Raw genomic sequence first — 55,662 nt, forward strand, 5'->3', positions numbered from 1 at the left:
GTGAATTCTCCACTACCTGATGGAAAGAAACAAACTTAGCAGAAAAAAATGGATGATGCAAGTACTGGGAGCAGTCATGGAACCAGTTCTCATAAGACTAGCCAGACCTAGGAGTATTGCTGCACTGCATCCCCCTGACACTCCAAACCGGAGGAGGACTTATTCAGACACAGCACCCGACCTGAACTGCTCTCTGAGTGCACCACATTTCATCAGAGCTAATGAGCTTTCTAGGAATCCAGAGTGCTCTGTAGCATAGTAGGAGCCAGATCATGCTTGATATGGCATGAACACAAGTACATAAAATCTGCTGGCGTCGAGCTGGCAAAGAAGAGCCCATTGGATGCTACTCCAGAGGGTTCCACAGTATTGATCCAGTGTGTGCGGTGTAGAGACAACAAGTTTGGCTCTCCACTGAGTTAATCCCAATCCAAGCCTGTGCTGTATTCTGCTTTAAAACTGCCACGCTACTTTTTCATTTTGCCCCAAGGTAGCAATTCAAGGAGACTATATAGGTTCTTGCAGAGTCAGCACTGTCTTGTCTTCTGTGGCACAGTTAATCAGCTGTACAGATCCATTGCATGACAAGTAGCCATGTGAGGAAAATATGGAGAATATAGAGAATGTGTTATGCTTATTCCACTTGGCTTCTTGATGTTCACTGTCTTGCCATCTGTGAGGAGGATATGGGAGTCAAACAGCCCTGTGCTGTCTGTGAAACCTTGATACAATGTTGTTGCTCTCTTATTGCCTTGTACAACCTACTCAAGCATTTTAAAGTCAAATCTACAAGAGTCTGCCTCTAGCAATCCATGCAAATAGAAATAGGGGAGATGAGAAGGAAAAAACAAATGTGAAAGGATAATAAAAGTAATCTACCTTGAGCATGTATTCAAAACTGCCCAACTTATCGGTCAAGTTCTCTGATGTTTTATTAATAGACTCAAAACTTTTCATCATGGTATTGCACTGATAATATAACTGATGTCAAGCCAATAAGAACATGAGCCCCACTCTTACTGCTAAAAAATACTGAAGCTGAAAATGCAAATTTGTCATAGTATTTTTACAGTTGACATCTACCTATTGCAAGGTGGTTGTTAATATTTCTGTTATTTGTAGTACAAGCAACATCAAGAAGATGTAATAATACTGAGTTACAGTGAGGTCTGAGCTACACTGCATGTTTCTTCATTACCACAATTAAAAAATAAACAAATGGAGCATATGCCAATAAAAGCAATAAACAAACAAACAAACAAACAAAACCACTATGGAGATAGGATTTGTAAATTTTTCAGTGGGATTCTAAACATTGTAGAGTAAACCTTTCTAAATTATCTGGCTGTGCAAAGTTCTTTAAAAATAACCTCATATGCCCTGTTTAATTTGTATTGACAGCATTCAAATCACAGTACAGAGTGAAATTAAAGTGAAATGGCTGAAAAAACCACTCATATTCTCAGTTCCCAGAAAACAATAGCACAGTCTTGAATTATATCTCCTTTAAAAAATAAGTTTCATGTATAGACAATATCTCTCTTTTTCTTTTCAAAACAGGTGACAAAAATTCCACTTTTCCAAAGGCTTGTGGAAGTGCTTGTTTAATTCTGGTAATACCAAAAAGTACTGTTCATACACAGTCAGAAGCAGAGCAAAGAAGTCTGCTGTAGAATTAAGGATGAGAAGAACAACAAGGGGATAAAGAGACACAGAAGCATGCTGCCCATACCACTTGTGAACAATTCAACAAAAGGCAACTATAAATTCCTGCCTGGAGTGTCTAAATAATACACAGGTATCCTCAGCCAAGTACAGAAAAAAAATCAGAGCAAGTAAACAAAATACCCAAACCGCCTGCAAAATGAAGTGAAATACTGTTCTAAATCCTTTATTTTCTTGTTATTAATATTTCTGTTTGTGTCTCCCTTCTCCAACAGTTCAGTGTTGGCAAACACTGAACTTAAAATATTTGGAAAAGCATTTGGTTCTTCCCACCTCATCCGTGCCTTTTCTTAACTCTCGAAATCATTAAGCATTGTGGTGCTTGCTGGAATTATGTTTACTAACATTGCTTTTTTACGTGAGTAATTTCAAGCTTTCAAAGGAACTTTTTGTTCGTACAAAGTGGTCTCCTCATGCTGCAGCCAAGTTAGCCAAGGTGCTGATAACCCCCTGCAGTGAAAGAACATGAGGAGAGAGGAAAACTGGGGAAACAGAGCAGTCTTTTCAACCGTCAACATTTATTTAAATGTAATCATGAAATTTGGCTGTTCCTTGGGCCATGTGGTGTCTGCCCATTCTGCAGGGTGGGGCTGGAATTACTGCTGGCATGAATTTGTTTGGCCTCCTATTTTCATAACCCTTCAGAGCCACACAAGGGGAAAACAAGAGGCCACATAAGTACATTTGAGGGCTAAATGTTTGTCTGGCATGCTTGCATCATACAGGACTTGGAAGGGCTGAGGAAATCCTCTGACCTTAGGGAACGTGAAGTAAGCTGCTTAGTTGAATATGCAGACAGAGAGATGAGGAGGACAGAGAAAGAGAAAATACTCAAACAGGTACTGAAAGGGGTCAATATGTGGGAATCAACATCAGAGGAGAAAATGAGTAAAAGATTAACTCTGTTGTCTTCCATTATATCGGCTTTAAATCCACTTATCCACTGGTCAGATTATGTAACCAATACATCTGTCCTAGAACAAGCATCAGTCACAAGTATTGAGGCCATGTCGCTGAGAACACAGCTGCGCTGGGCAGGGCACGTCTCCAGGATGAAGGACCACCGCCTCCCTAAGATCCTGCTTTATGGTGAACTTGTCACTGGCTGCCGCAAGAGAGGAGCCCCGAAGAGAAGATACAAGGACTCCCTGAAACAACATCTCAGCCTTGGCCATATTGATCATCATAACTGGTCTACTCTGGCCTCCAATCGGGAGGTCTGGAGACACACCATCTATAATGCTGCTGATGCCTTTGAGAAAGCACGCAGGATCACCCTTGAGGAGAAAAGACAATGCAGAAAGAATCATGCCTTGCAGAATTTACCACCTAAGGAGTCTTTCTGCTGTGCCTTTTGCAACCAGACATGCCTGTCTCGTATTGGCCTTTTTAGCCACCAGCGTGCTTGTGTCAAACATGGGTAGAGACCTTTCCCTAATCTTCGTTTGCAAAGCCCAGCCATGATATGATATGATATGATATATGAAATCCACTTAATAGCAAGAAGATAGAAGGGGCTTCCCCTCCTACAGGAAAGGGATAAGCCCCTTCATTTCAGTCAGGTCTCTGATTTCTAGAAGCCTTTTGTGGCCATTTTTATTCCTCCACAGACCCTCTGGTTTCTCCTGTAGTACCTTGGCCCCCACCTTCTCAGAAACCTTGTGGTATATCACTCACCTCATCTCTTTGCTGGTCCCCTCCTCATGCTTAACCAGATTGTTGTATTCCCCACTTTTCCTAATTAGGCTATAAGGAACGGTGCAGCTGCTGCTCCTGCTTCTCACCAGACACAAAAGATGACTTAAGCAAGTGATGGCAGCTGGAAATGGCTCCTGTGGCAGTTTGAGCCACATTAGAAATTCAAAAATCCAATTTCCAAGCTTCCCCCACCCCTTCCCACAATTTATCCTAACACCAGAGAGAAACTTTCAGACCAGAGGCTTCTGTAGGGGAAGGGGGAAGTATATACATTTATTTACACAAATAAATATACTGTACAAACTAAAAGCATATATATATTACATTTCTATCAGTCAGTCCTTTCAAGCCCCTCCTTTAACTTTAGTCCAGGAGCAGCTTTTCAAGGCTGATATGTAACAGAGTCTTTTGCTGTGGGAGTGTTCTGGGCTCCTGAACGCTTCCCCCTCACCAAGTTCCAGTTGTTTGTTGCAGTCTCTCCTCCTCATGAAGTCCAAGAAGATAGCTTTGAGTCCTTGCTCTTCTGCTGCTGTGTGATTTCTCTCTTGTTGTCATACCTTGGTTCATAGGCTGCTGCAGTGTAGTTCAGCTTATTAAGCGTCCACATCCTGGAATGTTGATTTCTCCTCGGGTTTTCGGTTGTCCTGCGTTTTAGTTCATGGCAGAGACATCCTCCAGGCCCCCCTCTCTCTCTCTAGGGTCCATCTCCAATTTTGCCTGGGACTCCTTTCCAGAGCGCCGAGCTGATTTATCAGCCCATCCACTTGGCTCTGCTTAAATGCTGAGCCTCACATCCACTCTCACTAAACAGCGAAAGGGAAAACCAGTCCTCCTCTGCAGCCTGGCTGCAAAGGTGGGGGGGAAGGAAGAAGAGGGCCTGGCCGCAAGGCTGGCCTCTCTCTCTGTCTCCCACTTACCAGTTGTTTGTGAGTCGCATCCCTCACAAACATGCACTCATTCCAATGCTGTCTCTAACTCTGGCCTAGGCAGAGTTATGGGGGCCACAGGGCTTCCCTCTTCCCCCCATAGGGGGAGAGAAGGAGCCCAGCCACCCCCTGGCCTTCAACACCTACACGCAGCAGACACCAACAGCAAAACAACCAAGACTGCACTGCCAAAAGCTTCCGGTGCTGTGATATATGATTTTGAGCAGAAGCGAACAACATGGACAGTGCCTGGCTCTCCAGGGAACACTGCCCTGGCACCCAATCACCTCTGAGCCCCCTCAGCCTCTCAGGGGGGCCAATTTCAAACTATGACAGCTCCCATGCTATGTTTTTGAATCCTCAATTCCTGCTTCTCTCCAGCAGCAAAAACTGTGTACAAAATAATGAGGAGGATGGAAAATCCTAGAGAACTTGTGGGCTCTGGTGGTATCTAGAAAGGCTGAGAGAAATCTAGAAGATGACTGAGAGGAAGTAGCAGAAATACTGGAGGACAACTAGGAGTGTTTTTCACATAGGTGAATTAGGAGATCAACAAAGTGCTCCCAGTTACAGGTTACCCACACATATTGAATAGTAAGTAAATGGATATGGGCATGAAGAAAACAAGTGTCTAAAAGAGTATCCTTGACAAAGATGGATGGCAGGTGTAGATGTTTGGGGACATGAACATATGACTGAAATAGGTGAGTGGATAGAAAGGAGAAAAAAACTGTTCAAACAGTGCAGCTGGGCAGTGAACACAAAATGGTGAGCATGCTGAAAAGTGAAATGAGAGGGAAACCAAACTGTGGGAGGACAGAAAAAAGGATGAAGAAGGAAGCTGGCACTGACAGGTGTGCCACAGAAGAGAACATTAGAAAAGTCGAGTGTTAGGAGGACATAGAGTACAAAAATAAACAAAAAGTAAGAGACAAAGAAAGATTGTAAAATGGGAAAGGAAAGAGGAGGCAGAGAGAAGAAACAGAAATAGTGACCAATGTGACAATGACAGATTCTTTCATTCATTATTAATTCAAAGGGACTGCTGATCTTGCAAAGTGGACACTCTCTGCTTCTCACATGAAGACTTTGTTTGTCCTCTTTCAGAATATAAATCCAGGTTCTCAGAAAAGACCTTGTTGGTTGTTTTACATATTTGGCATATGCGTACTCTGATACCTTGACAGATTGAACATTGGAGGGCCTTTAAGTGTTTTCAAACCCATCTGAAGACTGGAGAATCTCTGACTTTCTCCACTATTTGTTAGAGTGCAGAGAGATTTTAGAGTCCATGTTACATTTATAATATGCAGCTGTTGTTTTAGTGACATCTTGGCTTAGAAGTATGGGATGAAAAATCTAAGTGCAGTTCTTGACTTTTTTGGCTGTAATTAAATTCTGGATCTTACTTATGAGGGATTTTTAAGGAAGATCTGGAAATCAATCCTTTTTGCTGGCATTATTCATGGTTTATTTATTTCCAATGCAGTTAATGAATGGCAAAAGAGAGAGGATAGGATATCACTTGTAGCTATTCTGCTTGTAGACCCATTTTAGTGGGGGTGAAGAAACTGGAAGAGAAAGGCTGATAGACTAAAAATAAAAATCTTTAGCATGTAATTGCAGAAAGAAGTGGTAGGGATTTAAGTCACAGAGGCTCAAATCCCTTGGGGACCACTTAAGAAGAATTACTGGAGTCATAGATTTTAGAGCCAGAAGGGATCAACAGATTGTTAGTTTGACCTACTGGGTAACATGCTCCATAGTATTTCATCCAGCTAATTTTGCTGCTAGCCTAGAGCTTGTCTTTCCTGAAGTCAGGTGAGCTTCATATGGAGGCTTAAGGTGATGAGGCTCAATGCATTTAAACAGTTTGTCCTCTGGTAGTTCCTTCCTTGTTGCTCAAAATATGTTGATTCTACATTTAACTTCACTTTATATAGCTTCAGCCTCCTTTTTCTTTTTGTTGTCGTTGCTGTTTTGTTAAGCTTTTTCTGCTCTATTAGAAGCCTTCATTACCTATTATTTTCATGATGTGAAAGATGCTTATGAACTGAAGAGTGTACGCTAGGTACAAAAGATGGATGAAACAAAGGGCGTACTTCCAGATGGCAGTAATATGAGTGACTGGAAAGAAGAACATCTGTTGTCAAGAAAATTGCCTCATTCTAAAGTATAGTGTGTGTAGCTGGGCTTCTCTGCAGCTGATGGATTGCTGTTTCAGTTTGCCTGTAGGTATTGATGCCAGCATGCCAAGGGCACTGGCTTCCCTGTGGCTCGACACTGCAATATCAGGGTAAAGAGGGCTGCCCTGGAGACAACGTGATTCCAGCTCTTGGGACAGCTTTTGGCAATGGTGGCTGCCTATTTGGGATGTGATGCAAAGGGAGAAGGAGTGAATGTCAGACTGTGTGAGGCTGCAGTGAGTCAGCCCCTCCAAGAGGGCTGGAAGAAATGTATAGTCTGTATAGAGGAGCATTGGGCTGCCCTGAGCAGGAGGCGAGGAGTTCAGATTTCTGCAAATCCAATTCATCTGAAGTTCTTGGCAGTCAGGGGAGGAAACTTGCAGCAGAGTGCTCTGGTGTGTGTGGAGTGATGACTGTCAGGCTGCCTTCTGGGAAGGCAGGCCAATAAATGTGGTTACCATGTCCTGCAACAACAGTCCTGAAGAGGGAGCATAAACTAATCCTAGTGTTCAGGGCAATATAAACTGCCTCCTTTGTGATGGAGTGAGCAGTGTAAGACTAATGGCTGAAGTATTGCACAACCATTGACAGAAAAAAATTTATATATAGGTGTCTTTAATAACCAATGATTTTATCCCTTTTTGCCAAGAGAGAGAAATTTGATGCATCGATTAAAATTGTTCTTTCTGCAAGATTTTTTTGAGAAGTCAATCATCTTACAATCTTTATGCTGCTATTTATTCTTCTGTTACTTCTAAATACTGGATTTGTTCTTTTTGTGTCCAAGAAAAAGGATCCTTCCTGTCTCTTACTGCATTTTGGAGTTTCAAAATTCTTTCTCAGAATTTCCCTTCCTGTTGTTAATGATATTAATTCAGAGGATCTGACATTTCTCCCACAATTCTCTGTTACTGAGAAGTATTATCAGAGGTATCATAGGAGTATAATTGTGAGGTAAATATGGTTTTGCGGAAAAATAGCACAAGGTATTTTCAGGTGGTCACACAGGGGAATGTCATTAGCACTGTGTAATTTGCTTGGAATAGTCCAGCCTTGGAATGTGTGGCAGTATTTCACTAAATGAAAAATGATTGTTGCTTCAGCTGCAGCCATATCTATCTTCCTGGATAACTTCCAGCTTCAAAGGGAAATCTGGTTGTACAAGTTTGAACTGTGTTTTTAGCTGCAACATCTTTTCTGTCTTCTGGTTATCCATTGGAAATGGTAATGAAAACATGGCACATGGTCCTTTCAGCCTCAGTGTAACCTTTCTGTTTTTCAGGAAAGAAAAGTTCCTGAACCCGGAGGGTAATTCATTTCCTGATATCCTTTCAGATGTCAGTTGAAGGTATGCTTTGATGCATACTAATCTGTAGAGTAAAGCAAAAGGATGGCACCTACCAGGGCAATGTCAAAAAATAAATACACTTGTCTCCTAAGTAATGCCTTCACAACAACTGAATCATATGAAGCACAGACTGATTTAATGGGTTGAATAGTCAAGTTCTTAAATTTTTAGTTAACAAAACATGTTGTCATAGGAAAATCTTCAGAGAACCTAACATTGCTGCTTTACACATAGGAGAAAAGAAAGACTGGTAATGGGAAAGACATATAACAAACATTTCCAAACTTTCAGAAAAGCAAGCCGGAAAGTAAAAAAAAATGTATAACAAAATGGACTTTCCTCATTTGTTTTTTCTTCATGGGCAAATGAGCTATAATAAACAGTGAAAATAAAGAAGTCCTAGCAATCGATGACCTCTCACCTTCACCCCATCGAAGCTGCTCTTTAAGGCATTTTTCATACTCATAGTTTGTTTATTGTTCCTCTGCTGCTTCCAAGTTGACCTTCAGGATCCCACTCAGAGTTTTGCAGGAAAAAAAAAAGGGCAACAGAAACAAAAGAGTTATTAATTTAAATGATGGTTACAAAAATATGTGCAAAGTAATTATATCAGAGCTGTTCCTGTCTTGCTGAGATACAAATATTTTTATTGATGTTTTCCTCAGACCCTTTGGGAAATTATCAGACACATTGATATCCTTTGATAAGTTTCCCATGGCTTCTGTATTGCCCTCCCAGTGTTCCAGGATGCCCTAATTAAATATGGAGATGAAATGTAAATTATTTCATATAATAAAGCCTTTTCCAGGAGCATCTCGTCCACTATGTGATTGAGTTTGGCTTGAAGAAGATACGCAATGGAAAGCAATTCACTTATGCTGTTTTTCTTCCTCTGGTAAAAGTAATTCCTGTGTCTGTTGTTTGTATTCTATCTAGAACAGCGAGAGTTGACAATGGAGTACTGAAAAGATACAAACAGAAAGAGATTAAAGGCAATTTTGTACCATAAGTGAATGTAGATGTTTACAAAATGCAAGCATACTTATATTTCTATTCATAAACTTTCTGTTAGATCTGTGAGGCAAAGGGTAACTTTAATCTTCCTGGATTTCAATTCTGTAGCTACAATATTCTTTATTATTTATTTACCTGTCACGTACAGTGATCACAGTTTTGTATACCTCAAATAACTTGAAGCCAACAGTCTTCGGTGATAGCATCAGTGCCAGAGGTGAAATAATTTTTTCATGTATTTTTCCTGGCATCAAAGCATTCTGCAAAGACTGGTAAAAAGACCATCTGCATTTTAATTGTGTTAAACGGTATGAGCTCTGTGTCATGCTGACAACAAATTTTGTGCAATACAAATTCTGTTTAACCCCTAAGGCCAAGTGGAGGTTAAACGGCATTTGCTTTTGATCCAAGTGCTAGTCATTTGATAAACACCTTTTGCCATACATGGCATAAAGGTGAATTAACTGTTGATCTTACTGGCATTGCAGTGTCAGAAGGCCTAGCCTACTATCACTTTCCTGCTTTGCATACTGGTTTTTTGCAATGCAACTCATTCTGATCAGACAACATGATTTTACTTCTCTGAAAGCCTTCTGTAATTTTCCTTTTTGTGTCTCCAGCCTGGGAATTCACATGATTGAAGGATGCAATGTTGTAGAAGCCCATTTGACAGGATTGCTTCATATCTGCTTTAGCAGCATACCTGCCACACCAAAAGTTTCAGTCTCAAACAGGTACTAAAATTTCTTTGCAGTAGATCTCCGTTGCTTAGCAGAACACACAACACTGCTCTTGCCAAGACTGTAAGCAAATGATACATGTTCTGCATTTTAAGGGTTTCAGTGACAACTGAAGTTTGTTAAGCAGAAAGGGGTAGCATGGAAACAGCACTGTTGGCTTGCTCTTAGCATCGCCATCAGAGAACACTTGCCATGGGAATGTTTGAACCAGTGGTGTTTTCTTGTAGCAATTATTTATATATCATTGTTTCTGTAGAATTAATTTCCATGGAAAATATGAGTCTTGCAGAAGTTAAATTTTAAAAAACGTGAAAGAGTCTGACCAAAAACTGAATTTTTGCATGAGAAATTTTGCCTCTGTCGAAGATGGAGTTCGGGCTCCTTATTCTCTTATTCTTCTCTGTTGCCTGAGCTTCACGGCGATGCCATTTGTCCCTTCTCACCTCGTCAAGAGCAGAAAAGGTTTGAGAGAGGGGACCCCGCTCATGGATGCAGAGCTTGGCTGAGGACCCTTCCCACGGAAGAGCTCGCAAGTGTTCGGTCGATCAGACTTTCCGTACACACATACTCCTGCTTCTCTGGCAGGAAAAGCCCCATTTCCCCCAAAGCCGAGAGCTGCACGCATCCCTCCAGAAGGACGCCGAGGAGCGGGCGGCAGGATCCGAGGGCGGGGCCACCTCCCCTGCCGGTGAGCGACAGCCGCGCGGACCAATCAACGGCGGCGCAGCCGGCATATATTTGCATATGTTTGCGCGTTGCCGTGGGAACGGCGCGGGCGCGGTTCCGGGGTGCGGGACCGGCGGGACCGGGGGTGGGTGTGGGGACCCTAAATGTGCCCCGCGCCGGGAAATGTGTGCCCGACTGTGCTGCTCAACTCTCTTCTTCCTTCCGTAAGGGGCAAACTGAGCCAAAGCACAACATCAGAGAAGCCCGGGTCTTGGGGACATGAGGGAATTTTGACCCGCCCTTTGGAGCGAAGGTAATGGGAGTTTAGGAGGACACTAAAAATGCGATGCCTTCCACGGTCTCCTGCGCGTTGGATCTGAATAAGCCTGTGGACTTTTTTCAGGCAGTGGTTGGGTGAGGAGGCGCTGTGGTTTTCCTTCCCTCCCGAAGTTCAAGCACCTCTTGTCCCTGGCAAGTAGACACGGGCAGATCCTTGGGATCCTCAGCTCACAACCCAATTCTGCTAGTTTTCACCTCATTTCCCTGTAAAACTGTGGTGATGGTACTGGTAACAGTCCTGGCCTGAAGGTCAGTCAGCCAGGGCTCAAACAGTGCAGTCCTGCGTGTTGCCCTCATCCCACTGTACCAGTACCTGCTCTGAATGCCAGATTACTGAATTCCCACAGAGATAAAGGACACAGTTGTAAATAACTAGGTCTATCAACAACGATTTGGGTGACTTTCACCCCTCAGACCAACCAGCCGGTAATAAATGCATGTGTAACAGCGCTTTCTGCAAGGATAGTGCATTTATTCTCTGGATTTTTTTTTTCTGCAGAGGTTTGCCTGGCAAAAAGTGTGTGAGCATTTACCAGGTCAGATGTTCTGGCTACCTAGTTCTGCACTTTTCCAGGGAAGTGGATGGAGTTAATTTATAGGTGTGTTTTAAGGACAGGAGAATACAATTGGAACAATCATGGCCAACCATTTGGATACTGAGAGCTAGAAATGTTATCTTTGTAAGAGGTAACTCTACCTGACACATAATTACTGATTCTCCTGTATAACGGAAGTTATCTCTTCAGTTCTGTTCCTGGAAAATATGTGGTGCTCAACAGTAATGAAAAGGTTTACTAAAAAACCAGTTTGTTTCGCTTTGTTTTGCTTTATTTTGTTTTGTTTGGAAAGCGCAAGTGAAACAGAAAACTTTACTGTCATTTCCAAATGGTCTATCTTAAAACTTATTACAAAATTCGTTTGTGAGGTACTGTCAGTGAACTGATTGCTCAAGTTACAAATTAACACCATTGCCTTCATAACAAATTTATATATTTTACTTAAATTTACTTTTCTATTTACCAAATTCCTTAGGGCAGTGATCTATTATAGGATGCACTGGTTTCTGACTGGGTGAAATTATGGTTACACAGTAAGGAGCTCAGACATACATATCACTTCCTTTAAGCCACATTGTCTGAGGATATTTCAGGCTTATATTCCATATGTATTTCTATTGGCCCATGAAATTTAGTCCTGTTAACTAAAGATTTATAAAACAGAAAACAGGACTATATGGACAGATGTGTAGATAAGAGCTGCAAATACAGAGTGGGAAAAAGATCATCATTACACATAACAAATTATATAATCATCAGGACCGGGGGGTACCAGGTAAAACTTGACATTTTTCCACCATTTCCTTTCACACCAATTATAAATTACTGTTGATTTAATCTGGAGAGAAGAACAATAATGTAAAAGAGTGATGTTTTTTGAGATTTGTTACAAATAAGAACCTTAAAAATGAGTGATATAATGCTGTCAGGTATCTTGCTGGACATGATGGATGTTTTGATAACGCTCCTAGCATGCTGTTGTCTCTAACAGATTCAGTATGTGGCCATTTCTTTTTTGTAATACTGTGTCATGACTGTTCTGCAAAGTTTTAAGATGTGCTGTACTGTTCATGCATAATACAATGAGCAAAATAATGTCTTGTTAGGTGTACCAACATTTCACAAAATAATTGGGTTGTCCAGAGTTTTGTTTTTCTAGACATTTTCCACTTTGGATAGTTTCATCTGCTTGTGTAGATTCCCTCTGGTTCTTTTCTGCTGTTGTGGCTTTCTGTTCATCATTTAAGTTTCATATTTTAATAGCTGGTGTATCTTACTGGGGATACTAATCGCCATGGTAATCAGATTATCTGTTTGAATATCCTGTTCATAACAAAAGTAGCAAAAATCTTAAGTTACAGAGTCATTTATCAGCTGGATCACTTTCTTTCTATTCAAAAATTATTAAGGTTGATTTACACCATAAAAGATGAGAACATTTACCCTTACTGATTATTTTCTCCTGTATAATGTAACTGTGTTACTGCAGATAATTGAAAAAAGTGTCTTTCCAATACTGAATCACTTTACACTTCAAGTGATAGGCTCTCAGCACATGTGCAGTGTCATCCTTCTACTGATTTCCACTGACTTGTGTCAGTTTGTACAAGCTGACATGCCTGGCTTCTATTCTTTTGTTTCAAACAGGCTGAGAACCAATTATGAATTTATCCATCCACCTATTTTTCTCCCTAACAATTAGCATACTTTCTTGAAGTAATTGCATAGTCATCATCAAAATCACTGGGAACCAGCCTGATTCTGTACGTATATAAGTTCCAGAAGTGGAAATGTTGAACAGAGACATGATCTAGAAACTACAAGTAGCTCACTTTGAGCTGTGTAAACTCGCTTGCTTCAATGCCTGCTTTTTCTCATACTCCTGTGCTGTGTGCAGGTTGAACATACCCAATCTATTCATTGTTTGACCCATATCCAATATGCCATTTATGATTTCCAGAGTGTTAAGTATCACAGATATACCTCATTAATTGAAGGTTGTTAAGAATATGATGCATAAGTATCCCTAGTGTCACACGTATCGGGAATATGTCTGTGCTGAGTTTTGCACAAGAGCAAGTGTGAAGGCAGAGTAACATTTGTTTAAAATATGAGATGTGTGTTAAAGAATTAGGAGTCAAACAAAGGTAATCCTCACCCTGATGAGTTGTGATGCATCACTAAGTAAAATACAAAAAGCAACAACTTTATTTGTAGAGCATAAAGGAGATCTGAGAGAGAATGGTGTTATTGGAGCAGGTCCAGGATTTTGAATGTTGAAAGTCTGAAAAATTACATTTTTTTACTAAAAATGTTTCATTTTTCCCATATATTTTAATTAGTAGGAATCATAATTCCTTTATGTAAAGGATTTCAGTCAAATCAAAGGAATTATTTCTTATGTTTGGGCAGAAGACATAGTAACACGAAAGAACTTATGTGTCACTACAAAAAGTCTCCAGCTTTCTCTGGTAACAGTGTCATCAACTGAAATCAAATAGAGCTAATTAAATAAAATAAATTTAATTACTGCATAATTATACATAGGGCCTTCTTAAATGCCAAGTATACAATGACTACTGTTGATGTGATTTTTTGATTGATCCGTAAAGTTTTAGGTAGAAATATTATCAGATCCAAAGAAAGACATGGTTATTTTCATAGGTCAGAGGAAAATTACAAAAAACTTTGACTAGGATGATTGTCTCATCACAAAAATCACCTTAAATATTTCTGTAGAAAACCTCTGGGGTTTATATTTTCCTTTTCTTACATTGTAATGAACCCACAGCTCACAGACACAAACAGACTTCTCTCTTGTGTACTTCACAGAGGTACATCTTTGAAGAAAGTTTCAGTTTTGTCTAACCAACACTTCAAACAATGGGAAAAATGTTCACTAGAAAATTCCCAGACAGTTCTAGCCTGTTTGTATATGTCAGAAAACAGTGGCTTTTTAGCCTGGTATATTTGGGGTTGAGTGTTCTTGCCTTGTCCTTGTAGCTGGCTGCATCCATGTTTAACGAAGGCGTAACCAACCAGCCTCTGGGCTGCAGATGGTATAGGGGAAAAGGTATTACTATATGTGCAGCTGATCCCCTAATGGAACAAGCTCTACACTTGGATGTTTCTGAGTGTGCATTACTCATAAGACATTTAAGCCAGGCTGCTGCAATGTTAGATTTTACAGACTTACAAAGTCTTGAAGCTGCCAGAAGTGGGGGTGCATGCCAATACTTGTATGTTCAGAGATTGCAAATAGTTTTTTAAGATAGGAGGATGCATAAAAGTATGGATCATGCTCAGCTGTGACAAGATGAAGCATCCTGACATAAAAAACTATGGATTTCCTGCATCTCAGGGGTATTTATTTGAGTTCAATCAAATAATAGATTATTCTTTTCACATGACTGAAGGAAATGATTAGTCTCTAGGACTAGTCAAAGGAGACTCCTCCAGCCAGAAACTGTGGAGAAAATGCAGTGCTGAGCTGGAAAAATGTGAGGTTTTTAATGTGTGGTTAATTTGCTAAAAATATTGTTGGAAACATGAGAATGTTTTTTTTCCTTTTATCTTTCAGTGAAAAACAGATCCAACAGTAAGATGCTACAAATTGTCCAATATTTTAGTCCAGCTTATGTTTGAGAACTGTGTCTTAACAGACTTCTAAGATGATTTATAATTGAGCAATACAAAACAATATTTAGTACAAGAAAAGGTAAAGCTTAAGATGTTGGTTTAATTTAATTTGCTTTCCCTTAGAGAATAACAGGAAGCCTCATAGAAGACATTTTATTTGGAAAGAGCCTGAAGCAAGGCTTTTTGGCGCTCAACACAGGATGTCAGTTTGGTCCTTTCTGACACCTCTTTTATATGTAAATATAATGAAAACCCAGTAGAGTGGAGAAAAAAAACTTACCTTCATCTTGACTGTAAAGTTAGGAATCAGCCTTAGAAAATCCTGCGACTGGCCTGATTTAGTATTGGGGTGCTAGAAAATCTAGATTAATTTCCTTCTTTTTCAGACTTGCTCTGTTATGCTTAGCAGATCACTTGCTTCATCTCTCTTTTTCTGTATCTCTCATCCTGAGTTGTTGTTTAGACTGAGTTGTTGTTCTCCTTTGTCTTTATAGACAGTCCATCCCAGACTGAGAAACCAGGATATTTGGGTACTACTGTAGTGCGGGAAGTTTTGCTTGTTGCTTCTTATATAAAGCTATTTGACATATTTCAAATTTATGTAACAGTAAAGTTAGGTATTACAACTGAAAAACTTTTCCTTTAGAATACTTGCAAATTTAGTCCAATATATATGAATCATCCTTATTAATTGACCCACATAACAACAACTGTGATGTCACAAACAGAAAGCTTATGGCTCCAAGCAAGGCATGATGAACAGGCAGAATGAGTATACAACCTTAAGTGTAGTGTTGAAGAAAGGGAAAACAAAGGGAGAACTCAGAGTGAAGTGGGGCTTTGCTTAAACAAGGGTTTACACAGCCAAGAACTCTTGAATCCAAGATACTGAATTAACCAGTATTTTTTTGCAAGCTAAAATTAGTTTCTTCTTTTTTTGGCACTGACAGCATGATCTATAGCTAGGCTTTCACCAGGCTGTTGTACTCGGATGGCACCATTTTGGAGCATTACGTTTTCCACTTCATTTAATGTATCTCTTATGCCTTTCATACTCTTCCTCAGGCAGATCAACCAATGCTGACCTTCTCATAACTCTGTTACAGGAGTCCTGATTTTGTAAGTACTCTCTAACTGTAGATGAACTCTTCAAAGAGCCTCCTGGATTAAAGCCACTGTAACCTCAAGCAAGTACTTCGTATAAATCCTTCTCATAGCTTTTTCAAGAACTGTTTTTAAAAAAAGTAGTAAAGGAATCAGTTGTTCCCAATTTTTATTTTGCTTGTTTATGGTCTTCTCTGGAAATTGTCTCTGCTTTTAGATGGAGTCAAACATGGTTAAGAGGGGTTTTGGGTTTGTTTTGGTTTGTTTTTTGACATGTATAAGCTTGAAAGCTGTGTGACCTTTGTTTTAGCTCTATTTTTATTTGGTGCAAGGATTTATCTCATTCCTTTCTGTGCTGGCAGATGAGAACAATGACAGTAAGCCAGCCATATAGTTTAAATAGAGTTTACAGTCTGTTACAGCTACACATGGAAAGTCTGTGATATCAGTCAGCATCCATAAACTGTACAGAATTGTCACAACTGTTCTTTTATTTTGTCCATTTAGTAAGCATGGTTATGTCCTGGTAGTAGGAGGCTTCATACAATGTGTTCTTCCATAAGGTAATCTCTGTTTTTTTTTCAGCTGAGAGGTCTCAATGTGGAATTCTAGCTAAGTCAAAAGCAGTAGTGTTGAGAATTCATTGGAAACAGCCAGTTTAATTCCCCAGCTAACACAAGTATGTTTTCTTCAATTCAGTCAAGGAATCCAGGCTTATAAAATGACCTTATAATGGGTTTTGAGGAATTGTTTACATGAGAGAATCAAGAGAGATGAAAAACAGAGAGGGTCGCTCTTCAGAAATGGGCTGCATACAGGAAATAGGAAACGTATGTGTCAACTTTGCTTCCAAGTTCCAACACTGACATAAAAGAAGACATAAAGAAGGCCATTTCAGGGAAGAAGTTTCCACTTACTTGTATAGGTTGAATCACACATGGCAGCTAAGAGCAGGCAGCATTAGTGAAGCATGGATAATAATGCTATTGCAATTTCTGGTTAGATGAAGCTTAAAAACAATGTGCAAGAGTTCCAGTTCCCTCTTCAGGACAAGAAGATTAGAGATGTACTGAGATATTTGCACTCTTGTCATTCTGTTCTATTTTGGTCAGAGTGAAGCTCTCAGCCTGGTGCTGAACTATCCATAGTATTTCACTTGTTTTTAATTAAATTTAACTTCACTAGTTGTAAATGACCTATCACTGCAGTTCATGAGATTGTTTTTAAGTATTGTCCTCAGTGGAACTGCAGAGGAGAGAAATGTTTTCCCACAGCTATATGCAGTGATCAACTGTACCTTCCCACTTTATTGAAAAACATATCGCAACATTTTTGAAAGGAAAATATAAGGAAGTTTTATGTTTTGAAATGTAAAATCACAGTCTGACTTACTTCCACAACTTTACCACTGAGCTCAAGAGAAAATTTGCACTGCTCATATTCCTTTTCATTTCACACTGAATTTATAGGAAGTTTCCAAATAATAACAGTCAACTTGGCAGGAATAAATGTAGACCAAATGGTGTAATCCCCACAAGGAAACATAATTCTCTTATGAAGTATTTACAATAGCAAGCTTGGAAATCCAACAATAAGTTATATTGTTAATAGATTGTTTATAGCATCTTTTATTGACTGATTCATTCCTAATGGCAACAGATTTAGTCACCTAACATTCTTCATGTGGCAGGCAGTTCAGTGTTCACTGTTGCTTTAAGAATCCTCTCAGGTAGCAGAAAGTTTCGGTCTGACATAAATCAATAAATAGGACATAAATAGGACCTTGCAAAGTTCAGAAGTTCCCTGAAATGTAACTGAACTTTCTGATGCTCTCTTCCTGTGACCCGCCAATAACCCTTATCTCCCCTGCCTTCATGACCCTTTAATGTTTCCCTGGCTCTCCGTTCCCTTCATCCTCCTAAAGAGCTTGGCTACTTCCCAACTTGGATTCATCCAACAGGCCACCCTCCTTGGAAACTGTCCCAGTCTTTGAAACAGCATTGCAGTACAGTAGCCTCAATACTAGTTTGCAGATTTAAATTTCACATACTGCTGAACCTGTTATTTTGATATCTGAACTAAAAATTCCAGCGCTACAGTTTTGTGTAACCTTCAACATACATTGTATGTGTACCTGATAGCTTGAGACATCAGAGGATACTAAATCCTTGTACGTTACCATATTTTTCCCCAAAGTGCAGTTATCTAATAGAGTTTTAGATGAGGTGTTAACTTTGAGTGCAAAGTCCCTCAAGAATTTTATTTTTAACAGCTAAGTGCAACATATTTGTTCACAGAGATTCGTTCCAGTACAAATCACACATTGGGTCTGATGGTCTTCACATTTTCCAATTTGCCTTACAAATAAATCTGAGCTTCACAGAAGATTTTTTTTTTTTTTAAGTAAGAAAGTATCCCAGGAATATGTAGCTTTGTGAGTATTTAAGCAAGCAGTGTCAATGCAGCAATCTAAACACTTTTTATGTGCCTGGCAAGAGGATGACTATGCACATGAACCTGTGTGACGACTTTTTTCACTATTACCCATGTCCTTAAGACATCCCCTAGAATATTTATGAGAGACTAGAATGAGCTGAGTGCGTCTCTGTGGCACAGATTAAGTTTGTCATCTGAAAAACTGCATCATTTCCCTTGCGGATAGTAAAATTCAGCCCATGGGTTCAGAGGTGGGAGTGATAAGGGTGAAAAGGCTGTTGAGTGGAAACAAAGTCTTCCATGGTGACATAACAACACAGCAGTAAAGAGCAGATCCAGGTTGGTTGGTTGCAGCTGAGAAAGTGAACCGAGACAGGTCAATGGAATCTCTGGATAAGTTTGTGAGTTAGAAACCCCCTAAAAATTTGGAAGGAATGAGATGAAGTTTGGAATATTTGGTAACGACAAGGTGACCATTTAGCCAACCGTTTCTTCTATTACAGAAAAAGTAGACTGTCCTCGGCAGTTGCCTACCTATACAACGTGCTAGCTACTTTTTTTTCTTGCAATAAAGCAGTAGCCTCTACCATACATGCGTATGGTCTGAATTTTATTTTCTGATCCTTAGAGGACTAGGTTAAAATATTATAAGAAATGAACTTTTAAGGGATACAGCATGGATTTATCTGTATACAGGGATAGACTGCACAGTGAAAAATTGAAATATGTTTAGTACTGTGTTGAGACTAAACAAATGCAGTGGCCTTACCTTCTCATATTGTATGTGCTTCAGCCCCCAAAGCATGTCACTAGCTCTTACTAATAAACCTGCTCAATTTTATTAGTAGCTCTCCTGTACTGGGAGAATCAAGACTGGTTAGAGAATTTGAGCCACCACCTCACAAGTGCTGAATAAAGGGACCTAATAATTTCCTTCAACCTACAGACTGGAAAAATTTTCCTTTCTGACAGTCCCTTTGTAGATTGGACACTAACATCCCTCTGCTAAGGGACTTTTTCTTATTTCTCTGGAGAAAGGGAAATTATGTTTAACTATCAACATAAAAGGCTTATCTTTATAAAATTAAGGACTGTGCTAGAAATACCAGTTCTATCAATAACTCAAAATAAATCCTATTGAGTATACTTCAAACCACTTGCATTTCATCAGCTTCACTTTGTGCAAATCCATCTTCTTTCATGTCCTTCACGACTTTCTGTCCTCTGAGATTAGAATTTTAGATTTACATTGTTCAACTGCGCGTTAAGGGTAAGGATATATTTGACGTTATTTATCTGCTATTTAAAAGTACAAGAGTATTAAGGTTCCTTGTGGTAAACCACTGGTTGGTAACTTTAACAAGGAAGAAGACATTTATTAATATGTACTAATTTCATTTGTTTCAGGATCATGTAAGAACAAAAGACAAACAGAAAACACACAGAAACCCTCCTTCTCTACTGAAACAGCTATTAGGTGTAGTGTTCCAGCTTTGAAGTCCCTGATATATGTTGGCTCATGAAAATGGATTAAGAAGATGTAGGATCATTCTGAATAGCAGACTTTCCCAAGACCTTTATGTGCAGGAGAGGGAGAAATTTCCCAAAATGTCATACCCTTCATGGAAACAAATGCCAGGAAAAAGAATGTGAACAAAACTTGTAGTGCTCTGTCAAGTCCTGGAGAAGCCCCTACTAGTATCTCTAGTACCTTGTCCTCAGAGCATCATCTGGCACCATCTAACGTGCAGATCTTCCCGGAAATTTTCCCAAAGTAGTACATCTAGAAGCTGGACCCCAGTAAAGGTGACCAGGCACTGCAATAGCATCAAAACTGTCAGATTTTTCAAACATGTCTCAAACGCCCTTCCCACCAAGGAGACCTGGCTTGAAGGTATGCTATATCTGTGGCAGAGAATTTGGGTCACAGTCTATTTCTATACATGAATCCCAGTGCCTAAAGAAGTGGCATATTGAAAACGATCAACTACCAAAGCACCTTAGAAGACCAGAGCCCAGGAAACCTGAGGTCCTTCCTGGTGGTTCCTATACACTTACAGATGAAAATGAGGCGGCTTATCAGAGTGCTCAAGCTCAGCTCGTGCCCTGTGGAAACTGTGGCCGAACCTTTTTTCCTGAGCGTCTTCCTGTGCATGAAAGGTGTTGCAGAGGAGGTAGCAGCGCTCATAAATCTGGTAAAGGACCAAGGTCTGGAGCTGGCTCAGAAAGATATGATCAATCTGAGAACCATCAAGGAATGAGTGGGGCTGCATCAGCTGCGCAGGTAAATTTCTAAGCATGTGCTGCATGAAAGGGTGTGGATGCATCTTGATGCTTGGATCTCCAGGGGAGACTGGTTTCCCATCAAATTTAAAATCACTTCCCTTCAGAAAGACGTTTTGGTTCCATGAAAATGTTTATCTGCTGAATAGTAGAAAAAGAAAAGTGGAATACTTGGTGCATGGGGAAACTACTTATTCTTATTCGTTTCAACTTTCTTTTTGAAAGGGAGTAGTTGGGTTCTCCTTCTTTGTGGTCCTGTAAGAGTTATGCCCCAAGAGGGACCATTGTTTGCTATAGCTCCCTAGACAATTCTATTGAGTAGCTTAGGCAAGGTTTGGATGTTATTTTTTTAGCAGATATTAGGTATTTTTATTTAATTAACATGAAAAACAGTGTTTCATTGTCCCGTAAGCACTCCAAAATATGATTTTCATATTTTACCATTTTTCTTAACCTTGGCATGGAACATGAGTTTACTGAGGACTGCATGTTCAAAGGCAGCAGCTCTGGGTCTAACAACAACAAAATAAGTAGGACTGCACATTTCTTTCCACTGAATTTGATTCAAGACCCAAGAATAAAGAAGCTGATTCACATTATCCAAAAACTATACAGAGTTTTGGAAAATGGCTTATTTTTTTCTGCATTTTTTTCTGCACAAGCTGTCTTTTGGCCAGGAGTTTTGTAAGATAGTTGTCTAAATTTAGGCCCAGTGTCTAAATTAAACAGCTCTTTTTATTTTTTTTTTAAATGGGGATTGAAATCCTGTTTGCCTACCTTACTTTTGAAAATGAGATTTAGCTCTTTCAGTCACCAAAGGAATGCAATGGTATGCAGAGCATTTCTAAAGATGCTTTAGAAATCAAAGGGTGTTACCTGTTAGTTTACCAGCTGCTGAATAAAATAAAGATAGTAGCATTACCCTAGCTCACATGAGACTAAGACAACAGGAACTATTTTTTTATTATGCTATATGAGGCCACTAACTGATAGATACTGGCAAATTAAGGTTCACTCCTTAGGTCTTCTTTCAGCAAATTTCAAATAATTCCAAAGAGTTCAAAGTGCTGCACAGCTGCATCTATAGCTGTAGGAAGGGTGATGTTCTTGTTTTACACTACATTGTACCCTTTACCAAAGAACTGTCTTTGCTCTAAAGGTGATTGTTCAATGAAAGGCATGGGTGTGAAACAGAGAATTTAATCCATCGCACATAATTCTGTAGTTTAAAAAAAAAAAAAGGGCGTGGGGGAATTGGCTATAGTTATAATGCCATCAAAAAGAAAAAAAAGAAAAAAGTTTAGAATGTGGTTTGGCATTGACAGTGATTCTGTAAAAACGTTACCCTCTTGCACAACATATCTGCTCCCTGTGTGGATTCAGTCACATCTGCTGACTTGTTGAACAACAACATTATTACCACTTTTTAGTTCTGTGAACTCTGCAGAGCCAGAGTGAAATCTGTTCAAATCTGTTCTTCCTTCTGTGTGAACGACAGGTTTCCTCATTTACTTCCAAGCAGTTACAGTTCATCAGTTGCAACAGAACTAATGAGGCTGTACAGCTTGCAGTTTGTAATAGACTCTAAGGGACTTTATTATTAACAATGACTTTCAAGAAGGGGTGATTGATTTTACCTCTCTGAGGTCTTTCATTTTAATATTTTTAGAACTGTTCTTTTGTGCAGAGGCTCACCTTAAAGGCAGAGAGCAGAACAGAAAGACTGAAAGAAATATCCTGTGATCCAAGTAGTTCTTCAGGACTGGCAGACAGCTTATAGGAAGTGGTCAAAGGAAGCCTCTTTTCCATAGGTTTGAATTCTCTGCATGAGGCTCTCTATTTACAGTTGAAAATTTTGAAAGGTCCACAGATGGAAGGATGTGGAAAAGCACTAAGCTTATGGAAGAACTGCAGATTTGCTATGAACAGGGACAAGGTCTGTGTCCCCTCTACAGTCTTCATCTTTTTCCAACATATGTTTTTAGTTTTGTTCACCTTACCAGCTCCTCAGCTACTTATTAGTTCTGTTAAAAAATAGTACTCCATTAGTGCTGGAGTGAAATGGCAATATGTTTTGGTCCTGTCTGGAAAGCATTTGGGGCAGCTATTGTCTCATTTAACAGACTTACTTGCTGTGACCGTGAATTATTTAAGTACTTATTTAAAGTCCTGATTCAGCAAAACATCAGAGGAAAAGACTAACTGAAAAAAAATCCAACTCTTGTATAAGTGTATTTAAGAGAAGTAATGCTGCAGTCAAATTAATTTATGCAGTGAAAGATGCCCTAAATGATAAAACTGGATTTTCTTCATTTGCAAAATAAAAGTTTTGACTGATTTAGTAGTACACCATGTGAAGGGCATTTTAGCTTTACAACTGCAAGCACTTCTGTCTGTGTGCCTCTGTCCTGGAGCTCCCTCCCCTTTAGCAAGTGAAGGGCCAACTAGACCAGTATCATTACTGACAAACTCTTTCACAGTTCTGCGTTAAATGTCTTTAGAACTGGAGGCACAATAGCCTCTGTAAACTATCTCTTCCACTTACTGCTCTTGCTCTCAGAATCAGTGAACACATCTGAGTTGATCGTGTGTGGCTTTGTAAACCAAACCACTGCCTATGCCTAAAGACTCAGAAATTCTACTGTGATACCCCTAAAAATAGAAGTGATGTCTGAAGCTACTGAAACTGAGACTTGCACTAGAACAGAGTCTGTGTTTTATTCTTTCATAGAAAAAAATGTGTGGTACGTGTAAGTGAGCACCAGTGACTTGCTGTGTATATGAGTTATGGGGTTTTTGACAATAGATAACGCTGATCTTGGAAGCCTATTGATGTATCGCTAGCATCTGGTGCTGCCATCTACTGTTTCCTTCTTATCAGGTGAACTACCTAAAAAGATTTCACTGATCTTCCTTTGCTGTATTGCAATGCATTTTATCACAGCATAAACCTTGAAAATTCATGTAGCAACAATGTTGATGTTGTATTTTACTCTAGCATAAAACCGTCTAGGCATTTGGTAAAAGGAAGACTCCTTCAGATGCTGTGTAATTCTAATGAAGGTGGAAAGTCAATGAAAAGCTTTGTGTGCCTTGATTGCAGTGGTTTTGAACACCTTTTTAGGAGAATACTGACAAACAAATTTTCAAATATGGAAAGTTAGTTGAGAATGGATAGTGAACAGATGGTTTGAATGAAACTTATCATTGGGAGTGATTGAGTTTCTTGCCTTTCTTTTTGTACACAAAAGCCATGTTCATTATGCTGATGTATTTCAATTAAAATAAAACACATCAAGAGAAAAATGGGATATTCTAGTGCTCCCAGTGTCGTAATATCTTTAATTACCAGCATCATCTGGCAAAATTACCTTGCTTTTCAAAGAAATTTTATACACAGGCATATAGGACACCAGTCCTAACATTTGAGCTGTTGTGTTGTGGCTGAAAGTGCTCCAGTGGGGTGTGAAATGCAACTTTGGATAGTCATGAGCCCCATGCCACAGCTTGTCCCTGTTCCTTATGCAAAATGCTTTCTACTTTCCAGAGAGGAGTGTGTGAAAAGGGCTGCTTTCATACAAGAGAATGGTGCTGCTAAGTGTTTGCATCTATCTTGTCTTGAGCCTCTGTTCCCTGGGCAATTCAAGTCTATGATGAGAGCTCTGTCCTAGAGCAAGATGCTTCCCCTCTTCCCATTAAAATACGTGGATAACTAAACAAATAGGAGAGGCAGAGGTGTGTGCAGTCCTGGATGATAAATATTTATGTAGTGGAGTTTGGGAGACAGTCTTATTGTGTGTACTTAAGAAGAAATTAAAAGCTTTGTGCAGTATGGAAGGATTTGACCTCATGTAACACCATAACAAGCAGCCTGGGGCTAACCTCAAGTAATGTCAGGTCTATTGAAAATACATAGTTGCATAGCCCTCTGAGCTAAATAACTTCATTCATGGTCACGCAGACATACTTAGCAGTCTAGGAGAAAAAAAGAAAATACTGAGACACCAGAGGAAAGCCTAACTACACTGTTAGGTATTTGTAGGTATTTTTATAATAACACATATCCTCAGGAACAAACCTTCCCTACAACCCTTTTTAAAAGTTAAAAACAAAGCAGTGAGCAGACAGCCTAGCCACTGGCCTGTGAGTAGTTTGGGTTGGAAAATTGTGGTGTTTCCAAAAATAGTTTCATTTCAAACTGCAGGCCTCCAGATGTGACATTTGGGATAAGCACACTCTGAAGAGAAAAAGAAATGAAGGGTAAATATCATCAGCTGTAGAAATTCCAAGTAAAGCTTATCATATCTTGGATTCCACAGTTAAAAAATGAAAAATCTGTTACTACCAATTGTAAGGCTAATCTCCTTCAGGTTTTATTTTTCAGGTTTTTAACATGTGTGCAGAGAAGGATTTGTGAGTATAATTTTATGTGTGGTGATGATTCAAACTCACTATTTTTCTGGAAAAAAAGTAATTCTATCCTTAGAGTGACCTGATTCCTTTTAATTAATTCTGGTCTCTGCTATTGTTTCTGTACAGTTTTTTATTGTGGAAGTTACAAAAGACAGACATATCTACTTGAACAGAGTTCTACAACATTTGTACCAGGATTCCTTTTTCCCTTTCTGGTGGTATATAAAGAGTACCTACAGACCGAATGCAAATCAAATTGCTCTTTCCTAGTTTTCAGCCAATAGATAACCTATTTTAGTGAATGGCAGGAACGTAGCTAATGACACTAGTGTGGAAAATGTGTTCCCAGTGATTTTACACATAGCATTTTTTAAGGAAACCATTTCTAAAATGCTGTAACATGCCCAAAACAGGAATGCACACTGAATTGAGTCCCCTGACCTCAAGAATTCAGATTATAGTATCCTTATCTAAACCTCTCCAGAGCCTACAAATAAACATATAGTGCCATCAAACAACTCTATCTGGACCCAGAGTCTTATCTCCAAATCAGACAAGATTTAGCTCAAGACTTGAAGCAAAGAAGTAGGTGAAAATTGATAGTGAAAAATCAGAAGGTGTTCTTACAATAGCTGTTGATATATTCACCTACAAATAGAAGGATATGTTTTTATATTTATTAGAAAATATACATGTATAAATACTGTGTTATCAAAGGTAGCTAAGAAAATTCCATTTGAAAGTCAAGAGGCTGAAAATCTCCTTGGAGAGACTGGTTTTGGATGTTGTAGTTCAAGTCACTGTGAGAACTTTCTAGATTAAGTCCACCTTTTCCCAGCAAAAATACACTTTATAGAGTAGTATTCTTGTAATTGAGATTACATGTGTGATACAGGAAAGCAAGCTTATGCAGATTGTTCACTAATGACATTTTCAGACTGTAACGTAAATGTGAGAAGAAATGCCCAGAATTTCTTGAAACACTGATGGGCTGACAGAGAGAGTCATAAATACTGGAACAGGTTACTCTTTGTCTTAAACAGCAGCAGAGGAAAAAATTAAATCCCCACCTCCCTTGTTTGAGTGAGAAAGGCTTCCCATGTTTGGCCTGGCATGGCTGTCCTCTAAGTTTAAGAGGGCAGGGGATAGCTCATCTCTTACTGGTATTCTGCAGTCAGAAGTGTAGGAAGCGCTGGCAGTTGTGAGACCCATCTGTGTGCCTCCAAGTTCTGTCTCTAGAGTGTGTTTTTACTCTACTTCCTGGAACAGGGCTGGTATTGACACCACACCTAGTCCGGGACATGCCTAAGGACACAGCCGAGTCCATAATCTGCCGTACCACAGTAATTATATTTTTCAGCCTTAGAATATGTATTTGTGAGGTCTGGGGCTGAGGAATCTTTTTCTTCCATTGTTGGGCTGGTTTTTTTCTGAGAACAATAGCATATTTGAAGTGTGAAAACAATAACTTGCTTAGAGTCCAGTTCTGCACTCGCTACAGTCACTGACAAAGTTCACACTGAGGCCTTCGGGATAAACAAACAGCAATTCCTACTTTGCCCCTCATCCTGAAATATCCTGGGTTGATTTTAATCCTTAAAGGCCAAGAATTCCATCAACTAACTGACCTGTGGCAAAAGTAACATAGGGTAAGGGACCACAGTCACTGCTTGGGACAGCTGCCCTCATTGTCCAACTTTAGAGAGACACTAAGGCTGGACACAGTGGTTTGAGCTGTATTCTGCCAGAAGATGGAGTCTTTCTGTTACTGCAGCTGTGTTCAGCTGAGGAAGCTTTTGTTGCTGCTTTACATGTTACTTCTGCTTGGTCTGTAAAAAAGGGCTTCAACCATTTAAGATGGATGCTGCTCCTCAGCAACTTGATGAAGCAGAGTTGTTTCTGCATGTGAAGACTGAGCATTTCCATGAATTCGAAGGTGTGAAAATAGGAGATGAAACTTACATAGCTAAGTATTAGTCACACACATGAATTTTCAGTCCAGTATCTGCAGAATGAACCCACCTGTTAATGAGGCGATATCTCTTACAAGCTTCAAGACTGAATCCAAAAAAAATGAAATTGATAGAAACAGTTACACTGATTTCATAAGTATCAAGTTCCTTATCTACATGACTGTTTTCATCCACAATCATTCTGATTCAAAATTAATGTTGAAAACAATATTTATTCTTCTTCACCATTGTTACTTGCAGGCAAAAGTGATAAAACGACCACCAACAGTGATTTGTTACATATGTGGTCGTGAGTATGGAACAAAATCTATTAGTATTCATGAACCACAATGCCTGAAAAAATGGCACCAGGAGAATGACAACCTACCCAAGCACTTGAGAAGGCCAGAACCTAAAAAGCCTGAAGTAAGAATTGTGCAAGGTAAGATACATACTAAATTAAGATATGGGATGAAGAAAGTGGGAGGAACAAAAAAAAAAAAGAAAAAGTAATTTAAAGTAGTAGATAAACCATTTGCAAGAACTGCTTTCTTCAGTTTACTTGTTTTAAGTTTTTTATTAAGTATCCAGTTATTCTGGAAAGCATCCGTGAGAAGTAAGAGTAGTCACTGACTCTGGAACATGGCTCCTGGGGCAGTCCCCTTTATGTGTCAGTGTGTTCTGAATCAAAACACTACATCACTACTTTTTGACTCCTTTCAACACTGAATATAGGTATGTTTTGAAATAAGCAAAAACATCCAAGAATAATGTGCAGACTTGACACATACAGTCATTAAAATAAAATACCCTCAGGCAACATAGGTATAGATGCTTCAGCTATGTTCTTCTACAGTCAACATCCAGTGGATGTTATTGATCCCTTTTATTTAAAAGTATTAGAAGCTTTCATTGTGAGATATTGTAATATAAACACGGTGAAGAAAAAATACAGGTAGTAAAAAAAAAAATTAATTCTGCCAATTTGGCATGTTTGTGTTGTGGATTCTGTTTTGTAAGATTCCACTTCTTCGAATCAACAAACACTGATGATCCCCAGCACCCACAGAGATAGGCTCTGGTATGTATTCCAGGGGGGATGTGCTCACTGTAGGACCAAAACCAAATCCTTATCTGTGCATTGCCTGGAAGCTGTTCCCAGGACTTCCCTATTCCCATGTAAAGTTATTTCACCTTTTCTTCTGGATGCTTTCCCTGGCTCTGCCAGCTGGTCTGAGCTACTTTGGGCCAAGTTTGGACCACTTCCTCATAGGCGTTTAATCCACACATGCTTTTTTTTATATTCCCTATAATTTCCCTCAGCTTCCCCTAATGTCTGGAAAAGTAGACAAAGTCTGCTACAACTCACTGTGAACGAGTCATACACTAGGTCAGTTTACAGCAGTATAAAGAAATATGTCCTCAGAAGACACACAGAGGAGAGCAGGATCACGAAGAACACTAAACAGCTGTTCAAAATAATAATCAAAGATCAAATAATATCAAATCAGAACTTGTTTAACAGATGCCAAGTGGCAGAGTTGAATCTGCAGTAAAAGATATGTTCAAAAGATGTTTTCATTGTATTTGCTCTTTTAGATGTTAAATACTTTTTACTTATTACACATTTTGGGGTAAAACAGATTGGAGAAAATGAGAATTCCATGTGAAAGAGAAGGATGCAAAAGGACAAATCTGGGTTTTTTTTAAATACACTGTTCTTATTTTGAAGGAGTGGAAGCAGAAAGACAGCAACTCTTTGAGAAAACAGTCTAGCAGAAAGCTCCCAGATATGAATCAGAAAGTTGTCTTATGCAGTGAGTCATATCAGGCGCCTCTCATCTCCTGTGAAGTGTTGTGTGCCTATGGTTCCCCAGGGGACATTGACCTGCTTCCAGCATATGTCCCCAAATGCCTGCTGATGCAAGCCTGATCAGCTCTGTACCTTGAGCTAAAATTGTTGTTCCCCCTGCAGTTGCCTCATACTTCTGGCCTCAAGAAAATAATCTCAGTGTTGTTCTTTTTCCGTAAGAGTTACTCTCGATCATCTGGTAAATGCTATAACTGACCTTGAGACCACATGCATGTACTGCATGTCTCACAGTTTCTCAGCTCAGGGAGAAGGGATTACCCCTGCTGTTGAATGAAACAAATGTTGTTGAATGTTCAAAAAAAGCTCAGAAATATTAACTGCTTACATAAAACTTTTTATAACTTACATAAATCTTTTTCTGAAAACTCAAGTGTCACGAGAAGACAACCACTGCCCTCATTACACAGTGTTTTGTTTATGGAATGCCTAACACATGCCTGCAAGGAGAAAGTCATCTCTCTTTCTCCCCCTCCCTTTTTTTTTGTATTCCATGAACTCACCAAAGTACAGAAAATACACATTCATTTCCTGCAAGCAAAGGGGATATTTGTCTCAGCCAAGAAAAGAAACACTACTTGGTTGCTCTTCTAACAAAAAGAACATTAGGAACAGGCATATTAAGAGATCTAAGGCTTATTGTGGTTATGTGAACCACTGGATATGAATCATATTAAAATTGTATGGGCCTTTAATGAAGGGCTCTATCATGTGCCAGTGACAGAAACCATGGAATTTTTTTTAAATGCACAAATGCCTTTCTTTTAAAAATTGTCCACTGCTAAAAGTTCAAAGAAAAACCTAGATTTTTAAATCTATATTGTCATACTATTTGAGAAGGGTGAAGCAAGTACATCTTCAAGCCATGTGGATTTTTTTCTGCACGTACTTCAAATGAAAACTCTTAAGAACTAAATCCAGGTATTAAGCAACCTGCCTGGCCTTTTTGCAAATCAGTTTGAGACAATAGTATGTGAAAAGAAAAGTCAATTTCAAGATGAAAGTAAACAAGATTTTTTTTATACCCAAATAAAATCTTGAAAATACATCTGAGTGTTTGAAGAATGCTCCCGTGTTTTCGAAGCAGTCATTCTTCCCACAGTGGAAAATAACTGAGGGTAAGACTGGATTAGTGTTTAGATCACAGTAGATGCATCAGTGCAATGACCTCACAGGAAGTTGTGGCTTAAAAGTACTGTAGGTTTTGTCTGTAAGGTTTTGGCCTTATCTAAGATTTACTCCAATTTTTAGCATAACTTGCATAAACTTCAATGGGAAGAAAATTGAACCCCTTGTCCAGAGCAGTGCAAAGAGCATATTCTCAAATATGATACATTCCTGCCCATAGCCATGGTCAGATAACACATGCTCATTAAACAGAACTTGAAATGAAGCCAAAAAGTGAATTTGCTGATAATAGTATGTGTGTAAAGATGTTAGTAATTAACTTAGAATGCACATCATAACACACAGCATGATGTTTTCTCTGTACTCTCATACAATACAAAATTATTCAGTTTGAAGTTAATTTAATTCAACCCCTGGGACAAAAAACAGAGTCTTTTTTATGTATTTTTTACTCTTTTGCTTCTTTCTTTTCTTTTTCATTTGCAAAAGCAATATGGTTTGGTTAAACTGAAAGGCTCAGTCAACAGGTATTTCCTGAAAATATTTTCCATAAAGAGTTGAATGTGGGTCTCCAGAATGAAAGCTGATACTTTCTTTTTCTAATTTTCCAGCCAAAGGTTTCTATGATCTTGATTCTTTAAATGAGGCAGCCTGGAGCAGCGCCCAGACCCAGCTAGTTCCATGTGATATTTGTGGGCGTACTTTTCTTCCAGACAGACTGATCGTCCACCAGAGGTCCTGTAAACCAAAACCTGCAAAGTGAAGTGGATGCAACACACATGCATACAAATACACGCCTGCTAACACACAAACACGCATCAATAAAATGTGTGTGTGTGTGTGTGCATGAAGGCACACACATGCACCCATACCTTTCAGACAAACCACCAGAGAAATAAAATTCAGCTGAGAGGCGTGGCCATCAAAACTGTAGTGTGTAATCATATCATGTGCTCCAGAAATCTCTAGAGTGAAAATCAGCAGTTGCTACCAAAGGATAAGATCAAATACAGAAAATTATTTCCTTGATAATTTTGTTTCCCCTCTACCAAAGACTTCTCTGGTTAGTGTAAGGAACTGTAGCTGAACTTGACTAATCAGAGAAACCAAGTAGCTCCTTTAATTAAGTTTGTTCATTTTTGTTGAAGTTTTTGGGGTTTTATGGGAGGGAGGTGGTGTCTTTGTCCATTTTCAGCACAAGACTATTCAAGGACTCCCACTCAGAACTTAAATCCAAGGAGCACTCCAGGGTTCATATCCTTGTGTGACAGTGCATCATGAAGACCTTGACTGCTACAAGTGAAACATTCCCATATAAAGGGACCCAGTCATGGGCCATAGAAGCAGAAATTGGCTGCTTTTAGAAAAGACCCCAGAAGTGCCCTCTTCTTGGAGCATTTTGTGCTTAAGAATGATGCTGACCATTTGATTTATCCTCAGCTCAGTAAACTGAACATGCCAAAAATATTATAAGTCAGAGAAGCATATCTTTGTCACAAACATTGTAAAAGGAAACATATTTTTATGTCAAGATAAAACATGCATAGTGTCTCAGATGGTTGGCATAAAATACCACCCTGCCCTCTGTACCAAATGTGGCCATAACAGAGTGCCAGTATTGGCAAGAAGGGTAGGTATACTACAATAAAGCTGTGGGGAAGGTGTTTGATGGTGCTATTTTGTTATGTAGAAGAATCAGTGCCAAAACACATCAGTGAATAGGCTAAAAACATAGAAGAAGTAATACTCACTTTTACAAGGTACAGCAGAGAGCAATTATTATTATTTTACTTACTCTGTAGCATTTTATTAAGTGGTGAGGTTATTCAAAAGGTATGACAAAATCCAGTACAAGTTGTGGAACAGCAATCTATGCTTCCTGATATTATGAAAGAAACTGTATATCATCTGTGTTTTTGTCTGCAGGCTTAAGGCCCATAATTGTCTGTTATGTATTTTGTGATCAGCATGACTTTTCTCAGAGCATTCACACTTACTATTGTACTTAAAAATCAGATGAAGTGGATGCCTTCATACACACTAAAATGAAATATGGGTACCAGCAACTTTTCTTTTCCAAGCTATCAAGCTGTGTGATTTGTGGAATAAGTGAAATAAGAAGTAATATCATTGTTCTGTTATTAGAGAAATGCTCCTGGTTCCAGCCCTGGCGGTCTGTTAATTCAGATTGGAGTGGTACCAGCATTCTTTGGTGAAAATAATTTCCAAAACAATCAATGGTACCTCAGCAGCCCTTTCATCTTCAGAATGAGGATTGTATAGTCTGAAGATAGATATCTTCAGGAGTCAAAGGTTCAGTTTCTGTTCTACAGAACAAAGCTGTATAAACCCTGCAGATCTGTCCTTGCTAGTGCCTCCAACCATGAGAGGTGCTGGCAGAGCTGGACCAGTGCCATCTCTCCTCCTTTTGGCTGGGAGAAGGCATGTGGCCTGAGGAAAGAAGAACTAGGGCACTGGTTTGTGATTGTTAAACTGGCTCCTTGGAGCTGTTGGCAGGCAACATACACCATGAGACCCTGAGGCTGTCACACCAACTGCTGGCCTGCTGACAAGTGGTTTGGTAATTGGAGGATTATGGGCGTCATACAATCTCACCTTTATGTCCCCTCTTCCACTTCTTGGAACCCACTTTCATTTCTCAGACATGATAAGCATTTTTTGGCTACATCTCCCTCAGTGGGTCATCAAAGTTCACTAGAGTCACTTCAAGAGAAAAAGCGTGTTTTAAAGAAACTAAGCCTTTGCAGAGTCACTGCAGTCCTTGGCATTAAAAATTTAGCCCTTCCTTTTGGTGGGATTCAGATGTCAGTCTGTGTCATTCTAAGAGTTGGACTCAGTGATGATTTTAAATCTGTCAGAAATTTCACCCAGAACAGTTTTTCTGTGTTTCATTGTCAACTCTACATGTGTATATTTTTTATTTTCTAGAATTTTATCCCAGAAAGCAATAAAATCTGCCTGATGAGCTGAGCTGAATGTTTATAAACAACAGAGAAAGTACCAATATTAACTGTACTTTTAATGCGCTGTTGTTACCCAGAAATACCATTGTATGGGAGCTTCTGAAACCATAAGCCTAGAGTATGGTTTCCAGGTCAGCTTTTATAAAAGTCAAATGAGGAATTGGTAAATTAAGAGCTGTCTCTGCTAATACATGATTGCAGCTGAGCTCTGAATTTAACATGGGATTTGAGAAATGGTGAGTCAAGTCAGCACTGGGCTGTGAGGGCTGATGGTGAGACAGGAGCATGCAAAAACTCAGGAGGAGGCAACAGCCCTCAGAAGGATCTCAAAGATTGTACAGTCCTCTTCCCTCCACAAGTTTGTGGGTACAGTGATTTCCAAAATATGTAGAAATATAAAAAGCACTGACTTCCATTTCAAAGACTCTCACTCACATCCCTAGGTTACTCTGTCACAAGCTTCTCTGCTGAGCTCACCAGCCCCAGTGTTAGTTTGTGCCAATGGTGATGGTGAGTTCTATTGCAAACTTTGTTCACTGGGAGAAGCACTGATAGTACCTTCGTGGTTTGCTCTCAACATAGTTAAAATGAGATCTTATGAGCATTTTTCATTATTGCTTGGCATGTATCATTCGGACTTTTTTGCAGGAGAGGAAAAGGAAATGAGAAATTGAGCTACGTTGCCTCCGTTGTTTCCGTACTTGAGTGATTTGTCACTTTAACCTTATCTCATCCACTGTTGGCTCAATGTTATTTCCAGCTGAATCCCATGTTTCCTACTGCCACAACACATTTAGAGAGCTGAAAAATGTCTTCCGGTACTTCAAAACCAATGATATTCCATCTAGTTGGCCACAAATGTGCTGATACCAGCCAGAACTATTCCTGGACAAAATATACAGAAAGTGAGAACATGGATTGACAAGAAAAGTTCGATCACATTAAACATATGACCATGCAGTTTCAGATTATAAATAAAAGCCTCGACTCATCTTTTAGTTCAGCCATTTGAACCTACCAGTTCCAAATAAAAAATGGGATATTTTATAAAAGCAATTCTGAAGATTGTAGTCAGTTTAACTGCAGACATCAAAGAACCCATACCTGCAGAAAAGTATCATGTGTAAAGTTGAAAGTCACAGTCCTTTAGTTACCATACAAACTTCAAAAAGTCCTCCATCTTTAAGGGCAGTGGCACAAAATTCCTGGTAGGCCTTAGCAAAAAAGTTTCTTGAATTGTTTTTCTTAAGGGCTACCAGTACTTAGTAAACTACAGCTTGAGGAACAAAAAATTTGTAAATGCAATGTCAGTTTCTATCTAAAAGATAATGAGAACATACATGGATCTGTGAATTCTCTCTGCATGGCACAGACCTGGAAAGCATATAGCACTATATAGAAATTATGTTTTTGGCATTGCCTCTTGACCAATGACAATTTAAATGCTTAAGCTTTAGTTCAGAATTTGTAAACATAATTTGGTTCTGTACTCACTGAAGCCAAATCCTACAGTAGCAGATGGGTACAGGATGGAGCCAGAAAATCTAAGAGATTAATCAGATGTTGACACGTATATGTCTTAATCAAATTAAGTCCTGCAGTTTTTTATGATGGCACACAAGCTTTCATAGCCTATGTTCATTTAACAATAGAATTTCATAGTTGAGAATTTTGGTTTTAATACCCGGGGAGGTGGTCTATGCACAGAAGTTCTAGGTGGGCTTTTGTGTGGATCAGTATTTGCTTTGAGGGTCCTGTCTGCCCAAGTGATTAGTTTGGCTTCACTGTTGAAGGTTTCTGAATTCTGTATTTCTGAGCTGTATCAACCACAGTGGGTTCAAATGAGTTTACTCTGCCTGGAGACATGCCACCCTCAGCTACACAGTAGCTACATCATGCAAAGGCAGGATTCAGCAGAGGCATGAAGTACACCAAAAAACAAAACCTACTGGCCTGGAAAACCCTCCAAGAAGTTGCCTGATGGACCATCTAAATTCTTGCATGCTGTTACGCATTTATTCCTTGGTCAATGTCATAACACACATATCCAGAGTATTGTTGACTCTGGAACATGCAAGGGTAAGGGACTCATCCTAAATCTATATTTCTTAAAAAACTTCTGTCATTCAAAAAAAAAATTATAATTTTCATAGAATTCGGAAGAAAGAGTTGACAACAGAACTGGAAAATTTACCTGAAAAGTTAGATTCCAGGAGCCCAGACTGTTTAACTTTTCCAAAAAAAAAGATGAAGTGCCTCACTGATAGCCTGTACACATCCAGATTACAGAGCCTTCTTTCCAGAAGAAAAGATTAAATAATTTCCAAAGTAGGAATTTGTTGCTAGTCAAACTCAGAAGTAAGAAACTCAGATCATTAAAACAGTGGAGCAGTTTACTGAGATTTTTGGGGGATTGTCTATGATGGGATTTTTACAAACATGAACTTCTTTTTAAAAAAATAATGCATAGGCATAGGTCTAATATGAATAAATTTAGGCCAGCCTTGTATTACAGTACAGCCTGTAGGACATTGGACTAGAAGACTCTAAAATATTATCATGAAATATAATAATTGACACATAATTTTCAGGATAAAAAATTGCTTTAAAAAGCTATGAAAAATATTGCAAGTAGCCAGTGGTATCTCTGAATTAGGTACTTCAAAGGTAGCAGTTAAAAAGAAGAAACTGAAAGATGCATATTTTTTAAAAGTAGTCCCACCTCTCCAAGAATGTGGGCCTAATAAAACAAATAAATAACAAGATTAAACTGCTTCTTAAGGTAAGAGTATTTGACTTGGGTTATGATCTGTACCTGTATTTGGAAGTTGAATCAGATACCAAGTCAGGTTGTAATAATGAGATCTTCAGAGCAGCAGTGAGAGATCTCTTGACAAAAAAGTTTTGAGATACAGTCTCAAATGGAATATAAGTTGCCAGTCTCATCAGAAAGAGGAGATTGATTTCAAAACAAGTACGAGGTTTGCCTTTTTTGCTTTCTCTGGCACCTTAAGGGGAAAAAGATTTACCTAGGTTAGCTCATAGGGCTTGTAAATCTAAATGGTTAGGAAACTGGCTGTTCATGTTTCACACTTTATTTTTGTAATACATCCAATTGAAAACGAGTTATACTCACTGCTGTCTATTTAAAGGCTGTTTAAAGGCTGGAAAAAAGTAAAACAAAGGTCCTGCCAAATATAGCTTTTGATAAAAGCAGATATCCAAGATCTCCTTCTCCAGTCTACTCTCTTTGCACAAGTGCTGGTTTGTTAGCCACCATAGCCTTCCCTGTAGCTCTTTTCCTCCCTGTGTCTCCTCCTCCACCATTTAGCCTTTTCTGATGCATTTGGACAGAGGTATCTTCTCTAAATACCTCTTGGAGAAGTTACACTTCTCAGTATATGGCCATGACATATGTGCAGCATGGAAGAAGCTCGAGTCAGAAACATGGATCACACTGCACACTCCCCGTTACAAAATGATAACCTGGATGCACTCAAATAATATAGCAGAGCCACATGGAGGGTTTTTAATCCCCTAAAATGTAATATTTACATTGTATCACTGAGAAGATAAGATGTAAAAGGAATACATTTCTTGAAAAACATACTTGTGGCTGTGAGAATAAAGAGACAGTCTGTTCAGATCTTTGGTCTGTCATGCATGCCATTATTTCAGCTCTGAATTTTCAAAAAACAAACCAAGTTCAAGGGTAGAAATGAGTATTTACAGAATTTCAGTTCTGCATGCTTAACTGTGACATGCCCAGGATCTTGTGCATGTTTTACAAACTTATCTCAATTAGGTAACATAGCAGACTAGATACCAAAGTCCTCATTTATGTGGCATTAAAAATACCCAGTACAATTTCCAGAATATCTGCTTTAGCAAAATTTAGATTTCTAAAAAGACAAGGCAGGACACCCAGGTCAGCTTATCTCAGCTCTTCTGAAAAAGTCAGTGAAAAGTACCTGCAGGTCCTTTAGTTTTCCATGCAGTATGGCCTGTGAAGTTGACCTGAATACCAGAGAGACTAGACAGTTGTCAGAAATGTGACTATGGTAAAGAGTGGTCTGGTAAGGCAATTTCGTTTCAAGAGGACTTTCTACTTCCCCTGTGAGTCTGTGGTCAAAGGAGTTAGGTGCTTTCCTACCTCAAGAGATCCAGCTGTGTTAACTAGAGAACTGTAAGCTGTCTAAATGCTGGAACAAGCTGTTGGCTTGCGCAGAAGTTTGGCAAGTATTAGGAAGGATCTGAAGAAGATCTGTGGGCTTGATGATGAATACATGACAAGTATAATGTTAGGCAGCATAGTATTTCTAAGACTGAAGAATGAAGAGAGCTCTATCGAATAGAGTTCCAGCAACGATATATATGTGTTAAAAATGTCCTGAGGTTTTTTTATTAGAACTAAGAGGTTTCTGGAGCGTTATCAGATCTATAGTTTGATTTCTTCCTGAATGTGATCCTCTCGAATATTGGTAGACTCTGCTATTCCAAGGAAAAACCTGTGTGTGGAGAAGAGGAGGTGGTAGCATACATCCCAAGGTCCTTGATAAGTGACCCCAGACTAACTAACTTCCAAGTCTAGGGTGCACACAATGTCAGCATATTCCAGGTAAGCCTTGGAGTTTCACAGCTTAACACTGATGGTTTTGTTGTTGTTTTTTTTTCTCTGTGACTCTATTGGTTCATTGAAATGATTGACAACGCCATATCTGCAAGAGGCATTTGAAAAACCACACATTTGTGGAAGACCTTGCTGGTCTGCCTTGTATGTTCGTGAAGCGATGAAGCCCAGCAGGTGGCAATATAAGCACTTCTCGTAATTTGAAATCCTTAAACTCTTGTCATGCAATAGCATTATGATGATTTAGTCATTTATAGCTCTGACTTGCATGGAAAATAAGCCTCAACACTGATAATGATTTTATTCATTAAAATAATGCAAATTCCGTGTGTGACAGTCTGGCATTCTTTCCATCTCTGGATCCTTCTCATGTCTTTGGTATTACCAAGTACTATTGCATTCATCTGAGGTGGAACAATGTCTTGTAGCTTCTGAGAGCAGATTACATCTAGAAACACACATCAGATATTTTATTTATTTCTGTAAGTTGACAGAGTAAGCTCTGACTAGATGTTTCTCCTAAAATGCTGTTCTAAGCAGGTTTTACATATGAGTCACATGAAGTAAAAGTTCTCATCTGGTTAAGGTTTCAAAAGGTTTCCTCTATCTGCAATTGATCAGCTTCCTTCAAAACTATGAATCCTTCCTCAGTATGACTTCAAGATTACATCTCCTGGTAGGCAACTGATTTCCAGCTACATTTGTATATGAATGTATATTGTTTAGGGAGGAGTGAAAATACTTGAGATTGGATAAGGACTCAGGAGTCCTAAGGAAAGAGAGGAAAGAGACTCAGAAAAAGAGCTTATGGGAAAAGGCATGTGTAGGTTGCAAAGGCTATATTTAAAGAAGATGTTTCTAGCTTTAAACTACTTTTCCTGAAGAGTCCTGAATATCAGTATATGCTTAGAGAAATATATTAAGAAAGTGAGTCTAGTGGATATCCAGTTTTCTTCTGGGCTTCTGGGTACTGAAGTAACTGGAAAGTCCCCCAGGGTGAAATTAAGAACTGTAAGTGCTGGAGAGCCTCTAAGAACTCTACACGGACTGCTAAGGGTTCTGACAGACTCTAATAACCATAATACTTTGCACTTCTACTGCATCTTCCATTCAGAGCTCTCCGAGTACTTTAAAACCAGTCAGTAGTTAAGGCTTACAGCCTTTGCTGGGCAAGGCTCATTAGCACCACTTTAAAGTTGGTGAACTGATTACCGGAGTGCAACGTTACAAATCACTCCTGTTTCCTCTGCCCGCCACGACTCCAAAAAGTGGACCCTGACTCTGTTGTTTGCTAGGAACTTGAGGTTTGCCAAGAAGCATGATCTTCTGAACTATAGCAGTCAATCTAGAAGTTAAAATTAATCTTTAATATTGCAAACCAGTTTTAGAATGTCAGATGCAGATAGATCAGTCGGACTACGTAAAATCTTTGGCCTTTTCTGAGGAGAAACAGATCTTTGCAAATGCAGTCCCAAACAGGGATTACAGAGAACAGAACTGGTTGCTTCTGCTCACAATAGTACAGTTGCTTGACAAATCTGTTGAGTAACCTGCTCAATGAGAGGTCCTTTATTCCTCAGTTATACTTATGTAGTACCTGCTACTTACACTCATGGCATGCATCTGGAGGAAAGATGCCTGCACCACAGACCAGCAATGTATGAATGACAGGCTAGTTCACTGCAAGCTTTCCTCGAGATGCCCCTACATCTCAAGAAGGAAGCTTTCAATAATTTTCCAAACTGTGATGTGCCAGGGAAGCCTGATGCTTATACAGCTACCCTTATGTTGCATGAGAACAGTTCCAAGGATGCTTGGCATAAATACACTCAGCATTTTCTTAACATTTAGACACTTAGCTTTCTGGTATGCTATTTGATCTTTTGGGTCAAATTATGGATATTTTTTTCCCTCTTTTGCTCTTTTCTTTAAAAAAAAAATAAATAAAAAAATAAAAAAAAAAAAGAGGGGGAAGGAAAAGCAGAATATAACACCCCCCCAAAAAAGGTGCACTCTCAGGCCCAGTCACAGTCCTAATCACACATGAGGTTCAGAGGAGATCACTGTCTGCCTTCTGGCCCGGCTGTACCAGGAGAGGAATAATGGTTTTCTAGTTGAGTTCTTTCTAGAGGCAGCACCAGGAACCTTAGCAGGTCACTTCTGCTGGTTGTGAGAGGCCCTGTCAGTGAGTTCAGGCCCTGTCAGTGAGCAAGATGAAGAGCTAAGTCAGACTGTCTGATAGGTCTCTCATGAGAAGAGACCACAATCTGACAAGCCAGAATCTCCCGCCAGCACTTCGTCATAACGCTACTCGTGGTCTGTGACACCCTGGCCTTGGGGCCTAGCCTTCAGAGGCAGACCCATGTGGAAGAAAAGCAGCAGGACTCTGGCACACATCACCATCTGGGTTTGATGAAAACAACTTGGAGGCAAGGCCACCCATTAAGCTCTGGGCATGGGCACCACCCTTTCCCCAGTTATTCAACACTACATTGACCCTCAACTGGCAGGGCAGGAGCCCCATGCCAGGCAGGATGCAGCTTGGCTGGCATGTTTCAATGTGGGGAAGGAGAGGTGGGAGGTGCCTGGGAAAAGGAGCACATTTGGGGGTTGCTGGCTGGAACATGGGAATATGTCAGCAGCTTCCAGAGGAAGCACAGAGGAGCTTGCTGGCTCAGTGGCAGCTCTCCATGCCCAGACCTGCCACCACTGTGTCACCACTTGGCTGTCCCCAGCCCTGAGTAATGCACACAGGGACTGTGGTGATTTCCATTGTATGCATGTCTCCCTGACATTCCTGTCCACAGCCTGACACAGACCGGGCACCACTCCTACACTCAGGAGATTGCACAGTGAGCAGTCACAAGGGGTTGGATGAGCATCTCTAATAGAGATTTGGATTCCCAAGTTTTGAAATATATTGAAGGATCACAAAGTCCATAGATCACTTTTCCAAAGAAGGGGAAATGCTCATCAGGGTAATGTCAGTAAGACTCAAATCTCTTGGTGCCCAATCTACATTTGTTTAGAAACCTGTATGTCTGTATAAAACTTAAGACATACAAGTAATACAGGCAAGGAGGTGAAGCTTTTGCATTCTAGTAGGTATTGATTTTATCTTCTTGGTACATTCTTTGAGCCCTTTCTGTTTCATCTTTTCTTTCCTCCCTTCTATTTTCATTTATTATCTATGTATCTGACCATGTCTATGTTATTCTACTGTAAGTTTCAGCAGACATACTTTAAATGTTGCCAAATCTTGATGAAGAGAGTTTCATTGTGTATGCTTCACTACAGACTTGGAATGTTTATGATCAGAAACTTGGTGGAATATCATATTTTGAAAAAAAAAACAACAAAAAATAAAAAGAAACTGAAGCCTGAACCTTGGTCTTGCTTACATCAGAGAATACAGTGAAATTATTTTTGATTTCTGTGTGTGTAACTGAGATCAGACTTTGGCTGTAGCCATGTATTCTGTCAAAGGCAGAAGACCACAGTCACCTTTGGGATAATGATTAATTATAACCACTGGGCTGTCCTTCCTGTGCAGGTGGTGCAATGTCATATTACGTGTTTGTTCTCTCCAAGAGATCTGCAAAGTTCACAGTCTATGAATGTTCTGTAGTGAGGAAGAAATTAATGGTCAAAATCAGCAATGAGCCACAGAGCTCAAGTCCAGACTGGACCATTGTAAGATTTGGGGCAGGGCAGGAAGGTATGGTTATAAGGTTTCAGCTCATCAAATTACTATGGAGAAGAAATGGACTGGGGGAAGGTCTTTGGCACCTGCAGGTGTCTGCAGGTGCTCGGCACTGATTTAGGTAGGGTCCAGAGTGAGTACCCACAAGTGTGAAAAAGAAATTGGAATATTCCCTACACATGCACACAGGATTACAGAGAACAGCAGGAATAGTGTTTACAGAATCCTCCTGACCTTGAATTCACCTCATCCTTTTTCAGTACATAAACTACTGTAAATATCAGATGTGACATACTGCAGTTTGATGCAAGCCAGTACAAAATTGAATTTAAAGAAATATCTCCTCTTTTAGCAACTGGATAGAATCAAAGATGACCCCATTTCCACTGTTTCTTGCATGCACCAGCTATTTGCTTCTACAAGGTCTCAGTTACTACTAGAAACAAAGCATATTTTTTGTAGTAATGACAGAGAAGAAAATGTTTGCATTGTACTGAAGCACAGAGATGGTTAATTTTTATCCTGGTAATACAGTTCACCTCAATACCTACGGGAAACCTGAAGCTGAATATTATTTTAAAGGGTGGTGCGAGCTACATTTAAAGGTAAAAGGCAGCCTTCCTGATTTCTGCCCCATTTCCTTACTGAAGAGAGGAGTGGAAGACGTGGTTCCTGTGGTGTATAGAAGGAAGGCAAGGCCCGTGAACATCCCCACTGACACTGCTTGCAAGTGTATAGACACAGACTTCTAAAAATGCTGACCACGTACAGTGGAACCCCTGAACCTGGCTTTGGAAAAGAACATGCTAGATACTGGATGAATATCTAGATAGAAGAAGTAACTGCTACGAAGTGCATTAGTTGTAATTCTCCAGAGTCATCCTGTATTTCCTTCCTGTGCAGTATCTCAGGGTGCCAGGAAGAGCAGCTGCAGCTGTTGGAGGCAGGCATGCGATAACCAGGTTCACTTCCGAGACCTGTCCCCAGTTTTAAACAGCAAGAACGGCCAGCCTCTCTCTGTGCCAGAGTCTCCTCTAGAGGGATAATATTTCTCTTACCAGGTGTCCAAAGAACTAACACCTCCTTGATCTGCTGCATCAACCTTGTCCGGATGCTAAAACCAGTAGTCAGTTTCAGCTGGTTTGGGTTTTTTTTTCTCACCACACACATCAGTCAGGCACTGTCTCCCAACAGTCAGACACTCTCCATGGGCTCTTTTGATGGCCCAGCACTGGAACAGAGCCTTTGGGTCAGATGTCTGAGTCGGAGACAAAAGAAAGGTCCATAAAATTTGAAAGTGATTCCAAAAAAAACCCCTAATAGACATTTTAATATAAAATGCATCCTCTTCCTCCTCAAGAATGTTGACTATATGTGACCTAACCAATGAAAAATACATTTAAGAACCAAACTTATCCTCTCACAGGAGTTCCTGAAAAAAGAACATGTCCACAAATATAATGGCCAGTGTCAGGGTTTTACAAGTGATAACCAGTTAAATATTTTGCAAAGAATCAACCGAGAAGGAGACCGGATATTAAGAATACTGAATTACCGGTTAGCTTTTGCCAAATCCTTGCCTTTTATCTTTGTCCATATCACAAGCTCTGAATTCCAGTCTCCATATCTATAAAATGTTCTAGGAACAATAATACTTTAAAAAGTGCAGGTACTGTGCATCACTAATGTAATTAATATCTGCCAGGTATATGGAAAACTTTACATGAGATGCTTTCAAGTTTACAAAAGTATTATTTTCTGTTCTCTATCTCATGCCTGAAAAATATTTTTAATTTGCAATTATACAACTTCTTCCTCTAAAATATGTATTTTTATTAATCAATTATTACTAAAAGCCAGTAAATATCTAAAGAGAAAATCAAACAACTGCCAGATTTAATAGATATACCCCTGCAAACAAGTAAACACGCAACAGTACTGTGCCTCTGTGTATTTGTGTAAGAAAATTCAGCACAGAACAGGAAGAACCAAAGATTACTTTAGAAATTACTATGGAGATGAAATATGTATGGTAGGCTTTTTTGTTTCAGCATCTCCAAAGTGGTTTAACGTAAAGTTAATTTACTACATTTTCACAAAGTAAGAAATGTGATCACAATTATAGTTTAACACCAATGTGTCATTTTTTAAAAAGTTGATACTAAGTATCAGGAAACACCACAAGGGTGGATTTTACCAAAAAACAAGGACTGGGCGAATCTGGCAAGTTGAAAAGCGTCAGTAGCCAAAAGATTATCATTCCCTGGTGGATTAATTTTTACAATACCAGCTCCATTTTATTTTTGCTCTGCTGGAACATGAGCTGTATGCCGTTGCTGGAAAAGGATACTCTAGTACAAAAATAAGGACAAAATCTCCGTGACAAGCAGCAAAAGACTGTTTGTTGATGTTTGGAGCACTCCAGGAGAATCTGATCTCAGCTCCTTCACTGGTGTGCCATGTAAATTTACAGAGATGTAGTGCTTCATGTAGTTTCTAATTGGGATATTGCTACTTAGCCTTCCCAGTGATGTTATTTCACTGTCTCAGGCATGTCTTTTAATGAGGGGATTGCAGAAGTTCAGTTTACAGTGCTGCTGTTGTTAGTCACAAAGCATAACAAACTAAAGTCCAATGGTTTTCTGGTGCCAGTGAAACGACCTTTTCCATTCTTCAGGGCCTTGGATTTTATCTTTGTATCTGTTGTGCCTTTGTGCAAATTTGTTTAAAGTCTCTGTAGCAAAGAAACCCTAAAGCTAAAATCCTGACCCTGGAAACCAATAAAAAAATTGCCATTGATTTTGTTGCAGGGAAAAGATTCTGGGGCATTTACCAAATGTAGTTTTTTAAATAAGATGAATTGTATTAATCAATTATCCTGTGATGGTTAAAATAATATTCTGTGTTTCTATCAGGGAAGTAGCCATTATTTTCTTCTGTTGCATGGAGTTGCAAAACAGTCTTTGTTCATTACACCAAAGAAAATTTATGATGTGTTAGCAATAAATGCTTAAGTGAAGCAACTCTAGATTTGCAAAACAATACTCATAATCTGTGTTTTTGGAGGCTCAAATTCTGCTTTTTCCTGTAGACCCAAATTTCTCACCATATAATTTCAACAAGTTTTTTAAAAATTTGTGTATTTATATCACCTCTAAAAGTCAATTTATTTAGATTGGTGGATGGCTTGATATAAAATTTTTTTACTTAAGTGAATACTTTGTTCCTTTAAGCCAAAATTCAAATCCTAGCAGCATCAATTCACCTACACTTTTCAAATCAAATGCAATTTCATGCCTTTTCCTTTGTTAGAAAATGATGAGTTGCATTATTTATTCTCTGGCATTTTATGCAAGAGATTTTTCAGTACCTTTGAGCACTCTTCATTTCTTCTCTTTATTGCCTAATGTATTTCGTGTGGATTAGTTTTCTCTCCTTCATGGTAGAGTAATAAAAGAACTGAGGATGCTGCACAGTTATAATCCCTAAAGTGCTTTGTAATAAAACACAAACCAAAGAGTTACTGCTATATGAAATTAATTTAAAATATTGGTCTGTATAAAAATTGTTTTGTGGCACAATAAGAAGCTTCAAAAAGAACATTTTTAAAAGACAAAATAAGGAAGGAGGTGGTGAAGGATTATCTCATAATTCTTCCCATGCACTAGTGCCCTATATAACTCATTCCAGCCTTTAAAGTACAGTTCTGTTTTGATCCTTTTTATTAGGCCTTGTTATATTCCTAATTTACCAGTGCATATAGAAGCTGTATTCCAAGGCTTGGAAAAGAATAAGACTTGTTTTCTTTTTATGCTTATACAGTGTTTATGCTGTCCTGGAATGTTTCTCCAAAGCATACTTGTTTCTAAAGGATAATGATACTTAGCCTTTCCCTTAGTTAAGTGGGTAAGCTAAACAACATCATTTCTCAAGGAAGCAGCATAAAAAAAAACCCAAACACAAAAAGCCAAACCAAACCAAACCAAACCCAACAACAACAAAAACAAACAAACAAACAAAACCACACACAAAAAACCAAAACCAAAACCAACCAAACAAAAAAAACCAAAACCAAACAAAAACCCAACCAACCAAGCAACCAAAAAACCAAACCAAAACCAACCAAAAAACAAACAAACAAACAAAAACAACCAAAAAACCCTAACAACAAAACAAAAACAAAACACCAAAACCCAAACAATCAAACCACAACGTTATGTGGAAATTACCTGATTTTTCTCTTCAGCAATCCTTACTAAATATTTCTCCTGATTTGATGATATGCCCACTGAGACCTCAGTTCTACAGTCTTCTGTCTGGTTCAGATACCAACTGACAAGCAAACGTCAGCACAGCAGAAGACATAACATCCTTTTTCTCTATATGTAGCATTGTTCTCCTACATTAGTCCATCACATTTGAAACACCTCATTTACAGTATATGAATAAGCAGTTTTGTAATTGTGACTAATGTCTGCATGTTGAAAACTTTCAATAAGAATGATATGGAAAATAATTCACAGAAATAAACTCAGGCTTTTTTCATCTGCATTTTTAAACTATTTCCAAGATTGCTAGATGAGAATTTATATTATTGCCATGATACTCATGTAAGCTACAAGACATACACAGTTATCTTTACCCCAGCTAGTGGCTTGTCCTGGAGTGTCATGGTTTGAGAGCTCCAAAATCCAATTCCCTAGTCCAAACCCCCTCCCACATCTCAACCCAGTGTGAGATGGGTTTTCCAGACACCACATGAGACTCAGAATGGGGGAAAGGGAATATACATTACAATGACTGTAAAAATAAATACTACAATACATTATATACAATCTTAACTGTTTCTACCATGACATAAAAGTATTTACAATGGATCAAATCTCTTCTCCCCTCCAAATAAAAGTCCAGGAGGGAAGAAGGAAAAGATCTTTTCTACTTTCAGAGCAGCAATCTCTATGGCAGCAGGTTCTCTGTCTCTCTCTTCCATGCAGCAGCTGTAGCTGGATCTCTGCCAGTACACACGAGAGGGTATCCAAGCCCTCGTGGCCCATCGTCTAAAGCGAGGGAGGGTCTTCTCTTCTGTGGGCTGCGTTTCCCAGGACAAGGTCACCTCACCACGTCATATCACGAAGCTCAGGGGTCTTCGTGACAGTCCTTATCTTCAGGGGATTCAAGTCCCTTTGCAGAGCTCTGTGATCTGTCTCAAGCAGCGGGGGGTGCCAAGGTCACCCTCTCCACATTCCTTCTCGGAGCTTTTCAGCTCCTTTCTGCAGTGCTGTAGCACTTTAAGACTCTTTCAAGTAAGAGTCCATCATCATCCTCCTTTCTCGGAGGTCTCCAAGGAGTTTGGGGTTTTAGTTTCAGTTCTTACCCAAACTTTCTCTGTAGAACTCAGTTCTCTCTCTTCTGCCGGCTCTCTCTCTCGGCTCTCTCAGACAACTCTGTGTCTTCCTTGGCTGCATGCTGTTTGCTGCTTCTTAAGTTCTTATCTGTTGGCTCTTTGCCACTGTCCTCTGCCTGCTGCTGCCTCTGCCGCTGCTCCGTTTGCCCACTCACGGTGGAGAAAACTCCTTCAGCTTTCTAGCTACAGGCACTTAGCTCAGTTTAACACTGTTCCAAGTTGCTGCAGCCCCCCCCCCCAGCTGGGGCTGGGGGGCCCAGCCCCCAGTGGGGCTGCTGCTGCTGCTTCTCCTCATGGCTTTACAACACGGTTACCTCTTCTACAACAACTACAACTACCTTCTCTTCCGTTCTGCTTGTGATATGTTTATATTTTGCAGAAGCGCTCATTGGGTAAAACCTCAAGGGGTTTTACCATTTTATAACTTCAGGGGGAAAACTGTTTCCCCCCACCACATGGAGTGACAATGGAATTTTGTGTGAACAGGTAAGACTTACTATTTAAGAAAGTAAAACCTGTTCTGCAGCTTCTTTGTGTTAAAGTACTGAAACAAAATAGCTCTATAGCTGCTATAGCTTATTACAGAAGCCCAAACTCTAGTTGTACAGAACAATAGTCCAGACTTCATATTGTTACAGCCTGAGTGGGCCTAAAATTAATACACCAAAAAAACCCAAACCAAACCAAACCAAAAAACAAAACCAAAACCAAAACCAAAACAAAAAAACAAACAAAAAACAAAGAAAAAAACCACAGAGTTTGAGTTTTCTTGGAAAAAAAACCCCTTCATACCCCAATGTGTTTTGTGGTTAAAACCAAACCAAACCAAACCAAACCCCACATTTTTCAGAAAAAATGTACTTTCATTTTAGAGTATTTCTAAAAAATAATAAAACAGGAAAAGATATGACAGGCTGGGCTGGCTGATAGCATCCCTTTTCCATGGCAGTACAATTATCAGAAAAGCCACCAAGGCTTGGCAGCTCCATATTCACTCACATCATCTGCTTGTGGGGATGAAAACAGTTTCCGTTAGTGTATTCCAGCCACTCTGCAATCCAATACCTGGGAAGGCTGAAAATGGGTTTGTGAACAGTTTTATTTTAAAATCTTCCACTTCGTATAAAGCACAAAATACTTGTTGGAAGACAAAAATTCTTTCTCTCAAGAGAATGTCAAAGGCATTCATCAATGCAAAGAGCATCTGCATCCCCCTTCGCAAAGGAAGCATTTCATACCACATGAATGATCTCTCTTAGGAGCAGAGGAACTTTCTTATTTGTCTAATCCTTTCTGAAGCAGCACCAAATTCAAATCTATTTGCTACCTGAATAGTGTCAAGCTGAACTTGTTGATCATTTCAGGAAGAGCTATATCATACTTGAGGAAAAAGGATAGTACTATCACTGCCACACCATTTAAATTGTGATGCTGCAACCACTGACAAAATCTCCACAATTTGGCCTACTAGTCAATAACATCAGCGGGACTCTGAAAAGGCACAAGAAACCTTGAAAATGGGGAGCGAACAAAGGATAGAAAAATACTTTGCTTTTTGTTTTTTTGTTTTTCCTTCTGATCTTGCATGACCTCAGACATAGTTGAAAAACCATGATTTTCCCTTTTTATTATTATATCATTAAATATGCACTGAATAGATAAAATGGATGTTTAAAATCTCAAGATCCACCTTTTCCTTCATTTCCTGAGTTCAGGGCTTCAGTAAGTTCTAACATAAGAGCCAGAACATCAGCTCAGTGCTTCTTCCTTTCAATGTAAAGGAAACCAATGTAAAGTCTTGATTAAGCCCTGCCTGCCATCCATGCCCATCTGGGAGGTTGTCTTACACTGTGATTAATGGGGCAGCTAAAGGCGTGGGTGACACACAGAAGAGCACAGCACAGACCTTCTGGGCAAGGGAGCAGCCAGAGTGTCAGAAAGAGCTGCACTGAGGATCCTGAGCCCTTATTAAGTTGGTGGGCACGATAAGCACCTTCCACCCTTCCCTCCCCACAGCTGCATCTGACAGAGACAGGTAAGCCAGAAAAAGTCCTCCTTGTGGACTCCTATACCTGCTTTAGGAGGTAAGAGATCTCAAGGCAAAGGAAAGTCTCACTGCACCACCAGGAATTTGTTGCTGTTGTTGCATGCTTCCCATATCCTCCATCTGATACACATGATAATTGATGTACTTTTGAACATAACACATACAGTAAAGAAATCCAACTCTTATTGCCTTTGTACAACTCCCCAAATCCAAAAAGATCAATTACATCCATAGGAAGCTTAACCTCTGCCATTGACAGTGTATGGTGCCTGCAGCTTCTTTTGATCTGATACGTTTGAATCTGATATGTCTGTGGAGCAACGAGTGAGGCCTTTTATGAGTCATTGCCTCTGATATTATTATCATAGTCTCCAGACATAATATCATGACAGCACTGTCAGTGTGGTGGTGTGATACAGTATATCACTGAATTTTTCCATAATGTAGCTGAAGCTGTCACAAGAAATAGCTTAGCATGGGTGGTATGTGAGTGCATGCAGCTTGTATGCTGGGGCAGTTGTTTAAAGTAGTGAAAAGTGGAATTCTGTAGTAAGAGCTAAGGGACTTAGTCTGCATTTCTTTTACTGTTGCCAGTGGCAGCTTCTTTTATCCCAAGAGATTAAAATATGCTCTTAAGTGCTTGCAAAGCCCTGGAATGTGTGGTTTACAGCAGTATTAAGAGCTGATCTATAATTACAAATAGACACGGCATTAGTAATTTATTTGGTAAGCTTCTGAAATGCTGACTGTTTCATTCCTTCTTATAGATTGAATTTAGGTTGTACAAAACCAGGTAAATCAGGAGGTCATAGTTTCCCCCCATCTCCCCTTCCCCCAGGAACTCAAACAAAGCGTGTTATTTCTGGATGCAGTCTGGATCTGAATGTTTCCTTTCCTTCAGGACCCACAGTACCAAAGCATCCCTGGCTCTGACCAACCCAAGCTGATGTTCGTCAGTTGTTTTTTATATGATACTCTTACTGACAGGGGTTGTCCACTTTATAAATGGTCTCTGCAGATAAAGCAAGAGGTCAACAAGGAAACTTTACAATGATCGGGAATAGTTTATAGACACTACCTTGCTGTGCAAGCCTTGTAGAAAGCCTTGCCACCTTTGCAGACAAATTCCAGACACTGATTGCTTATCCTGTGCCATGTGAAAAGACTTTGGCAGAGACTAATCAGGAAAGAATGAGAGTTAAATTAGAATTCTTAATGTCAATTCTAAATAATGAAAGAGATGATTTAAGGATTGACATTATGGAAAGAGGTGGATTTGTTGCTCTTATGCTTTTCCACCACTTCCTTCATCATGGTCCTCATAATTATTGAAATTATGAAACTCTGACTCCTTCAAAATAATTTTCTTTAAGTGTGCACATTTGTCTTTACCAACTATTATGACAGAGAACATAGTAGTTAAATTGCATGATCTGTTTTAATTAGTGTTTACTCTAAGGTTACAGAGTCATAATGTGGTATGTTAAAAGTAGCATCTGGAAATGGAAGATGCTCTTAACGCTTACTAGAAAGAAATCTAGAACTGTGTCTTCTTATGCAGGTGCAAACCCCCACTGCCTGTGCCCCAACACAGACAGACAGTGATGGGCCTATTCCAATATGGAATTGATTTTAGTAGTGACAGTCAAGTGCTGTAAATAATTCGCTTGGGTCTGCTAAGAATTTTGCTGAAAGGCAAAGATTTTTGTTTTACGGCAATGATTTTTGCTTTTACAGTAGAAGAGCAAACACAAGTATTTGTACCCTATGATAAGCTGAAATACTTGAAGACCCTAATGGCCTGGGTGCATTGCATACTCCAATTGCCCACCTCAATGCTAAGACATTGTAGCTTCCACCATCTCCTTGCAGCTTCTCATACAGGCATGCTCTCAGAGTCAAATTCAGAAATTTAGTCCTGCCTTTTCATTTGGTATCTTTAAGAAATTGCAGCTAATTCCATCACAGATTTTTCCATATAGGGTTCTTAAAGGGAAATTAACAGTTACCAAAAAAAGGAGCTACATTTGATGGTACTTCGTATAAATGGAGAGTATCCAGCATCAGCAGAAGACAAACTTAATCATCTTTTCTTCATGGATATAAAGGAGGTAGCATGACAATCTTTACAGGAAAAAAATATCACATTAAATTTGCAGTTGTAAATGGGGAAGTAACAGAAGAGATTTAACTTACAAAGAAACCATGTTGTCAAAGACTCCAAGAAGAAAAAAGCTTTAGGTTCTGAAATATAGAAGAGCTTTATTTGTTCCAGATACAGCATAGCTGGGTGACAGGAAAAGAGAATAAACCTTCATGCCTTGATCTGGAATTATTCCTCGTGCCAGAGGGTACTATACAAACAACAAAGTGGATATTTTTATCTCCATACTGTCCAACCTTGGTTTGAGTTCTTCTATAATGCATTTTTTATATGATATCTTTTCCTTCATTTTGCTGTCCATTTTGCCTGTGACCTGCTTAATTCAGCTGGTTGTCCCTTTAGTTTCCTCTTCCATCCTGTGCACAGAGAGCCCTTCTTCTCTAGTCTATAATAACCTATTTGTGACCGCATGGATCTCACTTTGAATCAAATTTCACCAAGAACAGAGTGAAAGATAAAATTAGTGACTTTTTGGCTAATGTTACTGGATATTTACACTTTCAGAAAAGGTGAATGTGAAGGATAGGTGAACTTTCCATGCTATTTGCATAGTGTTTTTTTTTTCCAGAGGCATACCAGTTTGCTGTAGTTGCTACAGTTGACCAGAAAGTATGAAAATCCTTTTGTGCTTGCAACCTCTTAATACACTCAGGCATATCAATGTTTCAGGAGAGGAGCTGGGGGAAGAAGTAAATGTGTTCCTTTTGCCACTTCTAGTCACCTCCAGTAACAACATGTGCAATGCGCGGAACCATGAGGGTCTTCAAATATTTCAGCTTATCGTAGAGTAAAAGTACTTGTATTTGCTCTTCATATCTAAAAGCAAAAATCATTGCAGTAAAAGATTAATCTTAAATTCTGTCCTTTATTTACCACAAAACTTTCTTTTTAAAGCAAATGAATGTGCTTGCATGTTCAAAAATGAGCTGATAGATCTAACTCGTGCCCTACTTTTCAGACTGCTAGTCTCCTTGAGAGAAAATCTTACATGATAAACTTTTCATGAATTAGACTTCAAGGATTATAACTGAGAAAAACACTGACTTCTAAAGGTGTTCTTTCATGCATAAGGAGAAAGGTTTATCCAGTTTGATCCTGTTATAGACTCTCTTTGCACAGCTTATAGTATTACCATGGCAGGGTTCCCTAACACTTCTGCAGCTAAAAATCGGTCATCATTTCTCCAACATTTGTCTCTTTGAACAGCAGCCACCTATTCTTTTATCTCTCCTAAATTTCATGTTTCTGTCTCACAGGATATATAGAAAGCAAACATAGGTAAAGCAGCAAATGAGTTGACTTTTGCAATATGGAAACACGTCTTTCAAGTAAAATTCCGACCCCAGTGAAGATAGTGGAAATTTTGTCTTTTTCTTTTTACTAGGGCCAGAATTACACTATGCATGGGATCTTACAACACTTCAACAAACTACTTTGAATCCTGTAAAATAATCCTTAAAAAATAAGAATGAGAGAAGTTTACTGAAAATGATTGTTTTAGCTTAGTTGATCCACTTTTCTTCATCATGGGTTTAGTGACAGTGTGAAGTTTACTCTGAAGAGCAAAATAACCATTAGCAACACCAAATTACCTTGAGAGGTTGAATTGGTCCCATACATTATTGAGGTTGGAGCTGTGCTACTGTATATTTCATCCACACACACACATACAAAAAGTCTTCCATTATCTTAAAGCATGAAAATCTTCCAAAATGGTGAACTAAAGTTCATGAACTGCAGATGTAGATGAAGAGAACACAAATAAACTTTCTATTATCTTTGTATACTTACTTTTTTCTTGAAATTCTAAAAATAGCAAGGTCTCTGTATCCAATCATTAGTTTGACCTTAAACGTTCATTCACCAACCTAATGGGATAGTTTTTCAGTGTATCATAATTTCACAATGTATGTGCTACCTTCTGTATTCCTGACTACTTATGTGGGAAATCTAGTTTGACCCTGACTCAGAGAGAAATGTGATATGGACAGTGCTTTCCAACGGAATGAGTATCAACACCCATACGATGAATTTGCCTTGTCTGTTGTTGATGGAATAGCTGATGGTATAATTGAAGTAGGTTAGAAATTAAATTTTGAGCAGGATGCTCAAAAAACACTCTATGCTTCCCTAACTTGTTTAGCCTAAGTCAGACTGCAATCAGAATGAAGTAGAGATTAGAGATTCAGCTCTAAGTGGTTTGTGTATATTGTCATTTCTTGCCATAGTGTTGTGATCTGACCATGAGGAAAAATACAGGATAAATATGGAGTGAAATACAGGATTCCACAAATTATATGTCAAAATGCAAGGAGCTAAAGTAGGAGGAGGAGATACGAGATGGGTGATTAATAAGTCATATCTACCCCAGGGAAATTAGGTGTGGCAGGTAAATTTTCATTTCTTTTGGACAACTACCTGTGTAGTTATGTTCAGGATTTTGGATCAGATGAGGTTATTCTGCATTTTCCTGATAATACTCTTTTCGAAGTTTGGGGTTTTTTTATTATATACAGCAGAATGACCTGGGGGAAGCAGGGAGAAGGAAACAGAAAGAAAAAAAAAAAAAAGAAAAAGGAGGGAAAAAAAAAGAAAAAAAAAGAAAATAGAGCAAACAGAAGGGATACATCAAGTCAAGGATATTGAATTTAAAATAGCAGCTGGCTGAGACAACATTTGGCAAGGGGAAGAACAATGCCAGAGATATGCGTTTCACTGCTGGGTTATGATTACTTCATATTCAACTGCATGAAATGTTTTACTATTTCCTTTAAGTCAGTAAGGCATTGAAAAGCCATTCAGCAGCGCAGGGACATGTGCTATTTCTTTGTAGTGACAGAGAAGATGATTAACAACAATCTGACACTGGCAACAGTTTTGGATTTTCATGTAGAGAACAAACAAAAAAACACGTGAAAGAATTCTTCTGCCTTATAAATATAAGTTGGGCACCTGCAGGGGTACTACTCCCAGTCATTGCCAACCAAAGACCTACACCCTATGTCCTGGGGTGCATCAGGCACAGCATTGCTGGATGATTGAGGGAGGTGATTGTCCCACAGTGATACAAAGGTGATTGTCTGCTCTGCACTGGTGCGGCCTCACCTTAAATATTGTGTCCAATTTTGGGTTCCACAATGTAAGAGAGATCTAAACCTTTTAGAGGCTGCAAAGATTATCAAGGGCCTTGAGGGGAAGGCATATGAGAAGCAGCTGAGATCACTTGGCTTGTTCAGCCTGGAGAAGAGGAGACTGAGGGGAGACCTAATTGCAGCCTACAACTTCCTCATGAGGGGAAGTGGAAGGGCAGGTGCTGATCTCTTCTCTGTGGTGATCGGTGACTGGACTCAAGAAAACACCATGAAGGTGAGTCAGGGGAGGTTTAGGTTGGATATCAGGGAAAGGTTCTGCACCCAGAGCATGTTTGGGAATTGGAACTGGCGTCCCAGGAAAGTAGTCACAGCACCAACCCTGTCTGAGCTCAAGATGCGCTTGGGCAATGCTTTCAGACCCATGGTGTGATTCTTGGTGTTATTCTGTGCAGGGCCAGGAGTTGAGGTCAATGGACCTTATGGATTCCTTTCAACTCAGGATATTTTATGATTCTAGGAATACATTTTATAATTATTCCATATGGTCTGAAATTCTTTGAAGGTACGTCTGTTGCAGTTAACACCACCCTGACCTAATTTCCCTCTGAATCTGTTGACTGTACTCCCAACCTTCTTATATGCAATAATCAAATTCCCAGCTACTCACACTGTAATCACAGTAAAATCCTTTTCTTGAATGTTTGCTCTTTTTCTAATTGTGCCTTCCTTTTCCTGCTTTCAGGATTCTGTCCACTTCAATCTTTTAACTCATGTTGGGAAAAAATTTGTGAAGTCAGTCTGCAATCTTGACAGGTGCTGAGAATGCAAATTCTACAGCTTTTCTTAAACTGGGTGGTTTCAAAGGGAGATGTGGGATTCTGTTATCCATCAGTGTCAGATCACAATTACTCCTGTTTTGTCTGTTTTATCCATGAAATTCACAAATCCTTCTTAACTAAGTCACAGTTACCTCCATGATCTCCAATGCTTGAACTTTCACTTAAATTTTACTTTTGCTGATATGATCCTTAAGTGAAAGAACTAACCTCACACTCTTAGGTCAGGTTCTAAACTTGTCCTTTTCATGCTTCACCATTACTAGATATCTAAAAAGCAATAGCTGGTACAAAACACCTTGGGTTTTGGGGCTGGCCAGGATACAGACTGTTTTGGCTGATGGAGATCCAGCCAGGATGACCCATAAGCCTGTGAGCCTTCAGGCAATGTACCATACCTGCCCCAAAAGAATTTCCCAGAGGGTGGAGGATGTGACAGCCTATTGCTGTACAAATTGTGATAGTACAGGTATAGCATCTGACCAAGTAGGATCCTGGGTTAAATTCTAAATTCTTGATGCAGATGCTCTGAGACATTCAATTTGGGTTTGGCAATCACACAAAGGGAGGGGAGGGGGGAGGAGGGCTGAATAGCTTGGTCTTCATGTGGATCCAATGCCATCTCCAAACCATTTCAACAGACCAAAAGGCATTTCTAAAGTATACCAGCTGCTAGCAGCTCCAGAGGAACCATCTGCCAGGTTTGCATACCCCAGTGCAGTCATGCCTGGATTATGCAGCTTCCACTTCTTGCACTGGGAGGACAAATTGTATATAA

At 39.3% G+C, this 55,662-nt stretch overlaps 1 protein-coding gene across 1 annotated transcript; it reads left to right on the top strand.

The window, feature by feature from the left end:
- The first annotated feature begins 10,430 nt into the window (after window positions 1–10,430).
- LOC113982269 (zinc finger protein 474) lies at window positions 10,431–36,655 on the top strand. Its single transcript, XM_039383109.1, has 5 exons — window positions 10,431–10,448; window positions 10,533–10,616; window positions 19,786–20,662; window positions 27,288–27,468; window positions 30,636–36,655. The coding sequence occupies exons 3-5, from the start codon at window positions 20,231–20,233 to the stop codon at window positions 30,785–30,787; spliced, it is 765 nt and encodes a 254-aa protein (XP_039239043.1). The 5' UTR covers window positions 10,431–10,448; window positions 10,533–10,616; window positions 19,786–20,230; the 3' UTR covers window positions 30,788–36,655.
- Window positions 36,656–55,662: the final 19,007 nt, after the last annotated feature.

Source organism: Pipra filicauda, unplaced genomic scaffold (assembly GCF_003945595.2).
Source record: "Pipra filicauda isolate LSUMZ 115617 unplaced genomic scaffold, ASM394559v2 scaffold29_size4552773_pilon, whole genome shotgun sequence".
In the NCBI taxonomy this organism is placed as follows: Eukaryota; Metazoa; Chordata; class Aves; order Passeriformes; family Pipridae; genus Pipra; species Pipra filicauda.

What these genes read in the sequence shown, in the direction of transcription:
- LOC113982269 (XM_039383109.1), top strand. Translation starts at nt 20,231, where the DNA reads ATGTCTCAAACGCCCTTCCCACCAAGGAGACCTGGCTTGAAGGTATGC. An exon ending in GGGCTGCATCAGCTGCGCAG is followed by an intron (nt 20,663 to 27,287) that starts GTAAATTTCTAA and finishes TGTTACTTGCAG; the next exon opens with GCAAAAGTGATAAAACGACC. An exon ending in TGAAGTAAGAATTGTGCAAG is followed by an intron (nt 27,469 to 30,635) that starts GTAAGATACATA and finishes CTAATTTTCCAG; the next exon opens with CCAAAGGTTTCTATGATCTT.